The sequence below is a fragment of the Oncorhynchus kisutch genome, linkage group LG7, assembly GCF_002021735.2.
Source record: "Oncorhynchus kisutch isolate 150728-3 linkage group LG7, Okis_V2, whole genome shotgun sequence".
Classification (NCBI taxonomy): domain Eukaryota; kingdom Metazoa; phylum Chordata; class Actinopteri; order Salmoniformes; family Salmonidae; genus Oncorhynchus; species Oncorhynchus kisutch.
Window position 1 is genome coordinate 5,699,065 of NC_034180.2, and position 60,948 is coordinate 5,760,012.

General features: G+C 44.1%; 3 protein-coding genes across 4 annotated transcripts; 2 read left to right on the forward strand and 1 right to left on the reverse strand.

Annotated features, from left to right (window-relative positions):
* Positions 1 to 8,154: 8,154 nt before the first annotated feature.
* On the forward strand, positions 8,155 to 48,009 carry LOC109900464 (protein WWC2). 2 transcript variants are annotated; one of them, XM_031828413.1, is made up of 24 exons: positions 8,155 to 8,574; positions 17,228 to 17,337; positions 24,988 to 25,103; positions 25,292 to 25,379; positions 25,484 to 25,560; positions 26,334 to 26,413; positions 29,704 to 29,833; positions 30,088 to 30,216; positions 30,879 to 30,952; positions 32,184 to 32,426; positions 33,452 to 33,541; positions 33,976 to 34,655; positions 35,474 to 35,585; positions 36,811 to 36,897; positions 36,999 to 37,085; positions 39,957 to 40,155; positions 40,636 to 40,797; positions 41,385 to 41,500; positions 42,104 to 42,332; positions 42,521 to 42,688; positions 43,500 to 43,592; positions 44,176 to 44,427; positions 44,979 to 45,106; positions 45,560 to 48,009. In XM_031828413.1, exons 1-24 carry the CDS (start codon positions 8,441 to 8,443, stop codon positions 45,624 to 45,626), a joined length of 3,651 nt encoding a protein of 1,216 aa, XP_031684273.1. In that variant the 5' UTR covers positions 8,155 to 8,440; the 3' UTR covers positions 45,627 to 48,009. The 2 variants fall into 2 exon arrangements, with proteins under 2 accessions (XP_031684273.1, XP_031684274.1); XM_031828414.1 differs by having other exon boundaries at positions 36,814 to 36,897.
* Positions 48,010 to 49,450: 1,441 nt separating this feature from the next.
* On the forward strand, positions 49,451 to 52,980 carry saraf (store-operated calcium entry-associated regulatory factor). Its single transcript, XM_020487249.2, has 7 exons — positions 49,451 to 49,674; positions 50,050 to 50,234; positions 50,347 to 50,527; positions 50,675 to 50,953; positions 51,150 to 51,393; positions 52,015 to 52,109; positions 52,406 to 52,980. Exons 1-7 carry the CDS (start codon positions 49,608 to 49,610, stop codon positions 52,429 to 52,431), a joined length of 1,077 nt encoding a protein of 358 aa, XP_020342838.1. The 5' UTR covers positions 49,451 to 49,607; the 3' UTR covers positions 52,432 to 52,980.
* Positions 52,981 to 53,494: 514 nt separating this feature from the next.
* Positions 53,495 to 59,685, reverse strand: LOC109893842 (DNA repair protein complementing XP-A cells homolog). The gene is made up of 5 exons (XM_020487040.2): positions 59,186 to 59,685; positions 57,059 to 57,164; positions 56,602 to 56,767; positions 56,104 to 56,221; positions 53,495 to 55,745 (listed from the first exon to the last, which is right to left on the reverse strand). Exons 1-5 carry the CDS (start codon positions 59,463 to 59,465, stop codon positions 55,591 to 55,593), a joined length of 825 nt encoding a protein of 274 aa, XP_020342629.1. The 5' UTR covers positions 59,466 to 59,685; the 3' UTR covers positions 53,495 to 55,590.
* Between the last annotated feature and the right edge of the window lie 1,263 nt (positions 59,686 to 60,948).

Below are 60,948 nucleotides of genomic sequence, written 5' to 3' on the forward strand. Positions count from 1 at the left end.
TATTCTCACATATGAACAATTTATAACATTGAAAGAGTTTCCAATACCTTTCAGAGAGTTTATTTCTGTGATCAAAGCCGTACCCAGTGGTCTAACTACACATATGAAAACTCATCTTAATTTTGGGAATGATCACAAAGTTTATCCAGAACTCAGATTGGAAGGCGTGGGCTTACTTGAGAGATCTTGTTGTAATAAATATATAAGACAAATTCTTCATTCACAAAACCAACTTACGCAGAGAGGAACGTTTTTCAAAAAAAATGCACGGTTAAGGCCTTACAAATACTGTATACCAAACAAAGTTAAGGAAGTGCACTTCAACATTTGACATAAGATATATCCATGTAATTCTATGATTTCCAAATGTGTGGCTATTGATGATATCTGCGTTTTCTGTGAAAAAGAAGGTGAGAATCTGTCTCACTTGCTCTTTGAATAAAAATTTGTGTCAGAATTTTTGGAAAACCTTGCAAAGTACTTATTTACCATTATGAACACTGCCTATATTTTTGGCATATATGTTACTATTGCAATGATAACAAAACCACTGAAATGATTGTTCATTTTTTTTATTCTTGTTGCCAAAATACTTTATACACAAACAAAAATTCCTAAATTATATACCAAAATTACAAATTTTTCTGATTGAATTTAATTATCGTATTAAAACATTAACCCTAGTGAATAACAACAAGAATAACATCTTCATGAATCATTATAATAAGATCTTTTCAGAGTGAATATAATTGCACTTAAATTGTTTATTTTTTGTATTATTTTATTGATATTTTTTGTATGTTTGAGCATTGTTAATACCAGTGTTTGGTTTGTTAGACATGTTTGTTGTAGTAATGTAAGTTGATTTTTGTATTATGAAAAATATATATATATATTTAAAAACTGTTCTTCCCTAATGCAGATGTGTTTGGGAACAGAAATATGGTACAATCTCAAATCAAATCAAATGTATTTGTCACAAACACATGGTTAGCAGATGTTAATGTGAGTGTAGCGAAATGCTTGTGCTTCTAGTTCCGACAATGCAGTAATAACCAACAAGTAATCTAACTAACAATTCCAAAACTACTACCTTATACACACAAGTGTAAGGGGATAAAGAATATGTACATAAGGATATATGAATGAGTGATGGTACAGAGCGGCATAGGCAAGATACAGTAGATGGTATTGAGTACAGTATATACACATGAGATGAGTATGTAAACAAAGTGGCATAGTTAAAGTTTGCTAGTGATACATGTATTACATAAGATGCAGTAGATGATATGGAGTACAGTATATACGTATACATATGAGATGAATAATGTAGGGTATGTAAACATTATATTAGGTAGCATTGTTTAAAGTGGCTAGTGATATATTTGACATAATTTCCCATCAATTCCCATTATTAAAGTGGCTGGAGTTGAGTCAGTGTGTTGACAGCAGCCACTCAATGTTAGTGGTGGCTGTTTAACAGTCTGATGGCCTTGAGATAGAAGCTTTTTTTCAGTCTCTCGGTCCCAGCTTTGATGCACCTGTACTGACCTCGCCTTCTGGATGATAGCGGGGTGAACAGGCAGTGGCTCGGGTGGTTGTTGTCCTTGATGATCTTTATGGCCTTCCTGTGACATCTCTTTTTTATGCTGCTAAATTTTCCAAAAACAATGTTAAATATCTGCTCTGAATTAAGATTCAAAGATGTCTGCAGAAAGAATGGGGTGTCAGCTGTGACATGACACCTTGAGTTTGAAAGAATATATTTTGGTTATTGAACTACAGTAAGTGAAGTGGATTTCCACTGGTAACTGAAATATGGTAACATAATTACATAATGGGTCCCTGATCTGTACTACACAGAAATACATAATTATAGATATGAATGTCATTCTGCATGGGGATGTATCCTGAATAGGTACACGAAGGGAGAAATATACAATATCTTCCTTTGCATATATGACTATTATTCTACAAACTGACTATTATTCTAATGATTTCTGTCCCCAAACAAGACCACATTTATTTTATTTTATTTTAATTAACCTTTATTTAACTAGGCAAGTCAGTTAAGAACAAATTCTTATTTACAATGATGGCCTACAGATTTGGTTGGTCCGGACCAGACCAAATCTGAACCAATCATAGACGTCTAATGTTTCACAGGTTTTTACACCAGAGTACAGTATAGTAGAATTCAGTACAGGACAGTAGAGTAGAGCAGTTGTTCCCAACCTCTTAGGTTACTGTACCACCAAAAATGTTCTCTGTCCGGAATGACCCTGATTTACCCCCTCATGTGCATTTTACCACTAGGCCTATGGTCTCATGAGTCTTCTCATGTGCCACCTGTGGATAGGCCAAATAGCCCCAGGGGTCCTAGTACCCCTGGTTGGGAACCACTGGAGTAGAGTATAGTACAGTAGAGTATAGTTCAGTACAGGATAGTACAGTACATTTACTGTAGGGCTACTGTACTGAACTACTTTACTGTAGGGCTACTGTACTGAACTATACTTTTCTTTACTTTACTGTACTGCACTCTACTGTACTCTACTGTGCTTCACTGTACTGTACTGTACAGTGCTTTCCAAACATAGACGTCTATGGTTGGTTCAGATTTGGTCTGTGGATGTTGAAATCAAGTCCGGTCCGGACTAAAAAAACGATGTCTGTGGACGATGAAATTAAAGCCAGGGCGAACTGACCAAATTTCACCGACTTTTCAATGTCCATGGGCTTCCGGTGTCGGTCGGTGCTCAGTGGGTGCAGAAGCTGGTTAAAGTAAATGGAAAGCGAGGATGGGTGTCGGTAAATTCCAGGAGAGGTCAAATGAACTGGATCTGTACACAACAGTATGCCAGTGGAAGGGAAGACAGTAGCAAGTGACCTAGCTATGGTTTGTGGCTACTATGATTTCCCATTGTAGCCAATTAAATTGCAATAATTCCGTTACAGATTTGGTAACAGATTTACGAGTATTAATCACTTTATAATTCATGAACAAAAATGTATATCAGTAAATACACTAGCTAATTGGTATGTCTATCTTTACTTGTTATTTCTGGGAACTTTGCCTTGTGCCTTGAAATTAGAAAACATCTTAAAGATACAGTATGTGGGTTTTTGGTAAAGGAATTTCAAAGCACAAGGCATTGATTCTTAAACTTGCAGACGGCAAATAATTCATCCCAAATTAAATATGGGTTGATATTAGTTGGCAGGGGGACTTTACTTCGACATTATTGTGTTTAGATGTATTTCTAATACCTTTAACCTCTACGGGAGCGGTGACCCTCCCTGTGGAACGGTTGAGCTAATGTGATTAGCATGACGTTGTAAGTAACAAGAAAATTTCCCTTGAAATTCGTTCCTATGAACTTCTCATGTTGGTGCTCATGGGTCCTTTTTATGGAAATGAACTACTGCATTGTGGGTAATAGGCCCGATGCTCAGGTGGTCGTATTGTCATTGCGTTTACTTGATAGCTACCTATACAAATAGCTAGCTAGAACAAAAGTGTTAAGATAAATTCATTAAAAAGATTAAAAGCAATACAAATAAGTTCTCCAGTAGGCAGTCTCTCAATTCAATTCAAGGACTTTATTGGCATAGGAAACATATGTTAACATTGCCAAAGAAAGTGAAGTAGATAATAAACAAAAGTGAAATAAACAATAAAAATGAACAGTAAACATTAAACTCACAGAAGTTACAAAAGAATAAAGACATTTAAAATGTCAATATTATATCTAGTACAAAAGGGAAAATAAATAAACATAAATATGGGTTGTATTTACAATGGTGTTTGTTCTTCACTGGTTGCTCTTTTCTTGTGGCAACAGGTCACAAATCTTCCTGCTGTAGTACGCACACTCCCTCTCTCTCTCTCTCTCTGCCCCTCCCCCTTCTGCCACTTTCAGGAGGAATGGATCTCCAAGAGATATTGGCCAGATGCATTGAATTCCACTGTTGCTAAACCGATTAAGATTAAAATGGCTTTTTCCTAAGGAATGCATCAGTCATGCTGTAGTTGATTACGTAAATATGTATTTCAACAGTTTGTTTAGGTGTTTGTTTGAGTTGAATAGGGAGAGTATTGACGACTAACCTTTTCTCTCTCACCTCTCTCTCTTTGATGCAGGCTCTATTTTCACCAAAGATGTTTCCTTCTGCCTCGTGTTGACCATGTCACAAACTCACGATGGTGCCCTTCTCCAGAGTCACAGCCAAAATGGTGTTTGACTGACTGGTCCGAAAAGGTAGTCTCACTTGGCCAGACTTACACACAGGCATCGGATGGGAACGAGACTTCCAGAAGGGTAACAAAGGTATCAACTTCAGTCCAATTACATCATACCTTAACCCCTGACGTCATGCCCTAGCGCCGTGCCCATAGGTGTCCGTATCTGTAAAAGTACTCGAGCGATATCCTATGTCAATGTATGGTGTGACAGATTACTGCTAAAATAGATGTAATCATTATGCAACTTACTGTTGCATTCTAGTCCGTCTGAGTACGATTTAGCCAATTCTGCTGTAGTAGAATTGATCAATGGAATGTTTTTGCAGATACAGTGAGTTTAGGGGATTAAACAGGTAACTTTCAGATGACTTTGGCTTTGAAGGGGTGGCGTGGAGGGGGGGAGTGGCGGGGAGGGATGATTTAAGTGAGGAAAGACGGGTGGAACTGCTCTCAGCAACATCAAAGCTCTACTTACCATTAGAGCAATTTTAGCAGCTTAACTAATAGCGGTAGAGGACTGAACCAGAGGTAGCATCTGAAGAAAGCCATGTCTGAGTGTCAAATGGCACCCTATTCCCTATATAGTGCACTACTTTTGACCAGGGGCCCATACATTATCTCACTATGTACGGAATAGGGTTCTGTTTGGGATGTAGCACATGACTACCGACGACAAGAATGCTGCGGAATTCTCATGCTAAACCACAAGTAGAGCGGAGAGCCCACTGACCTAACTCTCCAGAAATGTGCTTAGCATCTAAAGCTTCACCACCACCACACAATGAAGTCTATGGAGAACTCCGAGAAAACTGATGAACAAGTGTTTATCTGTATTTTCCTGAAAATATTGAAATGAATGGAAGATACTGTATCTCTCTGTCTTGGTGGTTTGAAATTACATTCTTGAAAGGGTTTTGTGTGACCTTTAAAGAAGCGTCTATTGGTTCGTTAGAATGTACAGGTAATTGCCAAATTAAGGGAAACACCAACATAAAGTGTCTTAATAGGACGTTGGGCCACCACGGGCCTCCAGAACAGCTTTAATGGGCCTTGGCTTAGATTCTACAAGTGTCTGGAACTCTATAAGAGGGATGCGACACCATTCTTCCATGAGAAATTCCATCATGAGGTGTTTTGTTGATGGTGCTGGGAAACGCTGTCTCAGGTGCCGCTCCAGAACCTCCCATAAGTGTTCAATTGTGTTGAGATCTGGTGACTGAGATGGCCATGGCATAGGGTTTCCATATTTTTTTGCTCATCCAACCATTCAGCTCATCCTACCACTCGTGCCCTGTGGATGGGGGAATATTTAATCCTATGGGGGCATAGCCATGGTAGCCAAAATAATGGCCCAAATAATAGCCTGCACAGCATTTTTATACATGACCATAAGCATGATGGGATATTCATTGCTTAATTAACTCAGGTACCACACCTGTGTGGAACTCCATGCTTTCAATATAATTTGTATCCCTCATTTACTCAAGTGTTTCCATTACTTTGGCAGTTACCTGTATATCTGAATCAGTGTTCTGGCGTGCTGTAGCTGTATGACACAAAAGGAGGCTACAAATAAAGTATTGTCATCACCATCATCATTGTTTGTTTATGGGAGTAGATCTCATTGATGACATTCTCCCCTCTCTAGAGAGTACCCAGCTAGAGGACCCCCGGGCGGAGTGGAGGAAGGAGCAGGAGAGGATGTTGAAGGAGTACCAGACAGTAGCCCGGGATGCCCTGGTCACCCAGAAAGAGCTGTACCAGGTGAAATGGATGGATGAGGGAATGCATAGAAGGATATATGGATGGATTGATGGGTAAACAAAATAAATGACTGAATGGATGGGTGGGTGAAAGGATGGATGAATTAACAAATAGGATGAGTGGATGGATGAACAAAGGAACACATTAATGAATAAATGAACAAGACTTATTTCCATTTCGGTCCTCATTACCAGGTCAAAGAGCAGTGTTCTGGTGACTAAGACACACACACCCCCTATGCTCCTTTGAGACCCCTCTTTCAAAGTCACTGATACCTCTTCTTCCAGCCAGGGTAGCCAAAATAATGAGCAACTAGGCATTTTTATACATGGTCCTAAGCATGACGGAATGTTGATTGTTTAATTATCTCAGGAGCCACACCTGTGTGGAAGCACCTGCGTTTAATTGACTTTGTATCACTCATTTCCTCAAGTGTTTACTTGATTTACTTGTAGGGCATTGCTATTCCAACCAAAACTAAGATGGCAGCCAGTCACCATCCCTAAAGTATCCATCAGTGGAGGCTGGCGAGGGGAGGACAACTCATAATAATGGCTGGAATGAGCCATCCTCCTCTCAGCAGCATCCACTGGTATTCATTTATCAAATGTGACAGACGATATGGAAGGAAAGTAGAAGCTTTTGGTTTTCTACTAATTTGATTCCTGCACGTTCAGAAAATCTGATCAAAAGGTCGGGAATGTCCCCGATCTACCAAATTGAGTTTGGAGATAGTGGGTAAAAAACAAAAAGACAAAAGATGTTTACCCGCAGCGATGTGAGAATGATTTATTTCATCATAATGCGTAGTCAGCAGCACTGCAGAAATGGCACCCTTTCCTGAGCTATTCTCTCTTCCTCCCTCTTTCTTCTCCAACTCTTCTTGATCTATGTATTGCTTTCAACATCTATCAAACTTCCTGTCTTATTTACCACCCCACTGGGCTCACCACGTCATTTTAACGTGGACATTTCTGTTTGAGACGTTGATCCACGAGCCTTTATTCACCCCCTAGGAAAGACTGCCATAAGTTTGTTGAATTCCCAATGATTTATCACTATGCTTTCAACCATCTAAAAGCACAACCAAATTCCAATACAAAAACAATGTCAGATTTTTTGCTTCGTTGTCATCTAAATGTGTTATCGCCGCGCTCTCGACAATTTAAAATCACGACAAAGTTCAAATGGGAAAACAATGTCAGATATTTTGCCAGCAATTGACATTTTATGAATAAAACTGGTGTTTTTCCCCCTGGCCCAGAGTTCACTCAAGGCAATGTCTTGTATGCTACGTACCCTGTAGTGTGACTCCATAATGCCTTGCAGGATTACAGCTGATGTTTAACCGCAGGAGTGAAGAGCAATGTGATTATTTCACTAGCCACAAAAACAATGCTGTTAGTCTGTTACTTTTATTATTGATCTATGCGTGAGAATCAGGAGGTCTCTAGATAATCACGTGTTGCCTATCCATCAGACCTATTTACAAAGCTGAAATATGCACTGATTCACCCATAACAGTCAGAAATAGACAATATAATTCTATAAAATATGCTATAACACTGATATACACTGAGTGTACAAACATTAAGAACACCTTCCTAATATTGACCAGGTCAGTTTATGTCATGGAAAGAGCAGGTGTTCATAATGTTTTGTACAGCCAGTGTATAGGCTTATAGGATGCCCTTTACAAAAAGTTAAGGAGCCACACCCTAATGGAGTAATTTCCTTCCCTTATTCGTATCACAATGACCTTTTACCACTTCAATATAGACACCAATAAAATACTTTTTTTTGTATTACAGCAATCACAGATTGTCCCTTTAAAGTTATGCAGTGTTGTTAAACTTTCTCTATTATTATGTTCAATAATTATTTCCCCAAGTTTATGTAGATATTGAATTATCTGGGGACATATCATATTTTATCCCTGTCACTGTCCCATCATCCTATCTGCCTATATTTTGCAATATTTCACCATTCCAAAACTTTTTCTCCCAGTTCTTGCATAGAGCGACAGCGGCCGATAACAAAACTATTTAACGCGGCGGTGTAATGTGTCCCGCTTGTCTGGTATGGGGAACGGGAACGTGGGGATGGGACCAAATACTTCGGTGGGACCAGTGGAACAAGTTGTCTTGACAACACACATTTTCCACTGGTGATGTCTTGGAAAGGGTTAAGCCGCAGGAATGCAACGCTCAGGAATGCGCATGCAAATAGATTTATGCTAATGACATGCTAATGTCCCGTTGGCTGGGAACGGAGTCAAGTCTGTCTGTCCTGGTCTATGTGTTCAGCTAGGAACCCAAGATGGAGGACAGGGGAACGCAAAACATGGATCTTTACTGACTTTTTTCCGTCGCTTTTTAGTATTCCACTGGAATTTTTTTTTAACCGTACTTATGGCGGAACTTTTAGAAGATGAACATGCCTAGGAAGGGGAATGGCCAGCTGCCGTTACCCGACGGCTGGGAAGAAGCGAGGGACTTTGACGGCAAAGTGTTTTATATCGACCACAACACTAAACAAACAAGCTGGATAGACCCGAGGGACAGGTAAGCAAGAGAGCGTCTGTTTGCGAAGTTGACACGGGCAGCGTTTGTAAACAGTTTATGAACAGTTGATTACACACTTTTACGACACAAAAGGGTTTCGAACAAGCAAATGCCTTGAACAGTAACGTTAACGGTTACAGTCGCTAGTTGTATTTTTATAGTGTGAAACTATCAACACGCCTTTGCTAAGTCAGCTAGCATAGCATAATGTTATTGCGAGAACGTGCAGGATATTTGAGCATATCTAACGTTAGCTATTGCAAAAACTCTGATAACTGATAGCTAGTTGCATAGTTTAGAGAAATTGAATTTCAGCTGGCTATGCCGGATGTAGCTTGCAGCTAGCTATAGTTTGCTAACTGGATAGCTAACTTTCTGATGCCATGGTTTGGAATAAATTCCTTACGATGCTAACGTTAGCTAGTTTCACAATTTCAATGAGGATTCAACAAGCCATAGCTAGCACCATTATTCTTGTGAGCTAGCAAGCATATCAAACCAACGTGCTCATTTTATGCAACTACAGCAAACTCGTGAGCTCTGTTGTTGCTGAGATTCTAGAACTTCTACTGCGTATGATTCAATTTGATCAGGGACGCAAATAGGTACAAAATAAAAGCAATACTAAACTTATTACAGTAAAATAAGCTATTTCATTACAGATGGCTATACTATCTATGAAAAGGCAATTACAATGCTAGGAAGAAAGTGGAGTCTCCTGCACTCTCTGAAAGGACTCTGATAATCTATTTTTTTTAAAGCTCCAGCTTCCCTAAGTTATCGTTTTGGCTTTTGTAAATGTTTGATTATATTGTCATGAAAAATATGGTCATCTGAGATCCCCCAAATGTAGGGGCTCCCGAGTGGCGCAGCGTTCTAAAGCACTGTATCTCAGTGCTAGAGGCGTCACTACAGACCCTGGTTCGATAAAAAAAAAAACATTAAACATGCAAAACACAATCATCTTAAACTGTAGCATATTTGATTGACATATTATTCTAGGCTAATATCATGGGGAGGAAGAAACCTAACAGCCCATTGCTTTCAATAATAGGCTAATTCTGTACATTAGCCGGTATTGACACGCACACTTAACTCAATTGAGGTCTTTCTTACCAGGGTTTTATTACATTGGGTTCACCACACGACACAAGCCACTTATGACAAACCATTAAGCTCTAATTATGAGGATAATTGGTCAGAAAGTATGGCCCGTAATGGAAGGATGATGCCTGACTGCCCTATGGAAATGTGAGATTCGTTAATGCTAATTTAGTTGTACGTTAGTGTCAAGTCATGCATAGATAGAACATGATTAAACACTTAATGACTGAACCATTCTAGTCATTAGCCTGTTCTATTATTTAATTAAATTAGCTTCATATCAATCGCAACAGTAGTCCTATATTGTTGTCATATTGACGCCTCATATGTATGTCAGATGTGTGTTGCTGATTGAAACCTAGAGTCTGAAGAGAAGGCCATGTGACACTGTGCTGAAAACGGATGTTCCAGTCTGCTCTCACTCAGACCCCCCTAAGCTTAACGAGCGAGGGTAATTGAAGCCAAATGCTTCTATAGTGTGTCTTAATGCCTTATATTGTTAGAAAACTGCTAGCCTATAATAGGTGGCATGCCAGCCATTCCTATGAGGCCACCACTAACACCACCAGGCATTGTGAATGATATACATCAAATTGCTCCCACTCAGAAACCAGCCAAATCATCATTATCCACGGTTCCCTCCCTCCACCTGAACCGTGTCTAGATTCTACACATTCTAGAATATGAACCTTCTAGAATGATAGACTAATTCCTCTAATTCTAGAATGGTGTTAATCGGGCAAGAATGCTAAGATGCCGTGTCAGGGTGGAAGGGAATCATACTCAATGCCTTTTCACAATCTCAATCTTGGCCCAGGCTCAGAAATCCTAATGGTATTCACGACCCTAAGGACCTTGCCGTGATATGTTGTGGGGAAGAAATCATATATTCTGTAAACGCATGTTATGTAGGTTTACTATTAGGCTGCTATTGGTTCTGTCCCTGTATTGTCTGTCGATACATTGTTGTGAAGAATATAACGGTTATAAAGATAGTGTGTACTGTGATAAGAGGGTTCGCCTGACTAATATATCCTCTGTGTTACTGGCGGCCGTAGCTTTGGCGGCGTGCCCTGTTTCTTTCCACCTCTGCCACACCTCACCGTCCTGTTCAGGAGAGATGTTGCAGGTAGGCACAGATCTAGGATCAGCTTACTCATCCGGCCTACTATGCACTTTGAGATTCTTTACTTTAAAGAAAAGCATTATACAAGTTTAAATGTATTATTATTAATTATTATTATTATTACTCCCTCCAGTTATTTCAGCCTGATATGCTACAGACCATTTCTTTCTAGGCATTCTGTCTGTCACAAAGATAGTTCAGGGTCTGTATTCAAAAATCTTCTCAGGGTAGCAGTGCTGAACTAGGATCAGTTTAGCCTTGTAGAGCATAATCAATGAGATTACATGGACAGAGTGGACCTGTTCCTAGATCAGTAGTCCTACTCGGAGACTCTTTATGAGTATGGGCCCAGGGGGAGATTGTGCTGTCTGGCTTGTAGGTCCGGTAATTGCCAGTGACATCAAGATATGATATTATCAGGATACCTAGATGTCGAAGATATATGTATTGTGATTCTATATGTACCACGATTTGATTCTGTAATTTTGATTTGATGTTCCAAACGTATTGCTCACTATATGTCTGCTGCAGAGAGACGAGAGACCATGAGAAAACAAGTTTTGATCAGTCGGGGAAATAAAAGTGCTGAAAACACGTTGGTTCACTATTTAAAAAGAAGCTGAAGAACAAGCTACAGGTACAGACGGCTTGGAGTCAAATAATATAATATCATCCAAAAATAATATTGTAATGTGTAACTGTATCAACCCCCCCACACCACTACTGGCTTGTAGTAATCCAATGCCGTTTTAGGCCTATGGTGTTAATTGCGGCCGCTTGTTGACAGCTTGCAGACGGCTTGGAAACGCAAGGAAGGCGACTTGATGCATTTTGCTGACATGTTCTATGACTTGGTGAATGTCGCCATCATATTGTTTTGTTTGGTTGCGAGGTACGGGTCCAGTGCATCATGATAACCATGAAGTGATGGATAGATGGAACAGAGACGTGCATATTGTGCCACAAAGAATAACTCATCTCACCTGTATAATTTGTCCAGAAATGATTCTCCATTGACATAGGATGGAACTTTTCATCATAAGATGGATTCCTGTATGGGAACTGGGGGAAAGTCCCATTGCCAGATAGCAACAGGTGTTTCATATTTACAAATTCCTCTATACTCTGATATTATGAAGTGAAGTTGGAGAGCACGAACCCTGTCAACGCAATATCCCCCGATTTAATCCCAAAATGATGCGTTTTGAAAAGATTTTGGTGTGTGTGTGTGTTATACTTGGAATCCAAGTGGACCCTCCCACCTTTAGCATAGCACTCCGCCAAGCCGTGCCAAGACTGTCTCGTGCTTCACCTGCAAGTCATACCCTCTCATCCCCATGGTTACATGGAGACTAGATCTGTTCTGTTCAGTCAAGCAGAGGGGACCCTGGCTGGCCAGTGAAGGAATACACATTTTTGGCAGGAAAAAGGAATCCCTCTCTTTTTTCCCACCTTTCTCCCTTGCCTCTCAAATTCACATTTAAACGAGCATCATTGGCCGAGGCCTAACTGACAGGAGTGATTTAACGTTGTGCAAACAATGTCAGTTCTACAGTATTTCACATTCTACAGTGGTTGACAAATTATTTCAATCTCTCTTGCGCTCCATCCTTCTCTTCTTTCTCACCCCCCCTCTTCCCCCTCTGCCTCCCCCTTTTCTATTTCACTTTCAACTCTCCCTCAGACATCCTCCTTCCTCTATCTTTTTCCCTCATTCTTTCTCTCTCCTCCCCCTGACGTCTGAAAGGCCCCGCCATCCAGATCTCGCATTTATGAGAGTGGCGGAGAATAAGAGGCAGTGTCAGAGTGCTGCACCACATTCCTGAGCCCTCCCTCCCTGTCTAAATCCCCCAGAAAAGAGAGGAACGTGCCTCCCTCCTCACTGCTCCAGCCCCAAAAATGTTTATTTCCAGAAGAGGAGGCAGAGATAAGACTCCAGCCCAAGTTTCTCCCCTCCCATGCACACACAGGCGCGCGTACACACGTAGACACACACACGCACAAATTCTCTTGGCCCTCTCTGCTTGGAGCTTGACCCGTTTAATTGGGGCGAATTTGTACAAGCACGCCCTCTGCCACAGTCTTCCCTCTCTCTCCTTTTTCTTCATTTTTTTGGCGCTCTGTATGACTTTGTTGGCACGGTGGTGGTGGGGGGGCGATAATAAAAGAAATGATGTAAATCCTGGCTTTTCACAGCTGCTGGTGTCTGTGCTTGAGTCTGAACGAGAGGGAGAAGAGAGAGGAAGGGGGGAATAGAGGGAAGAGGGTAGAGAGACACAAACAAGAGTGTGTGGTAGCCTTGGAGACCAGAAAACATGGCCGCGTCCTGTAATGTGCGACACATGGCCGTCCACAGGCCACGGTTTCCTGCTCCTTCACTGGCCAGCCAACATATTCCTAGGGACTAGGCTGAATGCTTTCAATGTGTGCCTATCTAGTAGCCTGCCACTGTATGTTTTCACTTGTATTCAGCTAACCAAGGTTGTAATGTTCAGTTGAATTAGGTGTTAGTGCTGGGCTGGAACAAAAGCCTGCATGCCTGTTACTGACCTCTTCTGTAGAGCATCTCTTGACACGGGTCAACATTCTAGTGTGAAAGTGAATTTCCACAAAGTAGGCCCGTCTGGAGACTTGGCAGCTAGCTTGTTTTGTTGTGGTCTGATAGGCTAATTGCTTATGTGCAAAATTAGCTTTGGCCAGAAACTAAGCACTAACTCACATTTGGGGTTTTCTGTTGTCAGGATAGTTACAGGTTGTTTCTCACATCCATTCAACAATCAGCCTGTTCTGTTCTGGAGATACTGTCAGAGACCGTGACTAATGGGAGTCTCTTTTAGTCTCTATGTCCCCTCAGCCGACCGTTGTGGTGAGAAATAGTCCCAGGCCTAGAGACCTTGGATCATTGTTACCATGACGACAGTGTACAGTCCCACCCCACCTTTCCTGTTGTCTTCCTCTTATCTATCCCTCACATACCACCTCTTCACACACACGCACACCCACTTCTTTCTGTAGTGGTGATGTTTGGCTCCTCTTCTGTTGGTCGGGACGCATCAAAAGGTGCTAGTCAGTCAGACATCTTATCTCAGCCACAGCAACAAGCTCCAGTCCAGATCGTTGTGTCCCACTGCTGACTGTGTGGCTGGCAACCTCAGTGATGTGTCCTTTGACGTGTGAAGAGCCAGATGAACACTTTTCTCTCTTTTGGACATGTCATTTGTATCAGTCTTGGTTATTGTGCAAGGGAAGGAGGTGCCCAGAGGTGATGTATGGGGCTGATGGAGATGTTGGGCTAGCCATTGTGTGTGTGTGTGTGTGTATGCGGGTTCAGAGCACAACGATGTGTGTATGGTGATACAGAATGTGTGACGTGGCAGTTGGGTGAGGTGAGGATATCTCATTGTGGGGTGCGGGGTGGATAGCCAAGGTGTGAGTGAGTTATCAATTTCTGGAATGTGGTACACACACTGAGGGGCAGACTACCTGTCAGAAGATGTCTCAATAGTCACACCATAGTGTGACTATTGAGGCGGCAGGAACAGTTGAAGTCGGAAGTTTACATACAATTTAGCCAAATACATTTAAACTCAGTTTTTCACAAATCCCTGTCTTAGGTCAGTTAGGATCACCACTTTATTTTAAGAATGTGAAATGTCAGAATAATAGTAGAGAATGATTTCAGCTTTTATTTATTTCATCACATTCCCAGTGTGTCAGAAGTTTACATACACTCAATTAGTATTTGGTAGCATTGCCTTTTAAATTGTTTAACTTGGAGCAAACGTTTCGGGTAGCCTTCCACAAGCTTCCCACAATAAGTTGGGTGAATTTTGGCCCATTCCTCCTGACAGAGCTGGTGTAACCGAGTCAGGTTTGTAGGCCTCCTTGCTCGCACACACTTTTTCAGTTCTGCCCACAAATGTTCTATAGGATTGAGGTCAGGGCTTTGTGATGGCCACTCCAATACCTTGACTGTGTTGTCCTTAAGCCATTTTGCCACAACTTTGGAAGTATGCTTGGGGTCATTGTCCATTTGGAAGACCCATTTGCGACTAAGCTTTAACTTCCTGACTGATGTCTTGAGATGTTGCTTCAATATATCCACATAATTTTCCTGCCTCATGATGCCACCTATTTTGTGAAGTGCACCAGTCCCTCCTGCAGCAAAGCACCCCCACAACATGATGCTGCCACCCCCATGCTTCACGGTTGGGATGGTGTTCTTCGGCTTGCAAGCCCCCCCCTTTTTCTTCCAAACATAATGATGGTCATTATGGCCAAACAGTTCTATTTTTGTTTCATCAGACCAGAGGACATTTCTCCAAAAAGTACAATCTTTGTCCCCATGTGCAGTTGCAAACCATATTCTGGCTTTTTTTTATGGCTTCTTCCTTGGTGAGCGGCCTTTCAGGTTATGTCGATATAGGACTTGTGTTACTGTGGATATAGATACTTTGCACCTGTTTCCTCCAGCACAAGGTCCTTTGCTGTTGTTCTGGGATTGATTCTCACTTTTTACATCAAAGTACATTCATCTCTAGGAGACAGCACGCGTCTCCTTCTTGAGCGGTATGACTGCTGCGTGGTCCCATGGTGTTTATACCTGCGTACTATTGTTTGTACAGATGAACGTGGTACCTTCAGGCGTTTGGAAATTTCTCCCAAGGATGAGCCAGACTCAGGTCTTGGCAGATTTCTTTTGATTTTCCCATGATGTCAAGCAAAGAGGTTTGAAGATAGGCCTTGAAATACATCCACAGGTACACTTTCAATTGACAATTAGCCTAAAGCCATGACATCATTTTCTGGAATTTTCCAAGTTCTTTAAAGGCACAGTCAACTTAGTGTATGTAAACTTCTGACCCAATGGACTTCTGATACATTGAATTATAAGTGAAATAATCTGTCTGTAAACAATTGTTGGAAAAACTACTTGTGTCATGCACAAAGTAGATGTCCTTACCGACTTGCCCAAACTATAGTTCGTTAACAAGAAATTTGTGGAGTGGTTGAAAAACTAGTTTTAATGACTCCAACCTAAGTGTATGTAAACTTCTGACTTCAACTGTAGCTTAGTGGTTAGAGCGTTGGGCCAGTAACAAAGATTGCTAGATCGAATCCCTGCGCTGACAAGGTAAAAATCTGTCGTTCTGCCCCTGAACAAGGCAGTTAACCCACTGTTCCTAGGCCGTCATTGTAAATAATAATTTGTTCATAACTGACTTGCCTGGTTAAATAAAGGTTAAATATAAAAAAATACAAATGAAATAGTGGAGGAGGAGGGCGGTCCCTCCCTATCCTGTCACTTCAGTACGGCCTCTATTTTGACATTGCTTAGTGTCGCTGCTGACCTCACTGAGTTTTGTATGCATTCGTTCTTCAGTTGAACAGCCACTCTGATGCTAAACTAGTAGCATAGTAGTAACTGTAGATAATAGTCATAGTAGGCCAATACCTGTAGTAGGAGGACAGCAGACCAGTCCAGAGACTGGCTTCTGAGTTCAAAGGTTGTCGGTGGTGTACGGAGTGCGATAGTCGGCCGACCCAGCCGAGGGGACATACCAGGAATTCCGCCTGTCTAATTTTTAACTTTTACAGCCAAGAGGGAGCGTGCATACCAGACTGACAGCCGCCCAGGCCAGGAGAGATGGCCTGTGTGTGTGCACCTGTTTGTTAGCATTAGCGTTTGTGTGTCTTAGAGTGAGAGTGCACTGAATAAACACAGTGAAGTACACCGGGCGGCATGCTGGCTTGGCTTAAACTGCAAGTTAATACCCATTGCCCACATTCTTAGACTTATCCAATATAGACTATGTCCCAGTTTCTCAAACAGATTTTGGAGTTTCAAAGATACAACACATTCTTCCAAAACCGCTCCTTCCCTCTCACTCCTCCACCCGTTCTCCACCCCCATCTTGTCATGACCCCGCCAGTGAACTTGGCTGTCTCTCATCTACTGTCTACATGGGCCAAGTCATCCAAGCTACCAGTGGAAAGGAGAGTGGGAACAATGTACAGGCAGCCACCCAGCCAGGCCTTGGGCAACGCATCCCAAATAGAAGGCACAGTGGTTTAGTGTCCCTTCTCTCTCCCTGTCTAGCCAGACTTCCCCCAGCCCACAGCCAGCCACACTGAGCTGAGTGAGTGGTACCACGATGCCAGTTTTAGACTTTGGTCCCTCAGGAATGTGTCACTGTTACTGCTGGATGCTCCAGTGTTGTTGTTTAGTGGCTTGTCTTTCTGAACTCTAGTTCCTATGGTCACTATGACAGTCTAACCAGCCTTGAGTAAAAATAATTACTACGTCTTTTTATATGAATGAACCACCTGATGTAGTTTATAGATTGGTTACGATATGCACTAGCTTTACGATTCATGTGTTTCTGTGTACAGATACTGTATGTTTTTCTCTCTCTCTCTCAGGTTGACGAAGCCCCTGTCGTTTGCGGACTGTGTGGGAGACGAGTTACCGTGGGGATGGGAGGCCTCATACGACCCTCAGATTGGCATCTACTACATCGACCACATCAACAGTAAGTTGACAGGTTTACCTCGGTGTTACCCCACTCATTAACATTATGTCTATGTCCAAACCATCTGGGCGATCCACCCGGGCAATCATTGATCTGTCCATTCTAAACAAAGGACCCCAGGCTATTTCATCCAAGATTCCGCCTCAGATGTTTTGGCAGGGGTATTCCGACACTGGATTTGATTTTCCCAAACACAACACAGAGAAATTAGTAGAACGGCAGAAACTGTAATGATGTAGATTTTGTTTGGTTTTCTTTCTCTGAATGATGTGTCTGTAACGTCTGTTTCCAGCCCACACTCTCATACACGTAGATCCCCCTGAACGCAGCTCACTCTCCAGATCCCAATCACCTGAATTCTGATCATCTGTTCACACACCTGTGTGTCATTATCACACACTATTTAGTTCAGTTCTTTGCACCTCATCATTGTGGGGTATTGTTTGTTTTTGACACACTTCTATTCAGAGCTCTGTTTATCCTGTGATTTACTCCTCCCGCCTCACTAACGACGCCTTTTGCCTATTCCCTGCCTGTACTCGGATTTCCTGTTAACTACCTATTGCCTGATCTCCCGGGCGACGTTACTAGCCTTTTCCCTGCCTGTACTGTTGCCTTTTTGGACCCCCTGTGTATGACCTGCCTGCCCCTGGACCCAGCTACCTGCCTCCTCCTGTCTCCTCCTCCTCCTGTGGTCCTTTACATTGAACACCTGCTGCACCCTGCGCTTGAAACCAGCTCTCTGTCTCCCTCATGTTCATTACAGTATCGTTATTTAGAAGCTGAAAACCACTGGAACTTATTGTATTATTTCTAGTCAGAGCGCCATGTTGTTTGATATTGATGAGATATTGATGAGTCGTACGATCATTCGCCAAGTGTCTCCATCGAATGAGGAATGTATTATTTGTATTGACTGAACTTTGAGAAATGAGTTAAAGTCTTTGCTCGCAAGTCTTTATCTGACTTCTATGCTTTTCATTTGTCAAACTGTTTTCAACTGATATGGGCTAAATAACCCTAATCTGATGATATCCAGAGATATTATGAGTGTGATGGCAAGGATGTTGACTGCCAGCAGTCTTATCATTGACATTAAGTAAGCTAAACATTTAGCAAACTCACAGATGTCATTCTAGGACAAGTATCAGGCCAAGACAATAAGCTATGTTGAATTTGTCAATATTGTCAGCAGATTGATGTTGATATTAATATTGTCACCGAATTTTTCAAATGAATTGTACATATTGATATAGTGAGTGAGAATCTCCACTAAATGAAATGCGTTTGTGATTAGTCAAGTTCATTTCTAAATGAGCAGATTAAATTCCACAGGAGCCCGCCTGTCTTCTGCTCATACCCTTAGGAAAACACCTGCATTACCTGGGATTAAATAAACATACTTCTATTAACTCCATTCAATTCAATCAGACATGTGTTTTCTCCCAATGCAGATGGAATCCATTTCCCAAATGTTTTTCCATTGTGCTGCCTGGCTGTAGCCCGCGGGGTTGAGGTGTGAGCGAGCTGCTGCTGTTGTTGTGTGGGCCAGGGAATCTATTTATCTGTTGCACTCACAACACATTTCTACTGCGATTGTTTGTTGTTGTTTTGTCTAACACCGGTGGGTAAACAAATGCAGTCCGCTGTCAGTCGAGTGGATGATTGTGTGGAGACTCTGGGCTTAGCTTCGGTGTGTTAAGGCTGGCCCTCCTGTGGGTGGTTGGACACAGTGTATTTCTGCACTTCTGAGCTATAGTTTGAATCAGAGTTTGGCTTGTTGCATTGTATTTCTTATTTTTTTCATTTTGTCTGGTTGGTTTCACATTGGCGAATGTCAAACGAGCTAAAATGCCTAAACAAAACCACAAATAATTTGTTTATTGGAGATAAATGCGTATGTTAAATCCATCTATGATTATGAAGAAGCATAACTTGTGTGTCCCAAACTTCATTTTACCTTCGCTTTGGTCTTCCAACAACATGCGGGAGGAAACAGCTCAATATCCCCTCTAACCGCAAGGTGAATAGGCTATATTCAGTAACCTATGAGTGTTGTCACGATACCAGAATCTGGGCTTCCATACCAGGTTAAGTATCACGATTCTCGATACCATCACAATACCCAATACCAAAAACGTCAACACTGCAAAAAAGAGAAGGCATATGAACCTGAGTCACAGAATGGCACTTGATCCAGACAGATGAACTACTAGAGCTACTAGAGCTACAGAGCTACTGCTCTGTTCAATCGTTGGGCGTCCTTTTGAGTTCAATATCATGACATTTTTTTTTGCGTCAACATTTTTCAGAGACAGCCGTGCATGCATTAACGAATCAATCGATGTGACTTAGGTTGTTATGTAGTTTGTTTTTACAACCTAATGGTAATTCCTTATTTGAGTGGTACATCTCTCTTGATTTTAAATGGGTGAATCGAGATGTAGCCTTGGCCTATTCACACGGATGCATATAATCAATAGGAGTGTGTGCGTGCATTGAGTTATTGAGCTCGTTTTGGCTGATTTTCATGGGAATACAGCTGAACAGTCTTGTTTCCCTTCCATTATTGTTTTACTGTACTGATAAACAACATTCACATAGGAGTAGCTTATTTGCTAAAAGTGTGCGCTGTCTCTTTAACCAGTAATGAAGTCATTCAGAGGCAAGAAGGGGGCAACCCGGAGTTAGTTCACTGAGGCAATAGACCATCTTTGGGTTGAGACGTGAGAGAGCGAGAGACCAATTAAGTGAATGAATAAAGTTTGGTGCCAATCAGTGTTAAAATCTTAATTTTGAGTTATGGTTTGCATATTAAAACAAACAAAGCTGGAAGCTACTGGTGTCGTCATGCACTTTTCTAGCCTGTATGGACATTGTTTTGCGAACAGTTTCAACATTTCTACATGCCGTGTCGCATTATTCAGGTGTGTTCACTTCTGTGCAGCATGAGTGGGGAGCTAACATGATGCAGCCCAGACGCTTAGAGCAGGCTAAGTGGAGCACACACACGACTTTTGCTCTGTAAGGGGGATGTTGGCTGCGCTGACAGAGTTGATCCGGGAGACGCATTCGACAGCAGGACGAACGTTTTTTTTTTTTTTTAAATCTAGTACTGAACCATTTTTCATGTTCTAGTATAGAAAAAGCACTGAACTAAGGAGGTAAATGCACCAGAGCTGGAAAAACCAATTTGGGTTGAAAGCCTCCTTTTTATAGAAGTGATACACTTTCCTTTCTCAGCAAACACCCCAATGACTGTTTGCCAATGCATATTTCATGTCTAACTCAAGGCCATCAAACTCTCTTCACGCTGAACCTCCCTTCACCTGCCTAGGCTGTATCCCAGATACCTGTGAGGTGAGTGGAGAATGTGGACTGATTGATAAGGGCCCAGAGTCTATCCTCGGCAGGTCAGGTGGTCTGGAAAACAAAAACTCCTGGCCCTAGTTAGGGCAAGACGGTGGGCAGGGGTAGCTAGGGGTTTAGTCTGGGTGGGTACCTACTTCTCCCTGCCCTGTCTGTCCCGTCCTAGCTTCTCCCTCCCTGCCCAGGCTTTCCCCCGCCCCGACAGGCCTCACTTCCTTATTATGTAAACCCTGCTGCTGCCCTGTGGCCTCCCTACATTGTTGGAGTGGAGGGAGGGACGGGACGGGGGTTGATAAGGGTCTGTTATGTGTGGTGATTTGCCTTCTCTTATATGGCGTAGATGGGCCCAGAGAAGAAGGGTTGCCTAACCTAGTGGGAACTTCCCTGACTTCACATAACCACTCAGCGAGTTGCTTTGTGTTCCCCCCTGGTCTTAGTGGAGGTCCTGTTGAAGTTTTGGGTTTATTATGCATAGAGGTAGACAGACACATGCTCTCCCTCACACTCTTATAAGCTCTCATAAAATGACATTGTAGGCTATAGGTGGACACGTGTATGTCGGTCATTCGGTCAGATATTCAGTCACATCCTGAAAGTTGAGGTGGGTGTGTTCTACCCGTGCAGGCAGGAGTGTGCTGTCAGATACCAATGACGAAACAACAGACCGACTGTGTCAACACTGTCTATTGTGCTCTAGCTACTACCTCTTACCTTTTTAGGGTTGATCATCAGCATGTGGCTTTGTTTGCAAGTGTGTGTGTGTGTGTGTGTGAGGCTCAAATCATTTATCATATCATACAATGACTTCTGTAGGACATCGATACAGTGTCTAGCCAACATGAAACAACACATTGATTCACAAGCTAATCGTTCGATTTATAGGGAACCGTTACCAACCTCGGAGTGCAAGAGCAACTCCCAACACTGACCACAAGTTATATAGCAGATCAGAAACAAAACATTACTTAGGGCCTAGCCGAGGATTATCCTACCCAGCAAACCTGGGAACATTTCCAGAACATTAGCGAAGATTCCCATTAAGTTCTAGTTAAGGTTTTATATAACATTAGGATGATAGCAAATTATTGTAATATTTTCTTATTTAATTTAAAACATATCTGTGGAATGTTCTAACATTTACTACAATGTTGTGCACAACATCTGTAACAACCACATTCCCCAAACGTTCTCATTGGGTTTCCAGGCAATGTAATAACACAATGTACCAGTGATGTTTTTCCAGCAAACCGAAATTTAGTCTGTGGAAGTTCCCAGAACATTCGCTAGGTTGCGTCAAACATTTTCATAACACAGATCCAGTCGTGCTGATGGTTATAAAATGTTTGTATAAAATATTTGTTTTTGTGTTATTAGAACATATGCCGCGAGCTAACAAATGTTCTGGGAACTTTCACATAACCAATTTTGGTTTGCTGGGTAGCCTACACCCTCAGCAGAAGAATACACAGGGCTGAGAGTTCCATAGAGAGAGACAGAGAGAGCGGGAGAGTGGAGACGGGCACTGACACAGTCACAAGCACGTAAACGTGCGCACACACAGTACACACACACACAAATCCTGATGTAGTGAAATCCGGTTATTCCTCATAGCAGCCAGTCTCTGCATTGCTGACATACTTAGTGTGGCATGGAGGGGGCCGTACTCTCAGTGTAGAGACTTGTTGTTTTCCACACAAAGGCTGTGTGTCTCCCAAATGGCATGCTATTCCCTATATAGTGCACTACTTTTGACCAAAGCCCTATGGGCCCTAAACTACATAGGGAATTGGGTGGCATTTGGGACACAGACAAAGTACAGTAAGGAATGAAGGATTAACCCTTTCCTGCCCTGCCACCGGACAGGGCTACCCCAGAAGAGCGGGTCAGACAAACAAAAAAAGAGGGTAGAGACAGACAGACAGAGAGAGAGAGAGAAGGAGTGAGAGAAGAAGAGAGTAGTGTTGTGATTGATTCAGATGGATTGCTTCCTCTGCTCTCCCACTGTGCCTTTGTCTTTCCTCAAAACAACCCACTGTTAGATGTGGGTGTAGGCCTGCTTCATTTGTAGTATACAGTGACTTCAGAAAGTGTTCACACCCCTTTTTCAACATTCTGTTGCGTTAACAGCGTGAATTTAAAATGGATTAAATTTAAATGTGTCACTGGCCGACACACAATACCACATAATGTCAAAGTGTAATTATTATTATTTATTTTTTTTACAAATTAATTTAAGAATGAAAAGCTGAAATGACTTGGGTCAATAAGAATTCAACCCCTTTGTTATGGCAAGCCTAAATAAGTTCAGGAGTAAAAATTTGCTTATCAAGTCACATAATAACAAACACTATTATTGCACACAGAGTCTAACGTGATTTTTTTTAACGACTACCCCATCTCCTGTTATTTGTACGGTCCCGCAGTCGAGCAGTGAATTTCAAACACAGATTCAACCACTAAAACCAGGGAGGTTTTCCAATGCCTGGCAAAGAAGGGCACCTATTGGTAGATGGGTATAAAAAAAAGCAAACATTGAATATCCATTTGAGCTTGGTGAAGTTATTAATTATACTTTGGATGGTGAATCAATGCACCCAGTCACTACAAAGATACAGGCGTCCTTCCTAACTCAGTTGCTGGAGAGGAAGGAAACTGCTCAGGGATGAGGCCAATAATGACTTTAAAACAGTTACAGAGTTTAATGGCTGTGATAGGAGAAAATTGAGGATGGATCAAAAACATTGTAGTTACTCCACAATACTAACATAAATTACAGAGTGAAAAGGAAGCCTGTACAGAATAACAATATTCCAAAACATGAATCCTATTTGCAAAAAAGCACTAAAGTGAAATGGCAACAAAATAAAATGTTCCAAAGAAATGAACCTTGTGTCCTGAATACAGAGCGTTATGTTTCAGACAACTCCAACACATCACTGAGTACCACTACATAATTTCAAGCATAGTGGTGGCTGCATCATGTTATGGGTATGCTTGCCTTCGGAAAGGATTAGGGAGTTTTTTAGGATAAAAATAAATGGAATAGAGCTAAGCACAGGCAAAATCTTAGAGGAAAACCTGGTTCAGTCTGCTTTCCAACAGATACTGGGAGACACATTCACCTTTCAGCAATAACCTAAAACACAGGGTTGCTTACCACGATGACATTGAATGTTCCTGAGTGGCCTAGTTACAGTTTTGTCAAATCTGCTTGAAAATCTATGTCAAGACTTGAAATGGCAATGAACCAACTTGACAGAGCTTGAATAATTTTTCAAATGATATTGTACAATCCAGGTGTGCAAAGCTCTTAGAGACTTACCCAGAAAGACTCATAGCTGTAATCGCTGCCAACGGGGATTCTAACATGTATTGACTCAGTGGTATGAATAATTTTGGGATATTTTCATTCTCAGAAGAACATGTTTTCACTTAGTTTCTGAAGGCACGATGTTGATGTTTTTATCAAAATGGGAGACAAATTGAGTGAGTTGTATCTGACCGGTGTCTGATGTGCTTAGAATAAGATTAAAGGAATAGGAACATGTGTAACATGTGTAAAACACACAGTAAAATGCCAATGTTGATTTTTTTGGGGATAGGATTGACCTGATGAAAACGTCAACCAAGAGAAAATGTTCACGTAACTGACAAAGGAACACCAACATAAAGTGTCTTAATAGGACGTTGGGCCACCACGGGCCTCCAGAACAGTTTTAATGGGCCTTGGCTTAGATTCTACAAGTGTCTGGAACTCTATTGGAGGGATGCGACACCATTATTCCATAATTTGGTGTTTTGTTGATGGTGCTGGGAAACGCTGTCTCATGTGCCGCTCCAGAATCTCCCATAAGTGTTCAATTGTGTTGAGATCTGGTGACTGAGACGGCCATGGCATAGGGTTTACATATTTTTTTAATGCTCATCCAACCATTCAGTGACCACTCGTGCCCTGTGGATGAGGGCATTGTCATCCTATGGGGCCAAAATAATAGCCTGCGGAGCATTTTTATACATGACCCTAAGCATGATGGGATATTCATTGCTTAATTAACTCAGGTACCACACCTGTGTGGAACTCCATGCTTTCAATATACTTTGTATCCCTCATTTACTCAAGTGTTTCCATTACTTTGGCAGTTACCTGTATATCTGAATCAGTGTTCTGGCGTGCTGTAGCTGTATGACACAAAAGGAGGCTACAAATAAAGTATTGTCATCACCATCATCATTGTTTGTTTATGGGAGTAGATCTCATTGATGACATTCTCCCCTCTCTAGAGAGTACCCAGCTAGAGGACCCCCGGGCGGAATGGAGGAAGGAGCAGGAGAGGATGTTGAAGGAGTACCTGACAGTAGCCCAGGATGCCCTGGTCACCCAGAAAGAGCTGTACCAGGTGAAATGGATGGATGAGTGAATGCATGGAAGGATATATGGATGGATTGATGGGTAAATAAAATGACAATGGATGGATGGATGGGTGAAAGGATGAATGAATGAATTAACAAATAGAATGAGGGAATGGATGAACAAAGGACCGTAGGAATGAACAAGACTTATTTCCGTTGTGATCTTCAATACCAGGTCAAAGAGCAGCGGCTGGCCTTGGCCCTGGATCAGTACACACGACTCAACGACGCATACAAGGACAAGTCCAGCTCACGCACCAGCCGTGAGTAGTGAACCTAACCCGAACCTAGTTCTCAACCAATTGTCACACACAAGTGTATTTTGTCCTTCACACACTAACGGTCCAGATGGCTCTCTCTCGTCCAGTGTTCTCGGGGTCTTCGTCCAGCACTAAGTATGACCCTGATATCCTCAAGGCTGAGATCTCCACCACCAAAGTCAGGGTAAGGTGCATCTCTTTCTTTCTCTCACTCACTCACTCACTCACCTCTTCTCAACTTATTTTGTTGTATTTTATCCACTTTCTCTCCACAATTTTGATCTGGTCTCATCGCTGCAACTCCCCCAACGGGCTCAGGAGGCCGAGGTCGAGTCATGCGTCCTCCGAAACGTGACCCACCAAACCGCGCTTCTTAACACCTGCCCGCTTAACCCGGAAGCCAGCAGCACCAATGTGTCGGAGGAAACACGTTCAACCGATGAACGAAGTCGGCCTGCAGGCTCCCGGCCCGCCACAAGGAGTCACTAGAGCACAATGAGCCAAGTAAAGCCCCCCGGCCAAACCCTCACCTGGCCAAACCCTCTCCTAACCCAGACGACGCTGGAACAGTTGTGCGCCACACTATGGGACTCCCGAACACAGCCGGTTGTGACACAGACTGGGATCGAATCTGGGTCTGTAGTGATGCCTCAAGCACTGCGATGCAGTGCCTTAGACTGCTGCGCCACTCGGGAGGGCAACTAGTGTCTTCTTGACCGTCTCTCGTTCTCACTTTTCTTTCTTTTTCTCGTTCTCTCTCTCGCGCTCTTTCTCTCTCTCTCTGTCTCTCGCTCTCTTTCTCTCAATTCAATTCAAAGGGGCTTTATTGGCATGGGAAACGTATGTTTACATTGCCAAAGCAAGTGAAAAAAACAAGAAACAAAACACCTCTCTTCTCAATGAAAGTGCATTCCTCTATGTCTCTGTTAATGCCTCTGTCTCTGTCCGCTACTGTAGGTGAATAAGCTGAAGAGAGAGCTCTCCCAGATGAAACAGGAGCTCATCTACAAAGAACAAGGCTTTGAAACCTTGCAGCAGTAAGTCCCCTTTTCATATTGATCACACACCTGTCTATTAAATGCACGCGCACACACACACACACCTGTGTATTGTATGCTGCTCTGTGACTGTTGTGATTTTACAGCTTTAGTGTTACGTGTCTATTGGACTTGATAGTGCCTGAGGGCGGTCATAAAACAGTGTGATTACAGATGTAGGAGCTTCATTTCATCAAATTGCCATTAATTATATTCCACAATTCACTATTCCGTTACTGCAGGATTATTTTCCTGCTGTAGCTAACTGGCTCAAATTAAGATCCGACATGTGTAGGAACCACTGTATAGGATTATTTGAGAGAGCCGCTACAATCTACTAATAGGAATTCACATTCATAGAGAGAGCGAGAATGAGATTGGAGGAAAAGAGAGGGGGAGAGAATGACCATGAGATGGGGGAGAGAGAGGATGACCATGAGATAGGAGGGGAGAGAGGAGGAAAAGAGAGGGGGGGTAGAGAGGATGACCATGAGATGGGGGGGTGGGGGAGAGAGGATGACCATGAGATGGGAGGTAAAGAGAGAGAGAGAGAATGACCATGAGATGGGAGGTAAAGAGAGACCATGAGATGGGAGGTAAAGAGAGACCATGAGATAGGAGGTAAAGAGAGAATGACCATGAGATAGGTGGTAAAGAGAGAGAATGACCATGAGATAGGTGGTAAAGAGAGAGAATGACCATGAGATAGGAGGTAAAGAGAGAATGACTATAGGGGAGAGAGAGAGACCATGAGATAGGAGGTAAAGAGAGAGGGAGAATGACCATGAGATAGGAGGTAAAGAGAGAGAGAGAATGACCATGAGATAGGAGGTAAAAAGAGAATGACCATAGGGGAGAGAGAGAGACCATGAGATAGGAGGTAAAGAGAGAGAGAGAGAATGACCATGAGATAGGTGGTAAAGAGAGAGAATGACCATGAGATAGGAGGTAAAGACAGAATGACTATAGGGGAGAGAGAGAGACCATGAGATAGGAGGTAAAGAGAGAGAGAGAGAATGACCATGAGATAGGTGGTAAAGAGAGAGAATGACCATGAGATAGGAGGTAAAGAGAGAATGACTATAGGGGAGAGAGAGAGACCATGAGATAGGAGGTAAAGAGAGAGGGAGAATGACCATGAGATAGGAGGTAAAGAGAGAGAGAGAATGACCATGAGATAGGAGGTAAAGAGGGACCATGAGATAGGAGGTAAAGAGAATGACCATGAGAGGTGGTAAAGAGAGAGAATGACCATGAGATAGGAGGTAAAGAGAGAATGACTATAGGGGAGAGAGAGACCATGAGATAGGAGGTAAAGAGAGAGGGAGAATGACCATGAGATAGGAGGTAAAGAGAGAGGGAGAATGACTATGAGATAGGAGGTAAAGAGAGGGGGGTAGAGAGGATGACCATGAGATGGGAGGTAAAGAGAGAGAGAGAGAGAGAGAGAGAGAGAATGACCATGAGATGGGAGGTAAAGAGAGAGAGAGAGAATGACCATGAGATGGGAGGTAAAGAGAGAGAGAGAGAATGACCATGAGATGGGAGGTAAAGAGAGAATGACCATGATAGGTGGTAAAGAGAGAGAATGACCATGAGATAGGAGGTAAAAAGAGAATGACCATAGGGGGAGAGAGAGAGACCATGAGATAGGAGGTAAAGAGAGAGAGAGAATGACCATGAGATAGGAGGTAAAGAGAGAGAGAGAATGACCATGAGATAGGAGGTAAAGAGAGAGAGAGAATGACCATGAGATAGGAGGTAAAGAGAGAGAGAGAATGATCAGGAGGTAAAGAGAGAATGACCAGGAGAGGGGAGAGAGTGGGCGAATGAAGGGGGAAGAGGGTATGATAGGAGAGACAGAAAGTAAGAGGTGAGAGAGAGAGAAAGAGAGGGGTTTTGTTGCTCACATGGCAGGCTCTGGATTAAGCCCTGTCCAAAGCAGCCACTTTTTATTACAATAATTGAAACAATGAAGCATTGTCATTCACCCTCCACACACACTCCATCCGCTCAGGAGGCACACACAATAAAGGAAAAGAGTGAAAAGGGGGCAGGAACACACACACACACACAAACTGCGCATTAGGAAGGTCAGAAATCACGCATGGCAGTTTAACAAAGGTTGCTTGTTATGTCATTTTGTCGTACTATGCTGTTAGACAAACACTCAACAGAGCTAGTACTACCGTTCAAAAGTTTGGGGTCACTTAGAAATGTCCTTGTTTTTCAAAGAAAAGCAATTTTTTTTGTCCATTTAAAAGAACATCAATTTGATCAGAAATATAGTGTAGACATTGTTAATATTGTAAATGACTATTGCAGCTGGAAACAAAAATGGAATATTTACATAGTCGTACAGAGGCCCATTATCAGCAACTATCACTCCTGTGTTCCAATGGCATGTTGTGTTAGCCTTTTAAAATAAACTTGAATTAGCTAATTGATCATTAGAAAACCTTTTAGCATGTTAGGACAGCTGAAACAGTTTACCTGATTTTAAAGAAGCAATAAAACTGGCCTTTAGACTAGTTGAGTATCTGGAGCAGCAGCATTTATGGGTTTGATTACAGGCTCAAAATGGCCAGAAACAAAGTACTTTCTTCTGAAACTCGTCAGTCTATTCTTGTTCTGAGACATGAAGGCTATTCCATGCGAGAAATTGCCAAGAAACTGAAGATCTCATACAACGCTGTGTACTACTCCCTTCACAGAACAGTGCAAATGGGCTCTAACCAGACAAGAAAGAGGAGTGGGAGGCCCCGGTGCACAACTGAGCAAGAGGACAGAGTGTCTAGTTTGTGGAAACAGACGCCTCATAAGTCCTCAACTGGCAGCTTCATTAAATAGTAGCCGCAAAACACTAGTCTCTATGTCAACAGTGAAGAGGCGACTCCGGGATGCTGGCCTTCTAGGCAGAAAAAGCCATATCTCAAGACTGGCCAATAAAAAGAAAAGATTAAGATGGGCAAAAGAACACAGTCACTGTACAGAGGAACTCTGCCAAGATGGCCAGCAACATTAACAATGTCTACACTGTATTTCAGATCAATTTTATGTTATTTTAAATGGACAAAAAATGTTGCTTTTCTTTCATAACCAAACTTTTGAACGGTCGAGTGTATCTGGACTTTAACACCCATATAGATATCGCTGTGTTCACATTCAAATTGATCTATGCAGAATCCAGATCATTGGAGATTCTGATATTTGTGAACAAACCTTTTCTCTCTTTGGTGTTTTATTTTTGTATTTAATTTGTATGTGTGTGTGTGCGCTCCTTTTTGCAGGATCGACCAAAAACTGTGTGGCGAGCAGAGTGGATACCGTCTGAAGGAGGCCAAAGCCATCGTGACGGAGCTCAAGTCTCTCCGCAGGGCCATCAGCTCTGGAGAGAAGGAGAAACAGGACCTCATGCAGGTACGTGTGTGTGTGGGAAATAGTTTTGGTCTGTGTGTGTGGGTTCCTATATCTGCTTTTTGAGAGCTCCTGGCAAGGTCATGTTCATTAGGCACCCAAAAGAAGGAAACCGACTGAAACAGGAAGGGACTGGCTGAACTGATCCGATTTTGAAATGCTCATTTTTCGTTTTCTGTTTTTGGTACGGTGTGCCTTTCAACCCTGAACTTCCCTCTAGAGTCTAGACCCACTCCATGTTCTCCTCTCTCCCATAGTCTCTGGCTAAGCTAAAGGGGAGGTTCCACACAGAACACAACATGGGCCGTTCGGAACCAGACCTCCGGAACCCAGTGGGCTCCAGACAGACGCTTGAAGCCGGCTCCCAGACAGACGTCTCTGGAGAGGTGAGCACCACCTCTCATTCTCTCCTCTCTTTCACTCTCTCACACTTTCTCTCCCCTTATTCTCTCCAACTCTATCTTACTCTCACTCAACAATTTGTCACCCCCCCTCTCCATCTTTCTCTCCTCTCCTTTTCTCGCTTTCTCTACTCTCTCTCTCTCTCCCATGTCCCTCCTTTGTCTTAATAAAATGCCTGTGTGTTGCTGAGAGGAATGTCCCCGCCCCCTGTCTGTGGGCCTTCTCTAGTGGGACTGGATTCCTCTGCACACACACACACACACACACACACACACACACACACACACACACACACACACACACACACACACACACACACACACACACACAAGATTCCTCTGGTTCCTCAGAGCAGATGATAGCTGCCAGGGGCCCAGCCAGGCAGACTGGGCTCAGGGTTAGAGGTAGAGAGGCAAAGCTGCTTACTACACTGGGGATTTTCTCCCTCCCTACACACACACACACACACACACACACACAGTGAGACCTTCACCAATGGAATGCTAAATGGAGGGAGGGCAGAACGAGGGATGGAGATGTGGAGGTCTCTCTAATGATATTAAACCCAGTCACTTGAACTTGAAGCAGGTACATGTGATGTTTTTTGTTCTCTCTCTATCTCGCTCGTTCTCCCTCCGTTTCTCAGGCTGGTTTGAGGAGCAGGTCATCCTTGGCTGAGAAGGTTAGACTTAGTCTCCAATATGAAGAGGCCAAAAGAAGGTAATCTCTCTTCTTTTTTTTTTACTGCAGACATTCCTTATGTTAATATGCATATCACCTGACCACAGAACTGCAACAGTAAACTCAACTCAATAGAGATGGATAGAGAGCGTACTAACCAGAAATCCTGTTTTAGCATGGGCCTTTGGTCACGTTAGCATGGGCCTTAGGTCACGTTAGCATGGGCCTTAGGTCACGTTAGCATGGGCCTTAGGTCACGTTAGCATGGGCCTTAGGTCACGTTAGCATGGGCCTTAGGTCACGTTAGCATGGGCCTTAGGTCACGTTAGCATGGGCCTTAGGTCACGTTAGCATGGGCCTTAGGTCACGTTAGCATGGGCTTTAGATCACTTTAGCATGGGCTTTAGAGCCCATCTGATCTGACTTCAGATCAGAGCAATTAAGGGTCCATGTCCAGCCATTAAATGGTTATGCATTATCAGTCACAGGCGGTGACCTGGATGGCTGTCAGTTTCACACATTAGCGATGTGATCTGGGACCACCGTGGGCAGTTTTAGGCTCAGTGAATAGAAGGCAGGTAAACCCCTCCCCTTATGGACGGTAAATCCCTGACATTTGGGCTTTGAAATGTTTTTCTAATCCACCGGTATAGAACAGGTGTTTCTACAGAGAGCCGGCGGTGGAGTGTGGCAGCGTGACAACTCCCCTGTTACCCCTCCTCCTTTCGTAGATGTGGGCTTGTTGCTGGCTTTAGACCCCTAGGAGTGTGTGCCAGGAGAAAGGAGTTCAAGACAAGCAGTTTCACTGCGTTCCCTTATGAGCGCGTGTGTGTTTTTATATAGGGGTTCAAATAGACTACATGGCCAAAAGTATTCTCAAAAAATCGTGGGCATTACTATGGAGTTGGTCCCCCCTTTGCTGCTATAACAGCCTCCACTCTTCTGGGAAGGCTTTCCACTAGATGTTGGAACATTGCTGCGGGGACTTGTTTCCATTCAGCCACAAGAGCATTAGTGAGGTCGGGCACTGATGTTGGGCGATTAGGCCTGGCTCGCAGTCGGCGTTCCAATTCATCCCAAAGGTGTTCGATGGGGTTGAGGTCAGGGCTTTGTGCAGGCCACTCAAGTTGTCTATGGAGATTGCATGGCTGTGTACTCGATTTTATACACTTTGGCTGAAATAGACAAATCCACTCATTTTGAAGGGGTGTCCACATACTTTTGGTGTATATAGCATCACTACCTTCTGTTTCTCTCCTTCCTCCCACAGTATGGCCAACGTGCAGGTGGAGCTGGCCAAGCTGGAGAGCGAGGCGTGGCCGGGGGCGGTGGACGTGGAGCGGGAACGTCTCCTCCTTGTCTCGGAGAAGGAGGAGCTCCTCAAGGAGCTGCAGTTCGTGTCGCCACGGCGACGCACCCCGCAGGACCTCCAACGTCTGGAGGCCCAGAGGCTCCAGCTGGAGCAGGACCTGCAGGCCGTCAGGAACACCCCCAGCCACGCCCTGGCCCAGAGGTGAGACCCACAATCCCCGGTACCTTCCCTTTAAAAACCCGGTAGTTGCCTCGCAGCTAGTCGTAGCCGTGCAGTTCCAGACGTTTAGACCGAGGGAAGTCTAAAAAGTCCCCCGGACGTAGGCGATACATGAGGTTGTGTGTATGTCGTGTTTGTGTGAGTTCCTCGTTGACGTCCAACAGATAACAAACTAATTGATTTGCCCGCCCACACGGTTTACGGCCTTTTGTTTACCTAATGAACGACGCCAACGTTCCAAAGGGTAAACATTGTACGGTGCCTTTAATTACCGGCCATTAGCATACCAATTGTTACTCACCCACACACACACACACTGTGTGGTAATTGTCTTGTTTTGGAAGCAGAATGTGTCGCTGCAACATCGCGTCACATTAGATGGCAGAGCGACAGCCGTAATTGGAAACATGGCGCTTGTATGGGTTGTAATTGTAATTACATATTGTCACAGACACACATACACACACACACACACTACATTTGAAGAAGCCCTATAATTGTGTCTTGAGCTAATTAGGCTCTGTGTAATTGCTCGATCAATGAAGACAGTAATTAAGGTTAGTGTTCTTGAAGCTTAGTTAGTAGAATAGAGGGGATTCCTACCAGAGGGAAGGGGGCATGTTGTCTATTTAGTATTTATTAGACCAAGAAGTCTCATTGAGGTCAGAAGAAGACTTTCCCAAAGGAAAGTGTGCTGTGTTCTGTCCCAGACACGGACATGTGTTCTGTCCCAGACACGGACACGTGTTCTGTCCCAGACACGGACACGTGTTCTGTCCCAGACACGGACACGTGTTCTGTCCCAGACACGGACACGTGTTCTGTCCCAGACACGGACACGTGTTCTGTCCCAGACACGGACACGTGTTCTGTCCCAGACACGGACACGTGTTCTGTCCCAGACACGGACACGTGTTCTGTCCCAGACACGGACACGTGTTCTGTCCCAGACACGGACACGTGTTCTGTCCCAGACATGTTGTACCAGTAATGATTTGTCTCTCTAGGTTGAAGGTGCAGGAGAGGAGACGAGTCCTGGTGCAGAGACTGGAGGAATCAACCAGACTGACCACACTGCTCCACTCTCAGCTCAAGAGGTGTGTGTGCGCCTGTGTATCCGTGCACTTCAAGCTTGTATACCTATACACAAACACACTCTTGCGCTAAGGCTGCGGTTACACAGGCAGCCCAATTCTGATATTTTTTCACTAATTGACCTTTTGACCAATCATATCAGCTCTGAAAAATATCTGATTAGAAAAGATCTGATGTGATTGGTCCAAAGACCATTTAGTGGCAGAAAAAGATCAGCATTGTCTGATCTTCCAGATCAGAGGCAGTAGGGATGTTCTCTTGTTAAGTTTAAGAATTGGACCATTGGAAATGTAATGAGTACTTTCAGCCTGTCTAAACTCAGCCAAAGTGTTCCTCCAATACACATACAGCTGCAGTAAGTAAAACGTTGCTGGTTGAGGTGCTTGTTCATGGTGCGTGTTGGCTGTGTGTGTCATGTGTGTTCTCTCCCTTACAGTTTGTCGGCCAGTACCCTGTCCGTCTCATCAGGCAGCAGCCTGGGTTCTCTGGCCTCCAGCCGTGGCTCCCTCAATGCATCCTCCTCCCGCGGCTCCCTCAACTCCCTCTCCTCCGGAGACCTCTACTACACCCCCGCAGAACCCCCCTCTCCCCTGGACCTGGACTACCAGTGTAAACTGGACCTGCTCCTCCAGGAGCCCTTGACCCCCTCTGGGATAACCTACAGGCGGGGAGACCCCCCAGGAATTATCACTACCATCCACGAACACGAGGTGGAGAACCCACACCCACACAACACGTCGCTTCACACACACACCGTCGGAACCGGTACCACCGACCTGGTCCCATTAGCGCCGCTGGTTGCGGTGTCCTCGAAGCCGGCCGAGCCGTCCAAGTCGGTGACGTCGCTTTCCTCGAGGTCGTCGTTGTCTTCTCTCTCGCCGCCGGGCTCGCCGCTAGTGCTGGAGGGGGTCGGTGCGTTCCCGTCGGCGGGCCCACAGGACTTTGGGGACGGCGACGTCGGTCTGGTGGTGTCGGACTTTGGCGGTCTCAGCCTGGGATTCTACGACGGCCAGGGGATGGGGATGTTTGAGCCGGAGACGGGGGAGAGGGACAGAGGAGGGGAGGGGGGGAGGGAAGGTAGAGGGGCACTGGCCACCCTCAGAGAGAGTATCACAGGTGAGACGTTTGCTCTGTTCAAATTCTTCTTTTTTTTTGTGAACAATTGTTAATTTATTGGGTCACAAGGGCAATATAATCATATTACACCCCCCCCCCCCCCCCCTCTTTTTTTTGTACTTGCACAATTCCAAGCATACCCCTGGCGGCCCCACCCTATCCCGAACCTTGGACAACCCATAATATATATTTATTTGAATCAAATTAGAATAAACAACCTGTACTACACTAGAATATTCACACAGTCATTTGCTGATACAACACCGTCAAGTAAACATTTGACATCACACACCGACATCTTATCCAACAGTTTAGAGATTTCTGAGGCGGCTACTTTCCGTGTTTCCAGAGAGCGAGAACGGGCTTTATTCATACGGGAAATGATTCCTTCCTTCCTCCCTTCATTGGAATTTACCACTGATTAGAAATGCCTTGCGCTGCATGGCGCAACGCTGCCACCTAGCAGCTCAAAATGGAGCTGCACTGAAACAGTCCTCCAGTTCACCCGAACAGCACACATTTGTATTGTAGCCCCGAACCAATACTGTGCATTCAACTCAAGGGCTTGATGATTAGTCGGCAAGTTGCGTCAGGTGTGCTTGTCCAGAGTTCCAGCTAAAAGGTGCACTGGTGGAGGGACTGGAGGCTCCCATCGCACCTTTGGATGTGTCTCGTAGATATACCAAAACACTTTTCTGGATTAATGAATTTTTCTCGAGTACTTTGCAAGCATAGCAGCAGCCCCCCCCCCACCCGGCATATCAACTGTGGTGTCTTATTTCAGTTGTACTTCATGTCTTCGTCTGTGTTGTTGTCAGACGTGGACCTCCAGAGGCCGGGGGAGGACAGGCCCACCTGTGTGTCAGCAGCCGTGTCAGACGAGTCCGTGGCCGGGGACAGTGGGGTGTACGAGGCCTCTAATGTCAAACGGTGGGTCACACTCACTTCCCGCTCTTTTCATTATTTCGATCGACCGATCGGTCGCACACTCTCTCTCGCTCTTCAGTACTCTCCATCCCTCCCTTCCCCTGCCTTTCATTTTCAACCTCTGCCCCCTTTGTTCTCAACCTCTTCCCCTCTCTCCATCCCTCTCTCATTTATCTTGCGGTACTGCTGTTCCCAATAGTGTTGGTCCACTCAAAGGGTCACGATGGGTCTTTTAACCTCTTCTTCCTCTCCCCTTCTTCCATTTAACCCAACGCCTGCGATGTTTGGCGCAAGCTGTGATGAGAGAACCATAAGACCTCAATTAAAACAGACCACCAAACTGAAGGCTCCTCAACACACACACACACACACACACAATTAGCTTCGTCTCACGTGTATCGCACAGTTGGAGACAGAGCTGCATCTGCTCTTTAATGACTGAATGGAAGAAGCCCTGTCTGTTTGTCAAACGTGAGAGATGTTTGAGATGCTGACACGCAGAGTTCTATTGCCCAGTTGTGTCTTCCTAATTAGTGCATGGGCTCGGTTGCCCAGTTTGGCTTTTCGTGATTAGACTGGCCTCATTGATGTCTGTTTTTCCCACTAAAACGGCTCCTATGGTTAAACTCTTTCATCATCTCTTGCCCCCTAAAGGGGGGGTTTGATGCTGATCCCTTCAACCAGTGTGGTGTGGACTCTATCTCTCTCAGCTAGAGTTCTCCCTCCTTCTCTCGCTCCCTTTTTCTTTCTTTCTTCCTCTCACTTGCTTTCTCTCTGCTTGCTCTCTTTTTTCTCTTTCTCTCTTTCATACCCTCTTCTCCTCCTGTCCTCCCTTGCTCTCCCCCCCTCCCTCCCTCCTGTCTCTCTCTCCTCTGCCTCCCTCCTGTGTCTCTCTCTCCTCTGCCTCCCTCCTGTGTCTCTCTCTCCTCTGCCTCCCTCCTGTCTCTCTCTCTCCTCTGCCTCCCTCCTGTCTCTCTCTCTCCTCTGCCTCCCTCCTGTCTCTCTCTCTCCTCTGCCTCCCTCCTGTCTCTCTCTCTCCTCTGCCTCCCTCCTGTCTCTCTCTCTCCTCTGCCTCCCTCCTGTCTCTCTCTCTCCTCTGCCTCCCTCCTGTCTCTCTCTCTCCTCTGCCTCCCTCCTGTCTCTCTCTCTCCTCTGCTCCACCTCTGTTCTCTGTTTTATATTCCAGATGTTCTTTTTGATTGGTAATAATAAAAACCTGCTGTGTTAGTAGGTCAATGGAGTCTGATGAACCGGCGGTCTACCTGGAGGACGAGCCTGTCCTTCCTGAGTCTGCCCAGGTCCAGATAGGCCTGAAGTAAGAGTACACACACATACACACACATTAAGCTATGCAATGTCTATTACTCCATCCTGCCCTGTTGTCGGACAACTGAAAGATAGTGTTGTTGTTTACAGATATGATGCTGCCAACTCCAGTTTTGTCATGGTGATCATGCAGCTGCAAAACCCTGCTGCCCTGTCAGTCCCCTCCACTACCAGAGTGTGAGTTTTCACTCACTCACTCACTCATTCATTTATTCATTCATTCCATCTTTCATTCATTCGTATATCCGTATATGTGTACTAACTAGACTCTGTCAGTGTTGCGTTGACACAGACAGCATCGCAGCATGTTACAGACCATGTTGACATTGAGAGTGCCGCTGTGCTCAGCCTGTCAGTGTTGCGTTGACACATCCATACACGCATCCACACAGACATGAATACACGCATCCACACAGACATGAATACACGCATCCACACAGACATCCACACAGACATCCATACACGCATCCATACACGCATCCACACAGAAATCCATACACGCATCCACACAGACATCCATACACGCATCCACACAGATATCCATACACGCATCCACACAGACATCCATACACGCATCCACATAGACATCCATACGCGCATCCACACAGACATCCATACGCGCATCCACACAGACATCCATACGCACATCCACACAGACATCCATACGCGCATCCACACAGACATCCATACGCGCATCCACACAGACATCCATACGCGCATCCACACAGACATCCATACGCGCATCCACACAGACATCCATACGCGCATCCACACAGACATCCATACGCGCATCCACACAGACATCCATACGCGCATCCACACAGACATCCATACGCGCATCCACACAGACATCCATACGCGCATCCACACAGACATCCATACGCGCATCCACACAGACATCCATACGCGCATCCACACAGACATCCATACGCGCATCCACACAGACATCCATACGCGCATCCACACAGACATCCATACGCGCATCCACACAGACATCCATACGCGCATCCACACAGACATCCATACGCGCATCCACACAGACATCCATACGCGCATCCACACAGACATCCATACGCGCATCCACACAGACATCCATACGCGCATCCACACATACATCCATACACGCATCCACAAAGACATCCATACACGCATCCACACAGACATCCATACACGCATCCACACAGACATCCACACAGACATGCATACACACAGACAGACATGCATACACGCATCCACACAGACATCCATACACGCATCCACACAGACATCCACACAGACATGCATCCACACAGACATGCATCCACACAGACATCCACACAGACATGCATCCACACAGACATGCATCCACACAGACATGCATCCACACAGACATCCACACAGACATGCATCCACACAGACATCCACACAGACATGCATACACACAGACATCCACACAGACATGCATACATGCATCCACACAGACATGCATACATGCATCCACACAGACATGCATACACGCATCCACACAGACATGCATCCACACAGACATGCATCCACACAGACATCCACACAGACATGCATCCACACAGACATGCATCCACACAGACATCCACACAGACATGCATCCACACAGACATCCACACAGACATGCATCCACACAGACATCCACACAGACATGCATACACACAGACATGCACACAGACATCCACACAGACATGCATACACACAGACATCCACACAGACATGCATACACACAGACATCCACACAGACATGCATACACACAGACATCCACACAGACATGCATACACACAGACATCCACACAGACATGCATACACACAGACATCCACACAGACATGCATACACACAGACATCCACACAGACACGCATCCACACAGACATGCATCCACACAGACATGCATCCACACAGACATGCATCCATACAGACACACCCACACACACGCATCCATCCACGCATCCACATCCACACCCCCACATCCATACACACATCCACATCCACACCCACATCCATCCACACATCCATACACACCCACACTTCCATACACACATGCACATCCATACACCCATCCACACACACATCCATACACCATCCACACGCACATCCACACACACACATACACATCCACACATCCATCCACGCGTCCATACACACCCCCACATCCACACACCCCCACATCCATATCCACACATCCACACATACACATCCACACATACACATCCATACCCACACAGACATACACGCACTTGGCCTTACATCACACAGGTGTGTCTTGTCTACTCTCTGCAGGGGTGGGTGGGCTCTGTCATGTTATTATTTATCGAGACCCCTCGTGTCTTTCTCTCCCGCCAGCAGCCCCTTTTCCTGTTTCTTTTATGGCCGACAAAAATGAAAAAGTTAATCCACCCTCTCATGTTCCCAGGCTTGAAAAGACATTCGTGTCCAATCGAACAGCGGGGAAACGCCTTTGAATCCCTCGCTCAATATTCAGCTGGAATATCTCCCCCAAAATATGATGCAACTTAGCAGGGGGTAGCTACGCGTTTAAAAAAAAACTGTTTTATTCTTTCTTCAACCAAACTTCCATCTTATTATCATTCAACTCATTTGAGTGAAAATTTGGGTTCCTTTGTAGTTTGTGAAATATGCATATGCAGATGAGTCTGCTGTGTGGGGGTTCGTTTGCGGGTGAGAGGAGAGGAGTCTTGCAGAGAGGTTTTTTTTCTCCAGGAAGTGTTTGAGTCAATGTTAACTGGAGCAGAGAGAGAAATCCTCAAAGATGCTCGAGGCTCTCTGGCCGGAAGCTACAGAACAGCAGGCAGAAAGGGAAGAGCACACATCTCAATAACACAACACACCAGAGGTAACCAGCCTTTATCCCAACAGTCCTCAGGCCACGTTCACTTTTCCAACCTACTGCCTCGGTCTCCACATTAACTCTCTGAGTTTAGGAGTACTAGGTTGTTATTGGACGACATGACCTTATCAACATTGAAATGTCCTTGAATATATTTTTTTTGTATAACTCCCCCCCCCCCCCCCCCCCCCCAGATACATCCGAGTGGCGCTCCTCCCATCTTCCAGTGACGTCAGCAGTCTGTTCAGGACCCGCGTGGTGCCCGTGGCGCTGCCCGACAGCGTGACGTTCAACGAGGTGTTCAGGGAGGCCGCGCCGCACACCATCCTCCAGGACAAGACGCTCCGCGTGGACGCCTGCACCGTGGGTCCCGGAGGAACCGAGGACTGCCTGGTACGTACACAACACAATGCACCGCACAAACACAGTACAGGTGCATCAAAGCTGAGACCGAGAGACTGAAAAAAAGCTTATATCTCAAGGCCATCAGACTGTTAAACAGCCACCACTAACATTGAGTGGCTGCTGCCAACACACTGACAATGACACTGACTCAACTCCAGCCACTTTAATAATGGGAATTGATAGGAAATATATCAATAGCCACTTTAAACATACTGTATAAGACAGTAGTTTTGGAATTGTTAGTTAGATTACTTGTTGGTTATTACTGCATTGTCGGAACTAGAAGCACAAGCATTTTGCTACACTCGCATTAACATCTGCTAACCATGTGTATGTGACAAATAAAATTTGATTTGATTTGACTGGGACAGGGTATAGAATGTGATTGGGCCGGACGAACTGACAAGACACTTTCTCACACACACTCTGTCACTTTTTGTCATTATCTGACCCTCTCTCTCTCGCTAGGCTGGAGCCCATGTGAGTCTGGGAGAGCTTCCAGTGAGTGGGGATATGACCCGTGTGTGGTACAACCTGTTGACCAGTGAGAGGACCAGAGAGATAGAAGAGGCCAGCCAGGAGAGACCCGGCCCTGGGCCAGAGCAGCACCCTGCAGGGCCCGTGGACATGGTGAGTCCTCCTCCACCACTTCAGACCACTTGGCTCTGCCTGCCTCAGTCTACATGTTTCTGGATATGCCCACTTCACTCTGATTGGAGATCAGTTCAAATTCACTGCTGCATGCAGGTTATAATATACAGAATATGCATTCTATTCTACTGAGGGGGAAATGACTAGTGGGAGGCCTCAATCTCTGCAGGCACCTATAGCTGTATCGACCTCAGATGGCAGCACACGAAAGTCAAATGGAAAGTTGTTGTTGTAATTTTACCCCCTTTTTTTCTCCCTAATTTCGTGATATCCAATTGGTAGTTACGATCTGGTCTCATCGCTGCAACTCCCCAATGGGCTCGGGAGAGGCGACGGTCGAGTCATGCGTCCCCAGAAACAGGACCCGACAAACCACGCTGCTTCTCAACACACTGCTCGCTTAACACAGCCGCACCAGTGTGTCGAAGGAAACACCGTTCAACTGACGACACCCCCCCCCCTCGTGGCCAAACCCTGCCCTAACCCACATGCCGCTGGGCAAATTGTGCGCCAACCCCAGGCTGTAGTGGCACCTCGTTCCAATATTGTGTTGTGTGTGTTGTCAGGATGCAGTGTCGGCCCTGCTGCAGAGGACCTCCAGCGAGTTGGAGGCTGTGGAACAGGAGCTGGCCTTGGAGGAGAAGGAGAGAGCGAGCCAGCTGGACATGGATGGACACCAATGGTACTGACCCACTGTCCCTCACAACCTACTCTTTTTACTACCATTACAAACACCAGTACTTTCAATATATATACACACACACACACACACACACACACACACACACACACACACACCACAGGTGGAGAGGTAGAGCCACCTGGGGATGGACAGAGACCAATGGTACTGACCCGTCCCTCACAGATGACACTTTATAACCATTACAAACACCTTTTGACTTGGTGGGAGGTCTGTTGACGTGACCTTGGGCAGGGCGCTTGGCCCTGGTTGATCCTGCGGGTCGCTCTGGATGGGAGATGGTAAGATGACTGAATTGAATGGAAATGTTGAGTGGCTTTACTGCAGGTGGTAGATTGTATGTTTTAATATTCAATTAAACATTTAAAATTATTTTTATTTCATTTTTTTAACACCTTCGGGGGACATTTTCCTCTCGCAAAACAACGTGTCACTCTTGCTTTCAAGACGTACAACATGGCTACATCAACATTTTACTCAAACATCAAAATGTTCTCGCTGTGAGCACACACCGTAACATTTTGAATGGACAGGTTGCATTGCATGTGACAATATGGCTGACCCTGACCTCTCCTCTCATGACAGGCTGAGCATGCTGGGAGAGGACAGCGCTCAACTGGTCCTCGGACTGGAGGAGGAAGAAGAGGAGGAGAGGAAAGATTCTGTCAAGGCGGAGACTAAGTTTGCTGGCTCTGGGCAGGCGTACAGAGGGGAAGAGCCGGAGGAGGAGTGTCGAGAAGAGCCAACCAGAGAGGAAGAGGAGGAGAGGAGATATAAAGAGGGAATCCCTCAGGCAAATGAAGGACCAACGCTGGTAAGCTGCGTGAACTCTGACACACACACACACACACCCGGCTAAATGGAGAAATCTGGCCCCGAGAGGTGTGTTTAATGTGGAACCCAGAGCCGTTAGATCTAGACACACACACACTTCAAAAAGTCCACTTTTATTTGGTGAACCCACATCTCTGTAGCTGTAATATTCTCTAACCTTCTAACCAGGTGGATGCGGAGACGAACACAGAGATGTGTGGTATGGCGGTGAGGCCTAAAGACAGACCCAGCCTGGGACCAGGACCACGCAGCGCTCAGAGAGGCTTCGTACGGAACAGTATGATCATGAGGTCTCAAACCTTCTCCCCTGGGGAGCGCAACCAGTACATCTGCAGGGTGAGTGGGTTGTATACACACACACACACACACCCCAATCCTAGACCAAACTACCACAGAGCTTTCCCAGACTTAACACCAGTGGATGTTCCTATTCTCCATTCTTCCCCCTCTTTCTTCTCTCATCCCCCCCCTCTTTCTTCTCTCTTTCCCCCCCTCTTTCTTCTCTCTTCCCCCCCCTCTTTCTTCTCTCTTCCCCCCCCTCTTTCTTCTCTCTTCCCCCCTCTTTCTTCTCTCTTCCCCCCCCTCTTTCTTCTCTCTTCCCCCCCTCTTTCTTCTCTCTTCCCCCCCTCTTTCTTCTCTCTTCCCCCCTCTTTCTTCTCTCTTCCCCCCCTCTTTCTTCTCTCTTCCCCCCCCTCTTTCTTCTCTTTCCCCCCCTCTTTCTTCTCTCTCCCCCCTCTTTCTTCTCTCTCTCCCCCCTCTTTCTTCTCTCTTTCTTCTCTCTTCCCCCCCCTCTTTCTTCTCTCTTTCTTCTCTCTTCCCCCCCTCTTTCTCTCTTCCCCCCCCCTCTTTCTTCTCTTCCCCCCCTCTTTCTTCTCTTCCCCCCCCTCTTTCTTCTCTTCCCCCCCCCTCTTTCTTTTCTCTTCCCCCCCCCTCTTTCTTTTCTCTTCCCCCCCCTCTTTCTTCTCTCTTCCCCCCCCTCTTTCTTCTCTCTTCCCCCCCCCTCTTTCTTCTCTCTTCCCCCCCCCTCTTTCTTCTCTCTTCCCCCCCCCCTCTTTCTTCTCTCTTCCCCCCCCCCTCTTTCTTCTCTCTTCCCCCCCTCCCCTCTTTCTTCTCTCTTCCCCCCCTCCCCTCTTTCTTCTTCTTACAGTTGAACCGGAGTGATAGCGACAGCTCCACATTATCCAAAAAGTGCCCGTTTGTCCGGAACACCTCGGAGAGACGCAGCCTAAGGGTTAAGAGGGTGAGTTTAACATTTGTCCCCTCTTTATCTTGCATTCGGTTTCAGTTAACTTCATGGTGGTGATTTGGTCAATAAAGGGGGACATTTTCATCAGGCAAAGGAGCACCAGATCGTTGCAATAAGTAGCATGAAACTCATCATAATCTGAAGAGCAATGTTGAGAATGTTCTTCAACAATGTGCAGTATATTCCAGTCCAATGTCTTACAGAATATGTCAGCCGATACTGGATAAATGGTCTCGTCCCGCTTCATAACTGGGTGGATGGTCTGCTGCTGCTCTGTGTTGTACTCCACTCAATACTTATTTGGGGTTTAACTACACTGCTTGTAATGACTATATACTGTCTTCTTATAATACCACCTAGTAGGATTTTTCATTTTTTGTATTTATGAGTTAAGTTTTGTTATGTCCTCTAGATATGCCATTCCATTCAACACTACAATGAATGTCAATGTATCTTTGTCTTATTTTTTTTTATTGGAAAATAATAAAAGTATTATAAAAAATAAAAATAAACAATGTGCAGTATAAGGAACCAAATATTTCTGCATTGCTCTTTCATTCTCTCTCCCTCCTTCAAGACCCTGTGCCAGCCGGTGGTGGTGCGGAGGCGTGGCGGAGCCGGGGAGACAAACACCCGGACCTCCCTGGACTTGGAGCTGGCCCTCCAGGCTTCGCGAACGCGTCAGAGCCGTCTGAACGACGAGCTCCAGGCCCTGAGGGACCTGAGGGCCCACCTGGAGGCCCTGAAGGCCCGGGGAGAGACGGCGCTGCCTGGGTCCGTTCTGCACGACCACCGGTTTCACAGGCTGCTGGAGCAGGCCGAGAGACAGGCACGTGGCTGGATAGACGTGTGATAGATATAGTATGCACATGCTCATTTCCAGCTGTGAGATGATTAGGCCACTCGACATCACAATGTTTTGCAATGGTCTGAATGGCACTCGGGATCTGATGGCTTGTGTAAGGATACCTTATACCCCCTTATGCCCCTCCAGCCACTCTACCATGCCATCATCAGCCACTCTCACTAATAGCAGCTAACGGCAGTTAATGCCAGGCCTCTGGCCCCAGGTTCTCTCTCAAGCTTGATTAGGCACTGAAGAGACTTAATGGCTGTATAATCTGGTGCTGTTCGCTTCCACCTGAAGTGACCCTTTTAAAAATAAATAAAGCGTTGCCCAGGTCGCAACTTGATGAGTAAGATTTTGCATAAAGAATGAAACCATTCATTTGCAGAGTCCACATCAGTCGGAAGACACAGTATCCTGCATTTCAGAGCAACTGAAGTGAAATACTTTGTTGCGCTCACTTTTATGGAATTCTCTCTCCAGTCTGTCTCTCTCCTTCAATGAACACTTTCTCTTGTCTCCCTCCGTCCCAGGCGGAGCAGTCTAAGGAGCAGCAGCGTCAGGAGCAGCGGGCTGAGAAGCTGATGAGGAGGGCCTCCAAAGACGTGTGTCGGCTGAGAGAGCAGAGCCAGAAGGTCCCCCTGCAGGTCCAGTCTTTCAGGTGACACAGATCCCTCCGTCCAGCCCTTATGCCTTTATGGACAACTATTTGACCATAGGGTTTGAACTGTTTTTTTGTATCTTGTCTCGCCATCTTGGGTAACTGATCCTACTGGTCATATAAGCCCCATTTATACCTTCCGTTAACATGCGTCCTTTGTCCTGTTCTTATCCCGATCGTGACCCGATCTCGTTTACACTTCTAAGATCTGATCCCAGTACGTCTTTTAATCGTCTACACCTGTCAAAAAAAAATGCGGGCACAATCAGAATGTGAACAAGATCATGTTAGAACCAGGTATAAACAGGCTATAGTCTCTGATCTTGTTATGCTCCTCCTGATAGGCCTTGATGGTCAGGTTACTGTAAAAGCACTTTGTGAACAACTGCTGGTGTAAAAAGGGTTTTACAAATACATTAGCTTGATTGATAGCCATTTCTTCTCTCTTTGCAGGGAGAAGATGGCCTACTTCACACGAGCTAAGATCAATATACCATCCCTACCGGCTGACGATGTATGATTACATTGTAACACAATGAAGTATTTTTCAAACTTTTTATAGCAGAGTATTTTAATAGTGTAGTTACTTTGAATGAAAACAATCGAATAGTTTGTACACTATAGTTTATGCATTTGTATAATAAGTTGTAATTGAATAATGTCTTGTAAGAAAAAAGAAACTAAGTAATGGCTTTCTTGTATCAGGAGAAAACCCAAAATAGAGTTGTTTTGGTACTTGTATACTGCTTGTGATTTTTCTGTACAGTTTTGTCGCCCTCTGGTGTCCTGTGGTGGAACTGCACCACAGGGCAGGGTGCGGGGTTGATTGAGCGAGTCTCAGTCCCAAATCAACCCCGATCCCCTACACACTTATGGAGATCTAACAGGATTGGATAGGTGTAAGTTATATGGTAATAATGACACTGCCTTCTGCTAGTCTAGATGGCATGTTCACTGTATTTCTTCCATGTATCCAATCCTCTCTGATCTCCAGAGGTATATAGTGGGTAAGGGCTAGGGGTTGATTTGTTATTGGGCATCAGTGTTAGCTAAGTGTGCGTATGTGAGAGAGAGAAGGCGACCTACTACAGTATATCATATATAATGTCTTCTGTCCAAAGCTGGTGCTCTGCTATTTTTTTCTCTCTCATACCAGAACAAAACAAACATACGCCTTGTGAATGTAATGTACCCGCTTTTCCACTTCTATCTATCTCTGAGATACTGCACTGATAGTGTTCTGTGGCTTCATGCTTTTTCACACGACCCGCCGCAATGCTAATTATTACTGCGTTCACTGGGCTCTAGTCTCAATTTTATAGTTCAATGTTTTGTCAGTTACTAGCCTGGTCCAGGATATGTTTTTGCACAAACTGATCTGGGACCAGGCTATTTTGTAAATCACTCTGCAACTTCATTTGTAAGATTGGTTTTCCTTTCCCACCTGTTTCCCAACGGTTGAAGTATTTATTCAAAGGATGAACATAAAAACCTCTGTGTTAATGCCTTTTGTTACAGATAGGTTCTCTGGACTAGAGAAAAGACCATGCAAGAAACATACTGGACCCAAATCATGTAATTTCCAGCCTTCCAGTGTTTAAGGGTTCGAAATAGCACCCTATTCTCTATGTGGTCCACTACTTTTGACCAGAGCCCTATGGGCCTTGGTCAAAAGCACAGAGCCCTATGGGCCCTGGTCAAAAGCACAGAGCCCTGGTCAAAAGCACAGAGCCCTATGGGCCCTGGTCAAAAGCACAGAGCCCTATGGGCCCTGGTCAAAAGCACAGAGCCCTATGGGCCCTGGTCAAAAGCACAGAGCCCTGTGGGCCCTGGTCAAAAGCACAGAGCCCTATGGGCCTTGGTCAAAAGCAATGGGCTATATAGAAAACAGGGTGGCATTTCAGACAGAGTCAAATCAATACTTTTTTTTGTATTTTATCATAGACATGAAAGCTATAATATTCAGTATACATCAGTTTCTTTGTATAATAATGTGTTGTACTCCAGTAATTCATTATTTATTATTTCTCCAAGGAGTCTCCTGCTCTATTTTTCTAAATCATAGGACAACGATTGACCTTTGTGGTTTCTTTCTCTTTATTTTGTATCTAATGTTTTGTTTGTGTGTCTGTAAACCAGAGAACAAACAGTATTGTTTTTACTTTGCCTTTTGTAACAGCTAATAGCTAAGGAACAACCAGGCTGGTATTCAAAGCACTTCTCAGAGTAGGAGTGCTGATCTAGGATCAGTTTTGACTTTTAATTCATAATGAATAAGAAGGGGGACCTGATTCTAGGTCAGCACCCTTACTCTGAAACGCTTGAATAGGAGCCAACATCTGATTGAACTGTGAGCATAAACAGTATCTGTGGTATCGTACTTAGTTTGCATAGCTACACCTGGACTCGACATATATATGGCACTTCCAATCAAATGTGTTCACGTCCGTTTAGTTTACCAATACAATGTTGCCTCACAATATCAACCAGGAAGATAAACATGGATTTGTATTGTGGCGGAAAATACTTTATTTTTCCTGTTTATTTATTTTTTGTGTTTGTATTATTTATGTTTTGGTTCTGTACAGACATGCCCCCCTCCGAACCTTTTTAATTAGCAACGTATGGATGGTTCAAATGTTAACTCACTGTTTCTCCGCTGATGATCAGCTAGTTTAGAGACACACTGATATCAAATATGTTTTATACAACTGACCTACAGTGCCTTCAGAAAGAATTCACACCCCTTGACTTTTTCCACATTTGATTGTGTTACAGCCTGATTTTAAAATTGATTAAATAGATTGTTTTTCACTGGCCTACGCGCAATACTCCATAATGTCAAAGTGGAATTATGTTTTTCGATTTTATTTTTTACAAATTAATTAAAGATGAAAAGCTGATATGTCTTGAGTCAATAAGTATTCAACCCCTTTTGTTATGGCCTAAATAAGTTCAGGAAGTATGTGCTTAATAAATCACAAGTTGCATGGACTCACTTTGTTTACAATAATAGTATTTAACATGATTGTTGAATGACTACCTAATCTCTGTACCCCACACATACAATTATCTGTAAGGTCCCTCAGTCGATTCAACCAGACCTGGGAGGTTTTCCAATGCCTCGCAAAGAAGGACACCTATTGGTAGATGGTTACAACAACAAAAAGCAGACATTGAATATCCCTTTGAGCAAGGTGCAGTTATTAATTACCCTTTTGATGGTGTATCAATACACCCAGTCACTACAAAGATACTGGCGTCTTGCCTAACTTGGTTGCCGGAGAGGAAGGAAACTGCACAAGGATTTCACCATGAGGCCATTGGTGACTTTAAAAAAGTTAGAGTTTAATGGATGTGATAGGACAACAATACTAACCTAATTGACATAATGAAAAGAAGGAAGCTGGGAGGATGGCTCATGATGGCTTTTTTTAACCTTTATTTAACTAGGCAAGTCAGTTAAGAACAAATTCTTATTTTCAATGACAGCCTAGGAAAAGTGGGTTAACTGCCTTGTTCAGGGGCATAACAACAGATTTTTACCTTGTCAGCTCGGGGATTCGATCTTGCAACCTTTCGGTCCAACGCTCTAACCACTAGGCTGCCTGCCGCCCCAAATAATAATAATAGCTCGAATGGAGCGGTATCAACCACATGGAAACCAAATATCTGATGTGTTTGATGCCATTCCAGCCAATATTGTGAACCTTCCTCCCTCCCCTCAGCAGCCTCCACTGCTGTACAGAATACAAATATTCCAAAACATGCAGCCTGTTTCTAACAGGGTACTAAAGTATTATCTAAAACATCTCCCAGTGTCTGGTGGAAAGCAGACAACCAGTTTTTCTTCTATTTTGCATGTACTTAGCTCAATTCTGTTTTTTTTTATCCTGAAAAACTTACCAGTCCTTAACGATTACAAGCATACCCATAACATGATGCAGCTCGAAAATATGGAGTGTGGTACTCTAATGTGTTAATTGGATTTGCCCCAAACGTAACACTTTGTATTCATGACAATGTATTATATTGATAACTGAAACAAACAACCTTGTCAGAGTATTTTTGATTTCACATTTATCAAGTACATATTTGGTATTAATTCCAATCATATGAACATTGGGCTTATATCACATCCAATTTTGAAGTACCTATAGAGCAAGACTATATATGGACAAAAAAGGAAAGTAATCTGGATAAAAACCATCTCCATTAGCCTGGCCTAAAGTACATCACATGACTATAATCCTCTTCCATCATTAGCCACCTAGATATGTACGCTAGAGGGCGCCACGGAGCGATGAACGTAATAGCACTGTCGTGCTTGCTCGTGATTGGCTCATTCCTGCTCAAAACAGATGACGTTGCACCCGGAAGTTGTGGTTTCATCAGTCGAGTACATTTATATATTTTTCCTTCCCAGGATATTGTTCAAATTAGCATTTACAACTGAATACACACCACGACGCCTGAAGGATTTGGTGGAAGAATACCAACGATGAAGGGATTGCTTCAAATCGTTTTGCTTTTCCTCTCTGTAGCTCACATCAGAAGTTGGAATGAAGGCCAGTGTTTATTTCCGCATAATAGCTATTCACTTTCTAGAATCTAGTTCTCTTTCTTGCAAAACGTTTAGGCTACAAAATTATATCTAAAATATCTATGGTTCTTGCTCGTTGTACCAATTTCAGAAATGGCTAGCTAAGCAGGTGGATATTAGTTTTCATGATAAAAAATAGCTGCGGGTCTTTTGATTTTGTACCGTAAAGATCAAAGATCCAGAATGCATACAAGGGAGGCTCAGGCAACATTATATTATGAACATATTCTACACATAACTAAGTTGTTGAAGATTGCCAATTTGCCATATGTTTTTCATCAGCCTATTTGCTTAGCCTTATACTGCCTGGAATGGAGAATAATGATTCCTCTCTATACAGCTCCAGGTAGTGTTTTGCTCCGAGACGTGCAGGTACTCACCCTGTACAAGGGCAAGTACACCACTGCCAGACGCAGTAGTGCTGTACCTCAGCTGCAGTGTGTTGGAGGCTCAGCGGGCTGTGGATCCTTCCTTCCTGAAGTGGTTCAATGCAAAAACAAAGGCTGGGACGGAGTCGACGCGCAGGTAAGACTGAACACTTGCACATAGAGGAAAAGGGTGTAGCACGTTAGGCCTGCTCCCAGATCTAGCCCAATTACTGTTGGCGAGATGGCACAGATCCTTGTTTCACTTTCAGTGGGAGTGCAAAACGGACATGGACAACGCCTACAAATTTGGTCGGATAGAGGTCAGCTGTGAGGGATTCAGCCATCCAGATGACGCCTACATACTGAAGGGCTCGTGTGGACTGGAGTACTCACTGGAGCTGACTGAGGAAGGCAAGAGGAGGCACAAGGGGGGCTCACACGGCTCAACAGGTGGGTCGTTAGTACACAGCGTTGTGAAATGTTTCACAACGTTATGGGACGGACAACCATAGCGATTGTCTTATTGGATAAGTTCCCTTCCTGTTTCTGTACGTTTTCTTCCGTTTGATGCCATTGAACAAAACCATGATTTCTCAGGTGGCTTCAGTGACTTCGCTTCCAGCTTCTTCAAGGGTTCTTCAGACAACAACAACCAGCATCACCATAGCAACAACAGACAACAGAGTTCAACAGGGGAAGGAAATTCCAGTGGGTTAGTGGTAGTCGCTCTGCTCTTGTTTCTGGCCTATGGTGTGTACAAGCTTTTCCTGAGTGGACCGACGAATCTAGGACAAGACGGGCAGTTCCCTGATAACGGCTCCAATACCCACAATCCCCATGGGCCACCACCTCCTGGATTCAAGCCAGACTTCACAGGTAGGCTAAAGTTTATACACCTACGCCGTCTGCTTACACACCCTTGCTTTTATTTATGGTTCAGGTATGTAGCCTGGTCCTAGATCAGTTTGTGCTGTATTGCCAATTGGCATGACCATAGGAGTTGGCAAGATGGCACAAACTGATCTGGGACCAGGCTGTCACCGATCATAAATGGTATCTTTCTCTATCCTAGGTTCCTCTTCAGGTTACCCAGGTGCTTCCGGGTTCCCCGGTGCTTCTGGGTTCCCCGGTTCTGCCGGAGGATATGCTGGTTCTGCTGGCTACGGTGCCAACCCTGGGTACGGGTTCCGCAGTGACTACAGTGGACAGCAGCAGCAGCACTTTGCAGGGGCCCGTGCTGCTAGAGGAACTGGGAATAGTTTCTGGACTGGGATGGGGACTGGAGGAGTCCTCGGTTATCTGTTTGGGAGCCAAAGGTCAGTGGTGTAATCCAGTACTTCTGAACTCCAGTCCTCCCAACAGCATACATTTATGTTATAGCCCTGGACTGGCGCAACTCATTGAGGGCTTGATGATCAGTTGACAAGTTGAATCAGGTATGCTTGTCGGGCTACAAAAATGTATGCTGTTGGGGGCACTCGACTGGAGTTGGGAAACACTGGTGTGTGCATATCTTTTGGTTTGGCATGATACGGTGTCGTTGACCCATCTTGGGGAAGGATTGGTTATACAGGGATGGGCAGGTAGTGTCGGCTTAGAGAAAGGGTAGGACATTTTTATTTTTTTATTTAACTGGGCAAGTCATCTAAGAACAAATTCTTATTTACATTGTCGGCCAAACCCGGACGACGCTGGGCCAATTGTGCGCCGCCCTATGGGACTCCCAATTACAGCCGGATGTAATGCAGCCTGGATTCGAACCAGGGACTGCAGTGACGCCCCTTGCACTGAGATGCACTGCCTTAGACCGCTGTGCCACTCGGGAGCCCAACATGACAATCACTAGACATTTTTTTTTTTTTTTTTTACATTTTTACTCAGATTTTCAGCTAAAGTTGTTGGTTGTGGTTTTTTTTTCATGTCCCTGTTTATTGTAGAAGCCAGACGCCGTACACAAACACCCACTCAAACTACTCTGCACCCAGATCACCACCGACCGCAGCCCCTAGCACCGGAACACGTGCTGCTTCAGGTACTGCTGCCCAACTACTAGAACTAATGTAGCCAGAGCATCTATGTACGTACTTACTGATGTTTGTTTTTATAAACTGTCCAATTTAGTCAAATCAGTCAAGTCATCTTGATAAATTGTGTATATCTGTAAAATCATAGACATCTAAAATAGAAACGTTTGTGTGGATACAGTATAACATATGTTTGTATGACTCCTTCAATAAGTTATTCTCAGTTCCACACAGTTACTCTGTCCCACGTCCTGCCTCTTTGGGAGTTTTTCTTAGGGTGGCTTTCTGATTCCTTTTTTGTCAGGCTTTGGAGGGACCAAGAGAAGATAGATGTCGAAGATGGGCAGGAAGCCATTGGCAGCTTTCCATGATGCCAGAAGAAAGCCAAGTGATGTCATCAGGGATCTGGGACAAGCATAGGTGGTCTGTACTTAATTTGGTAGGGTTGCTGTGGAATTGTCAATATTACAATGATTGATATTTAAAAGATGAATGACTCAAGAACTCTTAAATGTTCCGTGTCTGCGGGATAGGAATGTATAATCGACTAACAGTTGATCCATCTTACCTGTATGGCCACCCGTGTCCTGAAACTGCAAATGTTTCAATGGTTTTTAACTTGTTTTGAATTTAACACATATTTCCTTGATGCTTAGTTGATAAGGTAATTTCTAAAATTCCTTTAGAAGGAATGATGTATAAATGTTTTTCTGGTTTGTTTATCAGACTGCTGTGAATGTGTTCTTCAATGGCAGTGTTGATACGAGTACAGTCACGTGTTACTGTTTTAAATTGTAGGACAGACAACCTCTGTGGAATTTCTCAGCTGGTCGTATGTATAAGGCTTTTCTTTCTTGTATTAAAAACGAACAAAACATGTTTACTGTAGAAATTATTTTGATAATATATTGATATTGAGGATTGTGTTTGATCGTGTTCTCTTATTCATGACGATTTTAGACATTTCGGACATTAATATCCCTCTGCACAATTTAGATGAAAGCTAAACGTGAGTTGTGGTAAAGATCAGAAGTGTGGCCTTATTGTCTAGTTGACCTGTCCAGAGTTTGGCTGTGTTCTGATTTGATTCTGCCCAGTGTCTGAGGGAGAGCCGTCTGGCCCATAAGACTAGGCTAGAAAGGCCATGTATCCAACCTCGAACTGAAGCTGGTTGACAACTATGGGCTCGAGTTAATCAATTAAGGGATAACCTGCATAGCAGATCGTTTTACTTATTTACGCGGTATGTCGGAGGTGTAACTGCGTTGGAGCTGTCAAATGGGTGAGCAGCTGCTCGTGTAGTCATTGTCACGAAGCCACATCCGTCCCACTCGCTTTAAAAGTTCAGAACGAGAAAGTGTAGACTATAGAAATAATGACGCATAGAACTCTGCATTATTTTGCTCAATTTATCAGCCTGAGATGTAGATGACATCACACATTCGTGTTCACACATGCGTCCCCACATACACACGCACAAGGTGGGAAATGAGCTGTAAAAATAGGAGTCAGGAACCCTGCGAAACTGCCATGCAGCCAATAGCAATGTCTGTGATGTATAATTCCGTGAGCTGCTTGTGGATTTGATGTCTAACACAGTTCCGACACCTGCAAAACAACCGCTTGTACCGGTTGTATTCAAGTCTTGCGAAACTGTTTAAGAACCAAATGTAACAAAAACGGAAAGGGAACGAACTGAATTTGCTAAACGTTTGAGTAAATGGTTTCTGTTGCAAAAAAAAACGTTTTGTAATGAATACACCCCAGATGTTCTTGGACTATAGCCCTGACCAGTAGAGGTCACTAACAGACTGCTATTTCCAGCTCCCATGTTGCCACTTATTGGCTTCTTAGGATACTTCTCCCCAATTTTGTGATATCCAGTTGGTAGTTAGTCTTGTCCCTTCGCTGCAACTCCTTTATGGACTCGGGAGAGCCGTGCATCCTCCGAAACACAACCCAGCCAAGCTGCACCAATGTGTCAGAGGAAACACAGTACACCTGGCGACATGTCAGCGTGCATTGCGTCTGGCCTGCCACAGGAGTCTCTAGTGCACAATGGGACAGGAACATCCCTGCCGGCCAAACACTCCCATAACCCGGATGACGCTGGGCCAATTGTGCGCCGCCCCATGAGTCTCCCGTTCGCGGTCAGCTGCGACAGAGCCTGGACCCAAACCAGGATCTCTAGTGGCACAGCTAGCACTGCAGTGCCTTAGACCACTCAGGAGGCTTTCTGAGTATAAGCAGAGGGTTGTAGGTTCTACCCCAGGCAGAGCCTGTGAGTGTGGTTGCATTGACACTCGCTGATGGCTGGTGGACCATGATCACTAATGGGGGTTAAGTCCTGAGGTTCCCCCTCCTGTAAAAAGCAGCGTTTTATAGAGGGAAACCTCTCTAAAAAGTATTCTTTTAAAGTGCTTTTAAGATCTTAGGGACTACTTTTTCCCCAAGGGTTTCCCTCCATAACCACTGCTGGTTACTGTTCTGGAACCACGGGGTTTAACATATACGAAATAGATGGACATCAACAAATGAATGCATACCATACAACATATGGTAAATGGGAGTGTCTCAGGTTTACGTACAGAATAATACGAAATGCTCTGAGACCAGGTTGGTGTATTTGACGTCGTAAAGTACAGTCAAAAGCACTAACTGTACATTATATTAGAACCCACAACCTCCAGGTACTAAGACAGTTGAGTTAAGCACTGAGCCACCTGCACATTTTCCCAACATCACATTGTTTCTTAATACTCAGGGAAGGCTAAGCAGTTGAGCTTTGACTCATCTGGGCCCAGTTTTTCAAAAGTTGTGTGATCGGATTTCAGCAATCGGGTCATTCTATTTCTATGCATTTAATCCGATCCGATTGCTGAAATCCGATCGGATAACTTTTGAAAAAATGGGCCCAGATTTACAGAACACAGATCTTATCTGACCCTCAAATGTATCTTACATTTAAATGTTCTCTTTAAATATTTAGAATTGTGAAAAATATTAAATGGGGTTTGAACCACCAACCTCAGAATAATGAGGCAAGTTAATTTTACCGCTACAACGCGGATCTTCTGCGGTCCAGAATGAATCCTGTCTTTATCCATCCACAGTAATCCAACTAAATTTCCAAGTTATTGCAAAAAAGTGATCACATTATGGAAAAATATGCATTTTTCATTACAATTTCAAAAGTAATTTCAGACATGAAAATCCTTTGGCATTACATGATTTTACAAATGGTCTATAGAAAAGGGAAGTTAATATGCTTAACAGTTCATATTTTACAGTATAACAGCAATCACCAGCTTTGAGCACAACATATTGTAAGAGAGAAATATTGATGTATGTCTGCGTTGTATATATGGCATGTGCTGAGACATGATTTCAGGTAGGCCTCCTTACTTCAAGGCCTGTGTCATGTACAGTGGTCCACATAAAAATAACTCTCCTGTGGGCCCCCGGGGATAAGGTTCAAAGGACACACGGCTACATCTTCTCATAGGTCAGTTCGTGTCCACAGGCGTTACAGACCTTCCTGTAGAGATCCTCCTTTTCATCCACTAGTTCCTCAGGGTTGTACTCATGCTGGTGAGCACTGGTTCCCTTGGTCCACATGCTTCTCCTCACCACACAACGCAGCTCTGGCCACCACAGCGACAATGATAATACAATAAATTGTAAATACAGAAATAAGGATAGCAGTCACACATTTTGAGGTTACTTGTTGCAGGTCTGTGGGAATTATTTGGTTAATTTGTATTTATTTAATGTAGTTTGTTTCAGTATTATTGACTTAAAATATATCAACTGAATAATCTCAAGTGATACTGGCTCAGTGTGCAGGTTTTTCTTTAAGGTTTTTTTTAAGAGAAAAAGGGGCCTTCGTGTCCGAGGGAGGATCCGAACACAGTCATTCCGTTGTCTGTAAAGCCTATTGTCTGTCTCAATCCCACGATTGAATTCATGTTTAATAAATAAAACAATTACAGTGTTACTGACCTTTGACTTTTTTGTTGAAACGCTTCTGCTTCTGCACCTCCCTGTTCTCCTCTCTTGCTTCCTTGGCCTCCTCCAGGGCCTCCTCAGAGCCCCACACCTCTAAGGAGCGCTTCTCCACCTGGGAACAGAGCACAACATCATGTTTACTGATCTAACCTAAATATCCCTGGGTCATGTTCATTGGGGCGCGCAACTGAAAAAGTAAAAAAACGGAAAACGATAATAAAAATGTCTTATAGACAAGTTTAGGTATTCCTTCCCTATCTCTGTATGCTTTCTTCTGTTTGTTGCCTAATTACCATGACCCACTAACACATTATGGAGTGGCTGTAAACAATAGTAGGGGAACACTACAGTGGCAAGTGAAGACTGTGTCTGAAAACATCACTAGCCACCAAAGACTTGCTTTCTCATCTTCCTCTCTAAGCATGTTGGAGGAGGCATCAGACACAGCCAAGATGAGGAAAAGCAGTAATAATGGCTGTGAGCTCATCCTACCTGCAGCCTGAGGTAGAGTTTGATGTCTCCCCAGTGAGGGTTGTGTGGGTTCTTCCTCAGGACAAACCTCAGCACTGGCTCCCTCTGGTCCAGGTCACAGTCCTTCAGTAGGTAGAGCTGCTTAGCCTCCGTACGGGATACCAGCTTGTGTTTAACCTCGTAGTCTCTGGTGGGGAACATTCATAGTGGAAAGAGATAATATAGAATACTAGCTCATTTGCAGCCTCTATTCTTATAACCTGGTCCCAGATCAGTTTGTGCTGTCTTGCCCAACTCCTATGGTAATAGTGGTGTGCATGACAATGACCGGTTGGCAAGACAGCACAAACAAATCTGGACCAGGCTATTATTCTTATATCCTTCAAGCTTAAATACAAGGCTAATATAAGTAACACAATATCTGTATAGTTGCGTGTTCTGATGTCATTGACACAAGAAGGAAGAGCACTGGTTTTACCTGCAGTTGTCACAGACTGCCAGATCGAAGCCGTTGCTGAGGTAGGAATCCATAAACGACTTGTCACAGTCATCACACACCAGGTAGTCTGCCTTTATCACAGGGGCTAGTCAGAGACAGTCAGAGAGAGCAGTAAAAGCTCAACACTGTCTACATCACATACAGCAGGCTAGCAGACGCTGTTATTTATATATATAAACACAGTTGAAGTCAGAAGTTTACATGCACCTTAGCCAAATACATTTAAACTCAGTTTTTTACAGTTCCTGACATTTAATCTTAGTAAAAAGTCCCTGTCTTAGGTCAGTAAGGATCACCACTTTATTTTAAGAATGTGACATGTCAGAATAATAGTAGAGAGTGATTTATTTCAGCTTTTATTTATTTCATCACATTCCCAGTGTGTCAGAAGTTTACATACTCTCAATTAGTATTTGGTAGCATTGCCTTTAAATGGTTTAACTTGGGTCAAAGTTTCAGGTAGCCTTCCACAAGCTTCCCACAATAAGTTGGGTGAATTGTGGCCCATTCCTCCAGACAGAGCTGGTGTAACTGAGTAAGGCTATTAGGTCTCCTTGCTCACACATGCTTTTTCAGTTCTGCCCACAAATTTTCTATGGGATTGAGGTCAAGGCTTTTTGTGATGGCCACTCCAATACCTTTGGAGTTTGTTGTCCTTAAGCCATTTTGCCACAACTTTGGAAGTATACTTGGGGTCATTGTCCATTTGGAAGACCCATTTGTATCCAAACTTTAACTTCCTGACTGATGTCTTAAGATGTTGCTTCAATATATAAACATGATTTCCCTTCCTCGTGATGCCATCTATTTTGTGAGGTGCACCAGTCCCTCCTGCAGCAAAGCACCCCCACAACGTGATTGTGCCACCCCCGTGCTTCAGGGTTGGGATGGTGTTCTTCGGCTTGCAAGCCTCCCCCTTTTTCCTCCAAACATAACGATGGTCATTATGGCCAAACAGTTTCATCAGACCAGAGGACATTTCTCCAAAAAGTACAATCTTTGTCCCCATGAGCAGTTGCAAACCGTAGTCTGGCATTTTTATGGCGGTTCTGGAGCAGTGGCTTCTTCCTTGCTGAGTGGCCTTTCAGGTTATGTCGGTTTGGGGGTGCATTGGTGGTGGTAAAGTGGAAGATTTTTACAGAATAAAAGGGATCTTGAAGAAGGAAGGCTATGACTCCATTTTACGACGCCATGCCATATCCTGTGGATGGCGCCTAATTGGAGTTTCCTCCTACAACAGGACAATGACCCAAAGCACAGCTCCACACTATGCAATAACTATTTATGGAAGAAGCAGTCAGCTGGTGTTCTGTATATAATGGAGTGGCCAGCACAGTCACAAGATCTCAACCCTATTGAGCTGTTTTGGGAGCAGCTTGACCGTAAGAAGTGCCCATCAAGCCAATCCAACTTGTGGGAGGTGCTTCAGGAAGCATGGGGTGAAATCTCTTCAGATTACCTCAACAAATTGACAACTAGAATGCCAAAGGTCTGCAAGGCTGTAATTGCAGCAAAAGGAGGATTCTTTGATGAAAGAAAAGTTTGAAGGACACAATTATTTTTCCAATTAAAAATCATTATTTATTACCTTGTCAACATCTTGACTATATTTCCTATTCATTTTGCCACTCATTTTATGTATGTTTTCATGGAAAACAAGGACATTTCTAAGTGACCCCAAACTTTTGAATGGTAATGCACACACACACACACACACACACACACACACACACACACACACACACAGTATATATAATTTATAATCAGTTTAGAAAGTGTGCTAGGAGGAGAGTTTAGCCAAGGTGCTATAGTCGTCAAACACTAGTCATTCAGATAGTGGTTGGTTGTCACGTGTGCCGTAAATAATTTATTATGGCCATTTTTTTACAGTAGTAGGTAGTTAGAAATGATTGATAGAAACTGACTCCACTCAGCAACTGGCATGTGGTATGACATGAATCCACTAGAGGGCGCACATGAACCACCAAATGCATCTTTCTCTGTTACACATCTGACATCTTGACAATTGAGAGAGATGACATAATGCAACAGATATTGATACCTTGAAGCCCCCGGAAATGTTTCATTGACTATAAACCCACATACCTGGTTGAAGCACCACTTTCCTTTGCTTCTCCTCTTCTTCTTCAATGAAGAACCCTCCACCAGAGTCGACTGTCTTGGCGACTTTAGCCGAGGTTCCACCCCCTTCTCCTGCCGATGGTCTGTTGGCCAGGCGGGCTTGCCTCAGCATCACAGCCCGCTGTCTGTTCCGTTCGATCTTGGCTCTCATAGCGGGGGACAGATCGCAGCTCTTGGCTTTGGGCTCCGAAGGGGGAGAAGCAGCATGATCATTCATCGGTGTGGGGAGCTCCAACAGATCCATCCCAAAACGCAGGACTGGAGCTAGCTAGCTGTTACACTCTCCAGTGTCTTGGAAATGGCAATACATTGAAGATGTTTACCAGAAAGACAGCTGGCAGGGTTGAAAGGAGGGCAGAGATGTTTTGATCTTGTTTTTTTAGCCCGTACACAGCTGTTAGAGTGGCAATCCACCTGTGCTTTTGCACAAAAACAAAACCACATCTTAATCCTTAACTGTCACTTCTAGAAAAACATGTTGAACAAATTATTTCACTGTAAACTCTAATCAGAACTTACAATATTTTTTAAAAATCAACTTTATGTTTAATCAGGAAATTACAGAGCTCTACCAGGCGGTTGAGAAGTCAAGAGGTTCATATTAGCAATGCCATATTAGAATTGCAATTTGCATAACATTTTTGCTTGTAAAAAATGATATTGCATAAATTACTTTAGGTCTGCTTCAATGGCTTTCATACGTAGGTAAGCATTGTTAAATGAGGACTGACGTTGAATTTGAGAAAACGATGGCAATTTTGTGTGTCCAAACATACATTTTCAATTACATTGAAATTAATGCGTTTTCAGGTGTTGTGTAGTGTGCAAAATCCCCCAAAATGTTTTTCTTGAATTTCAAATGATCTAGGTTTTTCCATCATGTTTCCCACATGTTCCGAACACATTTTGACATAATAAATCATCAAGTGCAGTTTTTATCACTATTACAGGGATTATTTTCTAGGCAACCTTTAGTCTGAATATTGATTATTAACCCCATGGGGCATGAAATGGGGTTTAACCCATTTATGTTGCATAATATAGTGTGTTGTCAACAATTCAATCATACAGTTGCGGCCAAATATATATTTTTTTTTGTAAACTTAAGTTTACAATTTTAATTGAGAAAATAAAGACAAATGGCATTGGCAAAAGTATTGGCACCCAGGAGCTAGTACTTGGTTGCAAAGCCGTTGACCAAGATAACTCCTGACAAATACGTCTTGTAGACATCAATGAGCTTGCTGCTCCTTTCTACAGGCAATTTGGCCCAGTTCTCAGCAGCAAACTGCTCTAATTCTTCAATGTTTTAGGGCTGCCCTCCCCAACTGCTGTTTTCAGTTCTCGCCATAGGTTAGGGATGTGACTCAGATCTGGACTCTTCGCTGGCTACTACAGAACAGTCTAGCCTCCTTCTTGAGCTATTCCAGGCATAGCCACAGGAAGTAGGGGTGCTGAGGGTGCTGCAGCACCACCTGAAAAATCAGAATACAAAAAAAAATAAAAAATATATTAAAAAAGATTTTTTCACAAAAGTAGTGCACTGGGTCTTTACTAGTATTAGCAGACCGATATAGGCATCTATACTGAAAGCAAAAAAAATCAGCATCTCTGCTTTGGCAAAAAGGTAGTTACCTAATTAAGAAGAGTATCTTGCAGGACTCAATAGCTGGAATTGTAAGAGTTGATCATCATTCAAATGGGATCCAGAAAGAACAAAACTCTGT

What these genes read in the sequence shown, in the direction of transcription:
- LOC109900464 (XM_031828413.1), top strand. Translation starts at nt 8,441, where the DNA reads ATGAACATGCCTAGGAAGGGGAATGGCCAGCTGCCGTTACCCGACGGC. An exon ending in CCCAGAAAGAGCTGTACCAG is followed by an intron (nt 25,104 to 25,291) that starts GTGAAATGGATG and finishes CTTCAATACCAG; the next exon opens with GTCAAAGAGCAGCGGCTGGC. An exon ending in GCAACCAGTACATCTGCAGG is followed by an intron (nt 42,689 to 43,499) that starts GTGAGTGGGTTG and finishes TTCTTCTTACAG; the next exon opens with TTGAACCGGAGTGATAGCGA.
- saraf (XM_020487249.2), top strand. Translation starts at nt 49,608, where the DNA reads ATGAAGGGATTGCTTCAAATCGTTTTGCTTTTCCTCTCTGTAGCTCAC. An exon ending in GGGACGGAGTCGACGCGCAG is followed by an intron (nt 50,235 to 50,346) that starts GTAAGACTGAAC and finishes TTTCACTTTCAG; the next exon opens with TGGGAGTGCAAAACGGACAT. An exon ending in CGGAACACGTGCTGCTTCAG is followed by an intron (nt 52,110 to 52,405) that starts GTACTGCTGCCC and finishes CTTTTTTGTCAG; the next exon opens with GCTTTGGAGGGACCAAGAGA.
- LOC109893842 (XM_020487040.2), bottom strand. Translation starts at nt 59,465, where the DNA reads ATGGATCTGTTGGAGCTCCCCACACCGATGAATGATCATGCTGCTTCT. An exon ending in AACTCTACCTCAGGCTGCAG is followed by an intron (nt 56,222 to 56,601) that starts GTAGGATGAGCT and finishes CTCTGTTCCCAG; the next exon opens with GTGGAGAAGCGCTCCTTAGA. An exon ending in TTTCAACAAAAAAGTCAAAG is followed by an intron (nt 55,746 to 56,103) that starts GTCAGTAACACT and finishes TGTGGTGGCCAG; the next exon opens with AGCTGCGTTGTGTGGTGAGG.